Source organism: Gossypium hirsutum, chromosome A03 (assembly GCF_007990345.1).
Source record: "Gossypium hirsutum isolate 1008001.06 chromosome A03, Gossypium_hirsutum_v2.1, whole genome shotgun sequence".
Classification (NCBI taxonomy): Eukaryota; Viridiplantae; Streptophyta; class Magnoliopsida; order Malvales; family Malvaceae; genus Gossypium; species Gossypium hirsutum.
In genome coordinates this window covers 107,349,767-107,410,473 of record NC_053426.1, presented here as the reverse complement: position 1 = coordinate 107,410,473, position 60,707 = coordinate 107,349,767, and the positions used below count along the sequence as shown (strand labels likewise).

General features: G+C 33.7%; 6 protein-coding genes and 1 long non-coding RNA gene across 15 annotated transcripts; 3 read left to right on the top strand and 4 right to left on the bottom strand.

The window, feature by feature from the left end:
- Positions 1-5,332: 5,332 nt before the first annotated feature.
- Positions 5,333-16,700, bottom strand: LOC107886828 (alanine--tRNA ligase). The gene is made up of 23 exons (XM_016810906.2): positions 16,310-16,700; positions 15,801-16,039; positions 15,446-15,586; positions 14,886-15,032; positions 14,453-14,605; positions 13,780-13,909; positions 12,939-13,035; positions 11,958-12,078; positions 11,587-11,646; positions 11,085-11,135; positions 10,913-11,008; positions 10,554-10,655; positions 9,686-9,808; positions 8,854-8,997; positions 8,657-8,728; positions 8,485-8,560; positions 7,736-7,890; positions 7,540-7,648; positions 7,270-7,457; positions 6,526-6,615; positions 6,104-6,286; positions 5,827-6,006; positions 5,333-5,698 (listed from the first exon to the last, which is right to left on the bottom strand). The coding sequence occupies exons 1-23, from the start codon at positions 16,626-16,628 to the stop codon at positions 5,627-5,629; spliced, it is 3,048 nt and encodes a 1,015-aa protein (XP_016666395.2). The 5' UTR covers positions 16,629-16,700; the 3' UTR covers positions 5,333-5,626.
- Positions 16,701-17,400: 700 nt separating this feature from the next.
- LOC107886830 (uncharacterized) lies at positions 17,401-19,480 on the bottom strand. 2 transcript variants are annotated; one of them, XM_016810908.2, is made up of 3 exons: positions 18,531-19,480; positions 17,889-18,422; positions 17,401-17,806 (listed from the first exon to the last, which is right to left on the bottom strand). In XM_016810908.2, the coding sequence occupies exons 1-3, from the start codon at positions 19,311-19,313 to the stop codon at positions 17,699-17,701; spliced, it is 1,425 nt and encodes a 474-aa protein (XP_016666397.1). In that variant the 5' UTR covers positions 19,314-19,480; the 3' UTR covers positions 17,401-17,698. The 2 variants fall into 2 exon arrangements, with proteins under 2 accessions (XP_016666397.1, XP_016666396.1); XM_016810907.2 differs by having other exon boundaries at positions 17,401-17,812; positions 18,531-19,454.
- An 833-nt stretch (positions 19,481-20,313) lies between these two features.
- LOC107886832 (uncharacterized) lies at positions 20,314-23,904 on the bottom strand. 4 transcript variants are annotated; one of them, XR_001680922.2, is made up of 4 exons: positions 22,955-23,904; positions 21,584-22,108; positions 21,229-21,441; positions 20,314-20,696 (listed from the first exon to the last, which is right to left on the bottom strand). XR_001680922.2 is itself a non-coding variant. In XM_016810911.2 (3 exons), the coding sequence occupies exons 1-3, from the start codon at positions 23,765-23,767 to the stop codon at positions 21,331-21,333; spliced, it is 1,449 nt and encodes a 482-aa protein (XP_016666400.1). In that variant the 5' UTR covers positions 23,768-23,872; the 3' UTR covers positions 20,314-21,330. The 4 variants fall into 4 exon arrangements, 1 of the variants encoding a protein (XP_016666400.1); XR_001680924.2 differs by having other exon boundaries at positions 20,314-20,642; positions 22,955-23,872; XR_001680923.2 differs by having other exon boundaries at positions 21,265-21,441; positions 22,955-23,872.
- A 1,505-nt stretch (positions 23,905-25,409) lies between these two features.
- LOC107886833 (zinc finger CCCH domain-containing protein 40) lies at positions 25,410-31,785 on the top strand. Of its 4 annotated transcripts, XM_016810913.2 has the most exons (13): positions 25,854-25,990; positions 26,971-27,010; positions 27,094-27,498; positions 27,716-27,826; positions 28,122-28,155; positions 28,630-28,765; positions 28,868-28,924; positions 29,316-29,413; positions 29,516-29,587; positions 29,736-29,953; positions 30,935-31,125; positions 31,255-31,419; positions 31,562-31,785. In XM_016810913.2, the coding sequence occupies exons 3-13, from the start codon at positions 27,423-27,425 to the stop codon at positions 31,631-31,633; spliced, it is 1,230 nt and encodes a 409-aa protein (XP_016666402.1). In that variant the 5' UTR covers positions 25,854-25,990; positions 26,971-27,010; positions 27,094-27,422; the 3' UTR covers positions 31,634-31,785. The 4 variants fall into 4 exon arrangements, with proteins under 4 accessions (XP_016666401.1, XP_016666402.1, XP_016666403.1 ...); XM_016810912.2 differs by lacking the exons at positions 26,971-27,010; positions 27,094-27,498 and adding an exon at positions 25,410-25,575 and having other exon boundaries at positions 25,718-25,990; XM_016810914.2 differs by lacking the exon at positions 26,971-27,010 and having other exon boundaries at positions 25,855-25,990; positions 27,186-27,498.
- A 704-nt stretch (positions 31,786-32,489) lies between these two features.
- On the top strand, positions 32,490-34,495 carry LOC107886834 (inactive protein RESTRICTED TEV MOVEMENT 2). Its single transcript, XM_016810915.2, has 2 exons — positions 32,490-32,739; positions 33,279-34,495. The coding sequence occupies exons 1-2, from the start codon at positions 32,628-32,630 to the stop codon at positions 34,421-34,423; spliced, it is 1,257 nt and encodes a 418-aa protein (XP_016666404.2). The 5' UTR covers positions 32,490-32,627; the 3' UTR covers positions 34,424-34,495.
- A 4,629-nt stretch (positions 34,496-39,124) lies between these two features.
- On the bottom strand, positions 39,125-42,763 carry LOC107886852 (peroxisome biogenesis protein 22). Of its 2 annotated transcripts, none has more exons than XM_016810935.2 (8): positions 42,331-42,763; positions 41,414-41,650; positions 41,271-41,318; positions 40,565-40,621; positions 40,383-40,484; positions 40,026-40,091; positions 39,695-39,796; positions 39,125-39,506 (listed from the first exon to the last, which is right to left on the bottom strand). In XM_016810935.2, exons 1-8 carry the CDS (start codon positions 42,451-42,453, stop codon positions 39,402-39,404), a joined length of 840 nt encoding a protein of 279 aa, XP_016666424.1. In that variant the 5' UTR covers positions 42,454-42,763; the 3' UTR covers positions 39,125-39,401. The 2 variants fall into 2 exon arrangements, with proteins under 2 accessions (XP_016666424.1, XP_040957195.1); XM_041101261.1 differs by lacking the exon at positions 42,331-42,763 and adding an exon at positions 42,132-42,207.
- Positions 42,764-46,510: 3,747 nt separating this feature from the next.
- Positions 46,511-47,849, top strand: LOC107886836 (uncharacterized). The gene is made up of 2 exons (XR_001680925.2): positions 46,511-47,147; positions 47,562-47,849. It is a non-coding gene; the product is annotated as an uncharacterized lncRNA (long non-coding RNA).
- The last annotated feature ends 12,858 nt before the right edge of the window (positions 47,850-60,707 follow it).

Genomic DNA, 60,707 nt, shown 5'->3' with positions numbered 1-60,707 from the left:
TGATTCAACCAATGACAAGTGGAAATGGTTCAATGTAATTAATTGAAAGTAATATTATTAATTTGATATTTATTTTACTAATATTAGTTAAGTTAATTTAAGCAACCTTTGTGATTATGTGTTATTATAATTCTATTGGGCATTAGATGGAACCCATACCAAAGTACAAGTGCCACTTGAGGAGAAACCTATATATCATACAAGGAAAAATGAGGTAGCCACTATTGTTTTAGAGGTATGTGCCCTTGACATGCAATTTACATACGTATTACCTGGGTGAGAAGGGCCGATAGCTGATGGGAGAGTTCTTCTATATGCTTTGAGTAGGAAGAATGGCTTGAAAATACCTACTGGTATGTTTCTTTAGGTTACAATAATAATTATACTTCCTACTAGGCACTTTAAACTGTTAAATTCAAATTTTTGTTTACAAAGTAACTTTTAGAATATTTATTATAAATTTTACTATGTTGCTATTACCTTATTGATACGAGTTACATATATTTAGAGGGGTTTTTAGCACCATTTAGAGGGCAATGATATCACTTAACTGAGTGGAGATGTGGTTATCAACCCACCACCCCTGAAAAGTTTTTCAACATGAAGCATGTTTCTACAAGAAATATAATTGAAAGGTGTTTTGGTCTTTTAAAGATGAGATGAAGTATACTTAAGAGTCATCTTTATCCTATTCGAATATAAATTCGAATTATCTTTGCATTTTACTTGCTACACAATTATATTCGCAAAGGAAATGTTTTATAACCCTTTGGAATGTGATGATGAAGCTTCAAGTAGTGAAGAAGTCGAGGATGTTTATACTCATAAAGCAGTAGTTTCTGGAATTAAACTTACAAATGAGTGGAGCATGTTTAGACAACAACTTGCTACTGAAATGTTTAGCAAGTGGAGGGCTTCTCGATCAGAGAGGTGAAATAATGGAACAAATTAAATTGAATTAAGTTGTATGAATCTTTAAATAAATGTTGAATTGATTTTAGTTGTTGAAGTGCAAACTATTTGCCATAAACATTTTATTTGTAATTGCATAAAATGTGATGTTCACTAAACTAACTAAGAAATTGATTATGACAAATGCACCTATCAATTAATAGTATAGTTATGGTGAGCACAGATATCGTTTCCTCGAGAACTATAAATACTAGTAATTATCACTTTTCTATTATTTAACCTAATGATACAAAAGATTGATTAAAATTAAATCAAACTAGCTAAATTAACTAATGAATGTATCGTAGAATGAAACGCAAAAAAAAAATCAAGTATTAACCAAGTAACAAATCAATACCTAGGTAAGAATTCACCTAGATTTCATCTATAGATTTCAATCTAATTTATGCAATTTATTTTTTTAGCTCTTTGATCTGTAGAAATCTCTAATTTATGCTAATTTCTCTTTCGAGTATAAGAACAACTAACTCTAAGTCAATTAATTGAAATTTTTTTAATTAAAACCCCAATTATTGCATTAACTCGCTTTATGAATCCCCCTATTAGATTTGGCTCTAATGTAGTAGATTTATGTCGTCCTATTTTTAGGATTGCATGCAACTCCATTCAATTATGCAAGATCTAATCACAAGAAGGGTCTATTCAACCTCAAACTTATGCACATCAAACATGGATCAACACTTTAGAATTATCAACCCAAGAACAATTAAGCACTCATAAAAAAAAAAACTAAGATTTTATTGCATAAAAATAGAAACCAAACAATAAAATCCATCCTAGAGTTCATTTCCTCTAGGTATTAAGAGAATTAGTTCATAATTGCAAGAATATACACTAAAAATACAATATAACCACTAAAATAAAATAAATCCATAATAACTCCCTTGAAAATTAGCTTGGACTCTTGAATCTTGATGGAGAATTGCTTAGAAATCGACTTCAATGGTGTTCTTTAGGTAATTTTTGTGCTATCCCTTTGGTGGTTGCTTTTTTCTCTTTTATTTCCTTATTTATACCTTCTTAAAGGGCCAAAAAATCTAAAAATTGCAGCTTCCATCTGTTAGCGCATATGGTTCCTGAAATCGACACACCCTAGACACACGACTATGTGGATCACATGGCCGTGTGGATTGCCTGTGTGAAACTCTGCTGTACAGCTTCTAAAATGCTCCAATGTTCTAATTTCCAATGTTTTTCACTCCTATTACTCCCAAGTGTTGTATTAACCATCAAAACATGAATATAAAGGATTAGGAGTATATAATTTACAATTAATGTCACATAATCACCCAAAATGCACAAGAATAAGACTGAAATATATTACTTTTGACACTTATCAAAATGTGTTTATTTGTGATATTTATTTAAGCTTACTCGTATTTGACTATTTGTCTGTATTAGTTATATTTGATTTGGTAATAATGATGTTATATTATATCATTCCACTTGGCATATATTAGTAGGATGACAAGTGAGTAGGTGAATTTCAAAGGTGATAGTTCAAGTAGCAAGACCAATAAGAGACATTGGACAGATGAAGAAGATAGAATGTTGATGCAATGCCTTGTTGAGTTATACCCTTAGGCAACCACAATGCTAATTGTGGATTTAGACAAGGATATCTACTTATATTGAAAAAAATGTTACAATCAAAACTCCCCCTCTTTGGTTTCAAAGTTAAACCTCACATTGACAATAAGCTAAGAACACTGAGGAAGGAGTGGTAAATTGTATATGACAAGATATATGGCAAGCATACTAACAGCTTTAGATGGATGCCACAAGGAAATTGGTGACAGTTGGCAGGCGATGTGAGATGAATTCTTTAAGGTAATTATATAAATTATGATTTTACATAAATTTTATATTTATATTTGATCATGTCTACTAATAACTTGGTATGTAGAGTCACAAGAATGTACACTCATTCAAGGCTAAGACTCTATCATATTTCGAAGATCTTAGTATGGCATACGGTAAAGATTTTACGAATGGAAATGATGCCCAAACAGTAGCCGGCATTATTGAAGATTTGGAAAGGGAGGAGAATGACAATAGTGGAACTGAGAGCATTGAAAATGGTATAGGTGTGGAAGAAGATGGCTTTACTAGAACTGAAAATGTTGGCTTGTCAATGAATTTTGAGGATAATAGCCATTCAAGGTCCCTTTCTACTAGTAGAGCCAAGATTAAAAGGGTCAATGGAGCTGGAAAGACTAAGACAAGTATGAATACCAGTGATAAGGTTGAGTTTTATGGAATTGCTGAGATATTAGGATACAAAGTGGTTGAGGCTACAAAAGAATTAACAAAGAGCTTCGGGACAGAGCACTTGATCACTCAGAGGTCTATGCAACTTTGGGATGAATTGATGAAAATTATAGGATTGTCCTAAGCAGAAAAAAATTGTTGTTACAAGGAAAATCCCTAGTAATCCAATTAATATGCTCATTTTCTTCACTATCCCAGATGAACAAAAAGAGATGTGGGTGAGAGGATTATTATTCGAGGGAAGTTAAGTACCTAAAATTTCAAGTAAATGAACTAACATTTGTGTTTTCTTTTGGTAAGTTCTTTTTCTGTAGGTGGTTGATATGTAATGCGGTTTTGCTAAGAAATTTCGCTAGGAAACTAGCATTAGATATGCTACATAAGTTAAATATTAGTATTTTTTGAAGCTAATATTATCTTATTAATTAATACATGTATCACTTTTATGTTACTTTTTTTTTATTTAAAGTAACTTTTAAGTTACTTAAATTCTATTTTTATATTAAGTAGTCTATTTGTTGGATAGTATATCGAAGCATATGAACATATGAATTTATGGAATATCCGTTGATTTTAGATATTTATGTGATGCTATTACCAGTTTTAGGTTAATTATTTGAAAAGTAAATTGGATAATGATTTTATTTTAATTAATGATATGGTTTTTAAAATAAATTTAATTTTCTCGATAAACATTAGTTCATAATATTAAGTAGTATGATCCTTTTTTTATTTTTCTGCAAAAGAAGAATCAGGATTAGAACTATTTTGGATTATATATATTCTTTAATTGTGATTTTATTGTCAAATTATTGTTATATTGTGTAAAAAAAAAATTTAACATTGGTTAAATACAATTTTAGTTATATTATACTAAACTTATTTTTTAAGTATAATAGTGTTGTTAAGAAAAACATAATATTAATATTCATAGTGAAAACAATGAAATAAATATGAAACTAAAAAATTTAAGGGTAAAATGATACATCCATAAATAACGCTTATATTTTAATCTTTAGCAAACGCAAAATAAGAATCACAATTTTCTACAACTAAACACTTTGATATGATACAACTATCATTCACCCATCTTTTTTAACACTTTACTATTTTTTAGTATATCACTCCTCTTTTACATCCACTATACCCGAGCGAAATATTATTTTTTTAATATTTAATTATACATATAAGACACTTGTTAACCCCTTAATATTTTACTATATCTATATAATTTCCCTATGTTATAATTTATACTATTATTTTCATTATACTATTATTTTATGGGTAAACTAAAAAAAAAAGTCACTTTTATTTGTCTCAAGTTATATTTTAGTCATTTATATTTAAAATGTTACGTTTTAGGCACTTATGTTATCGTGTTGCAACATTTCAATCATTGAGCGTTAATTGTCGTTAACAGTGTAACGGTAAACTGATGTGGCACGTTAGATCATCATTTCAAATAAAAATTTTAGGTTAAATTATACAATTAGTCTCTATATTTTTTTTCATTTTGATCTATTTTTTTCTTTTATGTTCTTTGAACTTCTCTTTTTTTTTTCTTTTTTTTCATTATATTCTCCTTCTCCCTCTATTTTTCTCCCTTCTCCATTTCTTTTAACATAGTCCCTATACTTTTATTTTTTGAAACAATTTAAATTGGGAAGATCAATCAAAGAGAAGGAGAAACAAAAGAGAATGGAAAATAAAAGAAAAAAAAGAATTAATTTGCTCAAAAAATATAGGGATCAATTGTATAATTTAACTTAAATTTTTGTTTGAAATAATAGTTTACCATGCCACATAAGTTTACCATTACACCATTAACTGCAGTTAACACTTCAATGACTAAAATATTATAATACATTAATATAAATAACTAAAATGCAATATTTCAAACATAAATGACTAAAATATATCTTGAGATTATCTTATTGTTACTAAATTGCGACACATGATATAATACACCTTTAGTTAGAAATGAGAAAATTGATGTAACTAAGATTATTAAAATATTTTGATTATTTCATAAAAATAATTAATTCAATAGAATATATAATTAATTGATTAAAATAATTAAACACGTAAATAATCAAATAAAAAACTTAGTTCATTCTTATAATCCATTTTCACTGCTAAATAAAGAAGCGTGGAGATGTTCGAATGGTATCAATAGCATAATTTTATATGCCGAGACACGTTCGTAAGTGAAAAATAAAATAGTATATTACAGTGATAGATTTTGAACACGCAGTGGGTCTATGTGGCAATTGCAGCATTTCCACACAAATTAAATGTTTTCTATTTCACTTTAATGTATCGATGAAATTTAGTAGCATCAATGCTTCTTCCATGTCAGAGACGAAAGTTGCAGAAAATTTTTTCATTTTAACTTCATTGAAGCAAATGAAGTTGCCAAGTCCATGGCCTCCTTAACATGTGAACCATCCGTTCCCTGAAATGGAAAAAGTATATTCCGTAAATTAAAAAAAATGGAGCATGCGAACAAACTCAAATTTATGAGAAAAATGCGACCATTTCTCACAGCAACCAACTTCCGAGCATCGAGTTACTAATACTAACCTGTCCTGTAGCAAGACCGCCCTTGCCTTTGCCACACCTCCCCTTTAGAGGCCCTACGGCATTTGTCAACCACTCTGATACTTCCAATAGCTTGCTCTGTTCAGATTTCTCGGGTACACCAGCATAAACGACAGCCTTGTTTGTGGTTTCGTCAATACTGAAAACCATAACCGGCATACCCTGTTCATAATATGGCAACATTCAGCATAGATGTGTGAAGCAAACTTTGATAAAAGATACTATTAATTGATAAGAAAGGTCAGAATTTGCTTGAAACCTTTTGTTGAATAACTTTTGAAACCGCTTCGCGGAGAGCAGCTGCATCTAAACCAACATCAATACGAGTGACACAGAAAGTCTTTCCCTCTTTGGCAGCAACTTCAGCCAATTCGGTTGCTGTCGCGACAGCTCTCTGCATATTTTGTTCAGCAATCTTCTTTTGTGCTTTTTTCAGTTGATTCTGATAAAACAAATCAATTTAGAAGGCATTCTAAGACCATATAATTGACCAAAAAAAAAGCTTTACTGTTGTAGCAACTAAACGAGACTATTTTTGGACTATTGTTGCTGAAACTCAGCGTCATGTCCTCATACCCACATCATAATTTAGCATCTAACGGATCTAAAATGCAAATTAGGGAAAATGTCGAATCAAAGGAAATAGGTGATAATTATTAATTAACTGCAAATAGTTGATACCTGAAGTTGTGCAATTTTGGCCCTAATATCAGCTTTCTGGGCAGCAGGAATTGATGCAGAATCCACAGTAGTTTTTAGAGAAGCCACTTTCTGTAAAGATGCAAAATGAAGTTTGAAAAGGCAAAAGAAATTAAAAATTAAAAAAAAAAAGGCGGCTATTCCTTGTACAATGTTTTTGTTTGACATAGATAATGGGCTCTTAAATAGAGTACAATATCACCCTATGTATGATAGGAAAAAAAAAAAAGAAACCAAGCATTTTACCCTCTATCATGGTTTAAGTAAAAAACATGAACTTACAAATTGCATATTATGCATAAGAACACACAATACGAGATATATATCCACTAAGCTGTTACATGAACAACCTATTTAGTTTCAGTATGAGATAAGGAGGTTTAATATCTGAAAATACCCATGATCCAACCATGACAAACTAAAGGCACATTTCTATGGTCTTTTTACCGGTTCAGAAGGAAGCAAGAGCACTGAGAGAACAGTATTGTAACAAAATTTGGAAACTAAATATCTAAGAAACATGACAAGTCCTAAAACAAGCTCATGAAAATGGCATAAGCTGAACTGGAAACGCAGCATTTAAGATATATGAAACAAAAACCATTGGAGTACCTTCAAGCAGAACAATCAGAGTTAAATAGCAACTTAAAACAAAAATGGTGAAAGGAATTGATAAGAAAAACTTTCAAGAATTGATGTCTTATAGAGCAAGTCAGATAAACACACCTTTTCCAGCAAGCTTACTTCCATATTGGAAGCATCATCTACTTCCTTCAAAAGCAGGCCACCCAATTCCATTGCCTTCAAAGCACTCTCAGTGGTGACAGCAGTTATCCTTCGAACTCCTTTAGCAATTCCCTCCTCAGATAAAAGAGCAAATGCCTTTGCTTCCCGTGTATTTGTTATGTGTGTACCTACAAAAATCCTCAGAAGTCAGCTTCAACACAAAATTCATAGCAAGGCTTCTAGTGAACTCATTTAAATAAAGACATTAACCTCCACATAATTCAGATGAAATTGATGACCATTCTTTGTTTTCTGGATCAGCAAGAAGGTCCTCCACTTTTTTACCAACTGCCACTACTCTAACTGGATCAGGATAAACCTGCATTGGAAATATAACACAAACATAACTTCTCAAAGGAATGAGCAACAATTAGAAAACCATAAGAACAAAAATGCTTAAGCTTACTTCTCCAAAGACAGCTCGCAAACCGTTGATACACTTGGCTTCAGCAAGCGTTACCTCCTTTGAATATACATCTAACTCAGATTTTATTTGCTCATTCACAATAGCTTCAATTTTTCTCAAATGATCAGCATTGATGGCTCCGTCTCTGTTTGGATCTGATAATATTGGATCATATTTTAGTGTACTGTTATAAAGCATACCACAAACTAAATCGCATAACAATTGAGATGCTATTGGATAAATTGAAAAAATTCAACAAAAGAATTACTGTACAACTTTTAGTTCAGAAAATTCAAGGTACAGTATCTGTGATATAAAAATTCGTTGGTATGGTACTGAAAATTAAATGCCGAGTATATTGCTTATTTGAATCTTTTGTAATAGTTTTTAAAAGTTGAACTCCAAAATAAAAATGAAGTACTGATATAAAAATTGGTTGGTATGGTACTGAAAAATTATGTGATTTTACAAGTATTTTGCATTGGTAAAATTTAAAAAGGCAATATTTGAGACAAATGTAATTATAAAAATATATCTTTCCTTAAATTGATTTTAACTTGAAAAATCTTAAAAAGGAAAATATGTGAGACAAATGCAACTAAAAAAACTTATTTTTCCTTAAATTGATTTTTAACTTGAAAATTCTTAATTAAGTGGTTTTTAGAAATGATAGAATCATTGCAGATTTTATTTTTCAATGGTTTAAAAATTTGCAACAGTTTACCAAACACAACCTGTATTGAACTTACCATGGGAAAAATCAAATCTCAATTTTTCAGGAAGAACAATGGACCCCTTCTGGTCAACATGATTACCAAGCACTTCCTACATTAAAATCATACGAATGTGAATCATGGAAAACTACTAAGAAATACAAGAACAAAAACTACTAAAGAATCAAGAATTAAGTTTGAATTGTACCCTAAGAGCGAAGTTCAACATATGCGTGCAAGTATGGTTAGGAGCAATCAACGTCCGCCTATCATAGTCAACCTGTAGTAGTTTAAAGTTTATGGATTTAAAGTTTATGGATAATGAAAAAGTTGCCAGTAAAAAAAAAAACAAATCATTTTACAGATAAGAAGAAATAAGAGGTAATTTGAAGTTTATGTTTTTACCTTACAAGTTACTTTATCACCAACAGAGAATTTGCCAGAAGCTCCAGAAAGAGAACCAATATGAAGTACAAAACCTCCAAAAATTTGAACATTACATACTTGGAAGGAGCCAAAGGAACCATCAAGATATCCAGTATCAAAAATCTATGTCCACAAGCAAATATGTCAGATGAATAAATAAATCACAACAAAGGAAAGCAATCACTTGACTAGCATTCCATTCCTTCTGGCATTATTTCCTTAGATATAGATGTTAATGTACTTCAGTATCAATGAATATATGCACATTTCTAAGCATAGAATCATATAAAAAATATATACATGCATATTACATATATATTACCTAAGGAAATAAATACAATATACGTATATATTACCAAAGGAAATCTAGAAGAGATGCCCAAATAATAATTGCCTTTCTTCTTTTTCTATTTTAAGAAACTTCTCAAACTTATAAAGTTATAACCAGCATGAAGTTAATTCCCTGTAAAACCGACTATAGCCATCTACAAAACCTTGACTCCCAGATCAAAGCATGTAAGCAACCACCAAATTTCAATCCTAAGCCTAATTTACTTGCCCATAACCCTAGGCTAGCAGGCTGGTTTTTTATTTATCTTTTGCCTTTAATCTACAACATTCAACATTTTCCTTCTTGAATCAATCACAAAACATTTCCGAACCAATACAGGCCCAAAATCATAAAACTTATCTTTTACATTGTAACCAATATATTTCAAACCCACAGCAACCTACACACCGGTTCATACAGACCCAAAAAGGTAAATTGATATCATCACTAGGATAAAAAGCCTTCACATAAGTTAAATACCTGACCACCTTGCTCAGCATAGAAACTCGTAGATTCCAAAATTATGCCAACATCATTGCCAGCAGTTGCATTTTCCATAAACTCAGAGCCATTGTATATGGCCTTTATTACACTTTCATGGGGCTGGAAAAAAAACATGGGAAACATCAAGTCATGGATGGAATACTCCATCATCAAAAGGATGCAGCCAAGAAACCAAACAGTAAAAAGCTAGAATAGAAAAGTCTTCAAGCCTCAAAGGCTCATAGCCCACTAAATAGCAACACCTCCGGCAGAGAACTTCCAAATTCAGGTTATGCAGGCAAAAGGTACAAGACTCCTCCTTAACATTAAGAAGATGGTAATCTAATTACTTAAAAAGAGATACATTACTACATATCAACAGAAAGAAAGAACTTTTACAACAAAGAAAACTCCTAAGCATTCCAATAATGCCGTCAAATAAGATGAAAAAGAGATAATCTTACAGACTAAACTTTTTATTTTTCAATTCTAGATTCTAGAGAAAAAGAGTAACTTAAGGAACATAGCCTTTCTGACACCATAAGCAATAGATGATTATTTCACTCTAATATTGTAATTGTTTCAAGGCTGAAATGAAAGTTAAAAAAACCAATAAACAAAGTTTCTTTTTTTAAATAACAAATATAAAATTGTCAACATCCATCCAACACTTCACTAGAATTTTCACTATTATCTAATAGATCTTATCAGATGGAGACAAATCTTTTCCCAACATGATGTAGCTGAAATACAATTTCTCTCAACAGCCAACAACTAATTAAACTTTCAATAATTTCACTAGCCAAAATCATATACCAGATTAAATGACATCTAACTTAAGTGCCATCTAAAGATGTATGCAGACCTGGAACCATATGAATTTGAAGGAATCATCTGTTGTAGACACTCCCTTCTTGTGCAGTGCAGAGGTAGCATCAGCATCCATGACGATAGCACCACCAGCTTGCTGGAAAGAAAGCTCTTATTAGCATAAAATATGGAGAAAAAACTCAATTATGTGAGCACTCCTTTCTAAGATGCATTCCCTTTTGACTGTTTTCAGCTTTTTGACGCATCAAATTTTCTTTTAGGTTACAATACAGCGTCAGCTGTCTAATAATGCCTAGCATCTTTTACTTAATCACTAAAAAGAGCAAAGAGAAAACAACCTAGCTGTTTATAGAAAAAAATGTCCGTGGAATACACAAATCAAATTCCTATTACCTTATTTCTGGCACTCCTTGACTTTTCTCTAGCCTCATCCATAGCATTATTGAAACAATCAACATCTACTATCAAACCTCTTTCCTCTGCCATCAACTGCAGCAAAAGAAAATCAGAATGGAGAGGCAAATAGATTGATATATAGAAAGGAGAACCAAGTTCACCTGTCTACCTGAGTTAAATCTAATGGAAACCCATATGTGTCCCACAAGATAAATGCATCCTGGAAAGAGAAAAGAAAAAAGACCCAACATATTGTAAGACAGCCACTGGTCCATGTAAAGGAAGTGAAGACTTACCAAATCCATTCCTTTCAGGTTTCACTAGACTAGAATAAAAAATAAATTAAAAAAGTTCAAAATTCAGATGGATTATACACATATCCAAATGCATATATCATCTGCTTCTGCAAGCAAGTTGATAAAATTTCTTAAACACTATTCCTCAGAGCAATCAGTATCATTGAAAATCAACAGAAATCTTCTGAGAGATTGTAGAAGTAAAAATAGCTCAACAACTAGCTTGGAAGGGTAGATTAAAGCTTCTCTTATAGATCACTTTAAGTGAAAAATATAAGACAAAATTGCATAATTTAGAAAATTATAGACTGCATAATGCATTGATAGTGCATGTTGCCCTCAATGATAGAAAAAGACAAACTGAAATACACTTACCTTCCCACTTAATATCCTCCCTTGAACATCCTGGGCTGCCTTCTTAAATTTCTCGATTCCCTGAACATAGGTAAATAATTATTCATGATTATCATTGAACATGCTGGCAATACATCAATCATTACAGGAAGATCATATCTAAAAACAATCAAACAACATGGCTAGATAGAAGGAATCAAGAAAAGCACTTGATTGATACCAAGATTTTGAAAATCAAAATTATAACTTATTATCAAAAGCAACCTATCCCAAACCATGTTTTTAATAGTTGGAAGGGCATTTGACATTGTAGAAATATGTAAAAAATGGAAAACAAAAAGATATATTGGGATGAATGAAATTCATGATACGCCCTGAGCTCACACACTCACCTTCACCAAAGTCTTGCCAAAGCTCGCTTCTTCCGCAGCAATTATGTCCCCAATGCGTGCCTCATGCTGCTTTAACTCTGGGAAAACATCACCCATGACTTCCACCACAATCCTTACAAGCCTGGATTCAAACAAAAATCACTAATAACTAATAAAGATCAATTATAGGTTAATGACAAGAGTGTTAAGCTAATGCTACAAAACCTTGACAAATGAATGTTTGATAAAGTTAATAATCTTAATTAATTACTTGAATCTCATTGTCCAGACTTGAGCCAGTTTATTAAGATAATAACCTCACTAAATACAAAAATATTTTTTTTATAATTCTCTAGGGCCTAACAAATATATAAATTATAGTTCCTAAAAAGAGAAAAAAAAAAGTTCATATGATACTATAAGAAAATTTTCACCTAACTTGTACCTTCTCATTTAAGCTCTTTCTCAAAATATGCATCTAGAATTAGTTTTTTCTCTATGTACCTAAACCAAACTGCACCTACTCCTTAATCTTTAAAATGCACATACCACATTACTTGAAATGCCTCGTTTGGAGAGTGCCTTAGTTAAGCTCGATTGTCATCTGGATCTTGATAATCATTAGTAGGAATATTCATGACCCTTTGAATACTTTTTTTTCATCTACAGGTGATCCCATTACTATAATCTATAGCCGGTGTTTTTCATTTATATGTCATTCATTTATCTTAGTAAGAAAATAATAATATACATCTACAAGGGCAGAAAACATAAATTTATTTATAAGTTAATAAATATTAACTTATCAATAAATGAATAATTCATTCAATTATAAAAAATTAAATAACCTCTTTAAAATAATATTTGTGCCTAGTCCCCATAGTATTTTTTTCATAGGGTTTTACTCTGAAAAACTGCTTTAATAGCTCAAGGAGATATAAAGTGCATTATACATTTCAATTATTAACAAAAGAAAAACAGAAAAATATCAGTTGTTCCTACCTGCTGAAAAAACCCTCAGGAGCTTTCAAGACCTCACTGCCATACCGAACAGCACGGCGAAGAATACGTCTTAAGACATATTCACGTCCCTCATTGCCTATCCATCAAACACAAACATCATGAATCAGCTTTAGAATACTATACATAGTCTCTACACAGAGAAATATCAGGTGGCTAATACATGAAACAATTACAAACCATTCCTATGTAAACAAACCTACACTTCACATCCCTAGTTACATTAAAATACATGGACCAGATGTAAATGATAAGGTTTTCAGAATACGGTGCTCAGCATTTAAATAGACTTCTAAAGTAAAACAACTATCAAGCGCTGAAATTCAACAAATTCTGGAGGGAAAATGAACATCATCAAAAGGAAGAAAGAAAAATACGCTATCATACAGTACAAACTTGGAGAGAGAATTTATCATTGTCAGTCGGACCCTAAAAATTAATATGTTTAATTATTACAAACATCATAGCCCAACAGCCACGCCCAGAGCTGCTCTTAACAAGATAAGATAACACAATCTGACAGCGCCTAAAACTGAAAGCAAAAAGGAGCCCACAATCTCCTCCACACTGTAATATACTGTAATAGCAGATGCGAATGGCAATTAAAAAAAAAAAAGTCAATTACGGGTCAAACTTAATTACGGTATAAACACATACATTCACAAACATGCAATCAAAGACAGTCATCCAAAAAGCCTACCCAACAAACATGAGGACAAAAATTTATTTCTAAAATGGACGATCAACATACAAAAGAATATCATTGAAACTAACCAAAAAATTTAAACAAACATTCAACAAGAAACCTCAAGTCAGTATCTACCTGGAGAAGCACCATCAGCAATGGCAAAAGACAAAGTTCTAATATGATCAGCAACAACCCTATATGCCATGTCAACTTTGTCAATATCATCAGGCCCAACTTTTCCAGAATATGAGCGTGCCCCTGTGACCTGTTGGAAAAATCAACAATTATGCATTCAATTCTCCTCATTCTAGCATCAGTTACAAAACCTTTAAACAAACAAGCCAATTTGAGCCAAATCAGATAAACTGGATAAAAATAATTCTCAATAGCTTCAGAGTTTGCAAATTCTGTTTTTAACATAATAACTCGATAAAAAGTTAAGAAATCATCAAGTGTTAAAATATTTTATCAGACTGGTAACTAAGAAATATATTCTCTAGCATAGATGGAAAACAGAGGTATATAAGCCATTAAAGTGCTGGTGAAGATAAAGAAAAGAATCATTACTTTTCCTTTGTATGGAACATTTACAAGAATTACAGTTTCAAGAAAAATATAAAACTTAGGGAAAGAAAAGAATTGTATCAAGGTCAGACCATCTCTAACACACGGCACATGAACTAGCGACAACTGGCACATTTGTATATACACATTCAGAAACTTAAACATATGATTAATCATGATATCAATTAAAAAAGAAACATGTATAAAATATAAACTAAAAAATACATCGGCGTCATCATCTAACCTGTTGGATAACATCAAAAATTGGCAAGAACACATCAGTATCATAATTGCTCATTTTGTTCTGAAGTACTGAAGTCAATCTCTCAAAACCCAACCCAGTGTCAACATGCTTTGCTGGAAGAGGTTTTAGAGAGCCATCGCTTTCCCTATTAAACTGTATAAGAGTAATGCAAAAATCAGCAGAAAACCTTCTAGAGACTACCATGTTGGTAATAAAGGCTGGCATGACATGCTAGCATAAAAGTTACTGCAGTTCAAGAACTCTCCGTATTGCCCCAAACAAACACCATACTAACCGCAGAAGTATCCACATATGAAAGCAGGCTAAATTCTTGGATAACTATGAAAATTTAATAGCAATTGACTGGATGCATATGAGATAGGTTCATTAACAAAAATGGTGAAAGCATAACCATTAATACAAAAAAGTGTACCTGAATAAAAACAAGGTTCCATATCTCAATACATGTTGGATCATCATTATTCACCAATGAAGCAGCATCGCGGTTGCCTACTCGATCATAGTGAATTTCAGTGCAAGGCCCACAAGGACCTGTATCACCCATCTCCCAGAAATTGTCCTACAGAAAAAGGTAAAACCAATTAGATAGACCATAGTACCTATTATTCACATGTTATCCCCAAACTAAGATAAGTTATTTGCTTTCTTCAACTAAGCCATAAACAGATTAAAATCTCAATCATACGATTCAACACAACAAAATGCAAATGCTCGCATGAACACATATAAGGGTATATGAAATCCGAATTAAAATTCAGGATAAGTCTTAAAATATACAAGTAGCACCATGAAAAACTTGGTTTATCAGCAAAGAAGAGTAAAAAGTAATCATGTAAAGGAAGATTTCCTATATACCCTCAAGATAGCAGAAAATTTTATACTTCTCATGCCCAATATGTAGAAAGAAGAGAAATACATCATGTTACATGTACACAAACACAAAGGTTAAAAAAGAACCAAGGAGAAACGTACTTTGCAACCAAATGGCAGTACACGTCCAGAGGGTAGAAACTTCAGCCATATATCTCTAGCTTCATTATCAGGTGGAAGACCAGAGCTTGCATCACCACCAAAGTAAGTGGCATAAATCCGATCTGTAGACAGGCCATAAACCTGCAGTTCAATAAACAAGTTGGAAATTTGTGAAAAGATATTAAAAAGCAGCTCATCATATCAACCATACAAACACTCAGCATCCCAAACCCAAACTGATCAAATCCCTAGCAAATTAGCTACATAAACAGAATATCATCAAGATATGATACACACATATAGAAACTACTTACATTTTGCAATATCGATAACAAAAAACGCATAAAATATATACCTTAGTGAGGAGTTCCCAAGCCCAATCAATTGCTTCCTTCTTGAAATAATCCCCAAAAGACCAATTTCCTAACATCTCAAAGAAGGTATGGTGATAAGTGTCTTTTCCTACATCATCGAGATCGTTATGCTTCCCGCCAGCTCGAATGCATTTTTGAGTGTTGCACGCCCTGGTGAGCTTGCTCATAGCAGTGTTCGGATCCACAGTCCCCAAAAAGATCGGTTTGTACTGGTTCATACCTGTCCAGTCACAACAAAATACATATATAGTCAAATCAAAATATTTTAAACATAAATTTAGTGGACTTCTATAGTATTATAAAAAAGAAAGTAAATTATGAACAAGAAGCTCAGTATCACGGAGTTGGGAATTGGGAAATGATACTTCTTTGCACGCAAATCAACAAAAAAAATTTAACAAAAAAAATTAAAAAAAATTTAACCAGCGGTCGATTCGTCTGTTTAAAGTCGTAACTACAACTAAATTAAAAATAGAAAAAAAAAGCGTACCGGCATTAGCGAACAAGAGACTGGGATCATTGTGAGGAACAACGGGACTAGACTTCCAATAAACGTGATTTTTGCCTTCGAAGAACTTGATGAAGGTGTCTCGCACCTTCTTCGCAGGCCACTCTACCGCCGGCGGGTCAACACCCGGCATCGTCGCGGATTTGGGGAGTGACGAAAATGAACGAGGTGGCGAAGGATTGCCGGTGAAGGCAGATAGATAGCTGAATAGCCTGGATACCCTAAGTCTTGGCGCCGCCACTAGACAAGGATAAGCAAGACCTAGAATATTGTCACAGAGGAGACTGGCCTTGCCCTTCATTCATATTCTAAAGCTAACTAATATTTTATCCACACGCCCTAGCTTCTGCGAATATGGATATGGATATGGATTTTTTTAATTGGATATTGGATTAAATTGTTTTTAATAGTAAAAGGGAAAATAAATCTTTTTACTCGAGTGAATATTGTTTTTAATTGGATATTGGATTACATTTTACTTTTTAGTTTTGTGAATTTATGGTATAATTAAATTTAACACTAGGAAAGATTATAAATTTATATAAAATATTAAATTTAAACTTATGTCCTTATACGATATTAATAGAAAATTTGAATATCACGAGATCTAAGCACCACTATTTTGTGAATTCATTATCTCTTTGAATAGTAAAGTCTCTATATGAACTTGTTCGGGCTCTCAATAGAGTTAATTGGCCATCACCGCCTCGAACTCTCCACAAAGTTAATTTATAAACTTGCTTGAGGTCTTAATAGTAGGGATACAAAACTCAAAGATAAAACTGCACATAGACAATTAATATACAATATTAAACTTGTTCAAGGATCAACGATTTCAAAGGTCAAAATTCCTACAACAAAATTTATATTTATTAAATGTTACCTTTTAAAATAATTGTATTAACGAACTAAATTAAATCCAGAATTTTTAATCCTTGGAGGAACTTGTAGCTGTTGTTTTTTACCAGGTTTCACAAACCATGTATGCCAACAGAAAGGGTCGACGCTGACGAAACTCGTGGCCTGGACCTAATGTTTTGCATGAGCTTCACTACATTACACATTCACGTTTTACGCCAATAATCCCAGTTACCTCGAACAAGATATTACATCATTTACATGTTGATGGTCATGAGGTTTGGCCCCATCTCAACTATGAACTATCTACTAAAATTCTTTTTGTACAAATAATAATTGCAACAATTTCTGCTTTTTAACTGAAAAACGAAACGAAATATTCGTACTCTGCTCGAATTCAATGTTGAATCAAGGCCAAGTTCAAAAATACTACAATATTTTGAACTTACACCGCATGCCAGCAACATATGACATTTAAGAATCTACCCATTAACACAGTCTGAAATTAAACATCTATGCATGCATGTAAATCAGTTCATCTTCACCGCATTCCCGTATCGCAACATCCAAAACTTTGCCGGATTTAGACGGTAACACGTCACAACAATGCCTTCTCGGTGCCTGCATCTAAGTACCAAGAAAACATGACATAAGCCTCACTTGCAATTATAAACAGCATTCAAAAGAGATATTAGCATGGTACCTGCTTGTGGTTAAGGTCTAGTTTCTTAGTGAAAACTCGGATTTCTTCGAGTTTCCGCGTCGGATCCATGAAAAGCGTGCAATCTTCGTGAGATTTATTGTAAACAGTCTCTATTATTCCGTGCTTGGTAGAAGATACACTGTTTAAATAGAAGATTGTGGGTCTCTGGCAAGGGTGTGGGTGGAATTTTTTGGTGTTAAATGTGTACACTCCTGCCAATACATTTCCCCGTTTCCATTGCCTGAATGTTTCTGGCACAGGGAGAACATCTGGTAAAGATACAGGTTTGCTGTATGCTTGAATGGCATAGCCCCATGAAACCGAAAAAGTCCATGAAGACCAACGATCGTAGCAGACCGTTTGTTGCAAAATCCGCTGAGGATCAACGTTTGCTGCATGGAATAAATGTTGCATTGCCTTGGATGTTGTCATACTAGGGAATATTGGGTCTATGTTATCTATGTGATGGAGTGATACCAATGGTGTCAATGGATGAGCAGCCAATAGACCGAATGCATTACCCCGAACATCAAACTGGTTGGAATTCAAACATAAATATAATGATTTAAACAAAGTTTGAACCGAATTCTTACAGCTAATAAGATGAATGTAATACTGCAGGTATCAGAACTTGATTGGTACCTGATGAAAGCCGGGTTCACGTGTCAAGCCTACACCGAGCTCCGTCAAGCAAGAGTAGACCCTGGAATCACTTCCGTAGAGATGAGGATAGCGTTCTATACATGAATCGAAAACTTTAGCCAAAACTTTAGCCAATGGGTAACTTATAGCAAAGCCTGCTCCCCCGAACGCCATTCCGAACCCGAAAATCCTGTTCTGTTCATAAATCTCCGAGCCAGCCCCGATGTAGTACCAAAGCTGATGATCGTATTTAGAAAGTGTCTTTGCCAAGTTCTCCGGAAAGAAAACTGTGTCATCATCCCCAAAAACATACCACCTTACATTAGGATGGTTAAGAGCAACTGTCTCCGAACCCACACGTGCTACACGGATCGCCGATCGAAGACCACCCCTGTAAGTGTAACGAAACCTCGAAGTATCCTCCGAAATGCATATAGGAGGCAAAGTAACATCATCAACATCCATTAAAGTTGCATTAGAAGGCATGCTTTCAAGGAACAAACATCCACGCATTTGACGAGGCTTCCACCATAACTTAACATACTCCTTCCGTTTCGTCCATGATTTCTGATTCGAAGCTATCCCGAAAACAATATGCTCCACTGTCGTCGGTGTATTAACATCTTGGTAAGAAGAATACGCACGCAGAGACGGCGGCTTCGAGCCGTTGAGTAACAAAACCGATACAACAAGATAGGTGACACAAACAGAAGATGAGATCAAAATGAAGTTCATGAGATGAGAAGAAGATTGGGTTTTGGAGATGAACACAAAAAGCTGCATTTTCGCACTAATGATGATGAATGTTGTGTTTAAAGCACAAAGATTTTATTTTATAAAGCTGGTTTTGTAACTTAATCAATGGGGTACAGTTAAAGTTACATGGTGATATGTGGAGGAAGAAGCAAAAAAAGCATGGCGGGTAGGCCGCCAAAGACAAAAAAGTTCAATCCAACCCGAATAGAAGGCCTGGCTTCTTTTGTTTGTTTAACGTTAGTCTTTGTTTGATAATTAGTAGTTCAAGTGTTAGTTGATATTAGCCACCAAATTTTATTAACCAATGTGAAACCACAAATAATTTTATAGTTATTTGAATATATTACTTATGATTGTATTTGTAATTTTTAAAAAATATTTGTAAATGAAATTCACGCTTCTCGTTTATAAATTTTATTAAAAATTAAAAAGTCATTATAATTTTAAACGTTTTACGATCCATTCGTTTCCCCTTGAAAATGCAAACACCCGTTGATTTATATATATTTATATTAACAAATAAATAATCTATTTACAATTTAAAAATCAATAATGAAAAAAAAGATCATTAGCTCATTTCACGTACCACAGTTTTCCTTTTTTTCGATACACTTAATCGAGTATACGTTACTTTGCCAACTCTAACAATTAACATATATTTAAATTTAAAAGGCTGAATATTTCAGCATTTAAATTCAAATTTTTGTTTAAAAAAAGGGCTCAGAAAACAAAACAGAGTACTAATATTAGCTTAAAAGTAGTGAAAACTGATGGTAATCTTTGTTTTTTGCATCTTATCAGCACAAATCTAGGCATTCCAAAAGCATAAAACAAGAGTGCCATGCGAGAAAATAAAAACTATTATCAAAACAAAAAATTTGGTGCAAAAGCCAATTGCAAATATACCAGTCGATTTACAAAAAGGCAATTGGAAATTTTAATGAAAGAATATAGAACGTGAAGGATATGGTTGAACTAAAAATCCTGAAAGAGACTTTAAACAATATGGAATTCTCTCCACAGAAGATAAAAAAAAAAAAATCTGGTCATTAAGCATATAATCAAAATTGTTCACATTTCATGAAAGCTTCATTTGTTTCACGAGCTGATAACATACAGGGATAGTAATCAGTATGGAATTTTTCCATGATGTGTAAAAAAAATCATCGGTTTTTTCATCTTTGTTTACATACCTGATAGCCCCTTTGATCAATTCTGAAGGTATCAATTTAACAAGTAGTAGTCACATTGTTAGTCACTGTTTTACTAAACTCTTCGATGGTAAGATGGTAGCTGTTTCCGTTTCATCAAAGGGACATTCCGCTACTCAATATTCGAGGTCGTGGTCACTCAATGCTAAAACAAAATGTCAAAGGTCAGCTTTTAGTCATGAATTTCCATTTTCCTCTCCTGAGATAATGAATGGAAACCATTAGAAAATGCAACTGTGTTATTCATAAAATACATTTTCTCACAAGGCTTAGACATGTCAATCATTCAGAAACTTTATTTTTGAGGGAGTTCACAAATACAAATCACAAATAATACATGTTCAATCGACTAGAACCAGAATCAACTCACTACAAAGCATAACGGACTAAAAACTGGAATGTATCCAGACCTAGGCCAGAATAAATCCGGACAGTGCCCACATATGGTGGGACTTAAACCTAGAATAATCTAGGAGAGAAGCCACATATCATTTATGCATGGTGAAACTAGAACCCAGGCCTCAACCTTCCCAACAAGCCATCATTCAGAAAACTTGCATGTGATGATTACACTTAAAATGGAAATGGGCAGTTTTCACATCCACTAACAACAACTACACCTTTAGCAACTATATGGGAAACATCGCAAAAAAATTTGAATTTTCAGAGCAAAGAGGTTAGATTAAAGCCATTCATTTCAACAAACGTACATCTAAAACAACAAAAACTACCTCATAGTTAACAGCATGAATTGAGAAAAAGCTCACTAAAGTTCCGCATGCTTTTTCTTGTGCTTCAGTTTTTCCACGACAGCAGTTATCCTGACAGATGGGCTAGACATCCATGGAAATCAATTCATCAACTCCACAATTTTTTATGTTGATAATCATTGATTCGTTATATGAAGACGAAATCTCACAACACTGCCGACGAGGAGCCATCATCTGGAATAGAGGGGTAAATTTGCAGCGACAATAATTTCAGTGACAAGAATATAAAAAACATGAAAGGAACAAGAATGTTGACAATATAATAACATAGCTTAAAGTTAAAAATTTCAAAGGTCAAACATCAGTTCATTCGTACCTGCTCAATATCAAGCTCTGGCGAGACCACTTTGACTTCTTTGAGGTTCTTTATAGCATCTGGTCTTAAGCACTTCCCATCAGAATGCCTGGTATAATTGCTCCAGACAACATTTTTGTTCGATGCAACACTTTTTAGGAAAAATACTAGTGGTCTTTGACATGAATTTCTAGGATATTCTCTTGTATTGAACATAAAGTGATCCTCAACTCTTGCACCTCTCTTCCACGGAGAAAAAGTTTTCTGCACTGAAAGGAGATCAGGGAGGAGTTGGTTGCCCTCATAAATCTGAACTGCATAACCCCATGCAACGGAAACGGTCAAAGAGTTAAAATGATCATAGCAGACAGTTTGCTGCAAAATCCTGGAAGAATCAAGCTTCACAGCTTTAAACAAGTGCTCCAGAGCTCGAGTCCTGTCCATATTTGGGAAGATTGGATCCATAGCATCCAAGTGATGAAGAGACACAAGAGGTGATAATGGGTGTGCTGTAAGCATCCCAAAAATACTACCCCGCACATCAACCTGGAGAAAATAATTCAACAAATAAGCTGATAGTTTCATTTCAACCAAACTAAATCTATAATTGTCACAGCATCTAAGCTGAAATCAATCAAGCAGCGGCCTCTAGTTAAATCCGCATACAGGACCCAAACAGCATAATATCAGTGAAAACTCAAAATCAATATACCATGCAGCTTTAAGCCTCTTTCGAAATTTCCAAATCATATTTTCTTATACGATCTCTTATATGGGGCCAAGTATGTATCCTGTTAGAATTGAAGGGGAATCCAATAGCAGCTCAAGCAATAAAAATGCCTCGGAATAGAACTCGAATCTATAAGGCTAGTGGGGAATTTAGGAACTAAAATCAAAAGAGATCAGGTCGTGGCTTTAAGCCATGGTTCAATCACTATCCGGCACTTGCATTCTGTCTTTAAAAGAATTGGTCTGAAATTCAGTGAAAGCTCATCTATACTATATAGAAAAACCATTAAAACCCCACCATAAAGACTGGCTATTTTCTCGGAGAAATTCAGATAGCAATTTTGCAATGAACAACAGAGTTTATCCTGTCGTAATTGCAAAATAAAATTTTATAACTTCTAAAAAAAAGGTAAGAAAACACACCCTTTTTCAAGCAAACAAAACTATTCTACAATACCCTCAAAAAAAAAAACAAAAACTCTTCTATCTATCCAACAGTCACTCTCTTTGATCGCATACACTAAAACTTTCAATTAATACACCAACTAATGTTACAATCCAATCATAAAACTGCAAATACCAAGCCCTAAATCTAAAGATCAAATACTAAGCCCTAAATCCTAAGAGCAGTATCTTTAAAATCTTTCAAATGTTTAAATTTACCTGATGGAAGCCAGGTTCATGAGTCAAACCTACGCCAAGCTCAACCAAACAAGACCAAATCCTAGAATCGCTTCCGTACAAGTGAGCGTACCTCATCAAGCAAGAGTCCAAGACCCTAGCTAAAACCTTCCCCAGTGAGTAACTGATAGCGAACCCTCCCCCACCAAACGCCATGTCGAAAGAGTACTTCAAATTTTGCTCATAACTCTCCGAATTGCTCCCGACGTAGTACCACTTGTCGTGATCGTACTTCGACAGCACTTTGACCAAATTGTCGACCACGAAAACGGTGTCATCGTCCCCGAACACGAACCACCTGATCCCCTTTTCGTTAAGGTCAACCGCTTCTTTGACCACACGTGCCACGCGTATGGCTGAACGGAGACCGCTCTTGAAGGTGTAAGGAAACGACCTAGTATCGCCAGACACGACAATAGGAGGGAGATTAGGGCCGACTGAAGAAGATAAACGCTGATCGAGGAAAGCAATGGCGCGGGTGTCGCGTGGAGTGTACCAAAGGCGAATGTAAGAGCTCCGGCGGGGGAAAGAGCCGGCTGAGGAAGCAATGGAGAACAGGAGGTGGTGGCGGCGCGTGGGGGAACGGGATGGGGCTGTTACGGCGAGTGGGAGAGGGGTTTGGGGGTGGAGGAATACGAGGAAAAGGGAAATGGAAAGGGAAACTATCAAAAGAAGATCTTTGATCCGAGAGGGACTTAACTTGATAAATTTAAGCATTTTGTTCAAGTAAAAAAGCAAAGGATTGGAAGTGGAAGAAGAGTTGATTAAGGGTTTCTTACTACGCTTGAAGAACATTTAAAGGATTGTAAGATTAGTAGAAATGGGATGAACTCGGCGATCTGATTTCAGCAGAGTACCAGTATATGGATCGTGAGTTTTCCTTCAAATGCTTTCTTTTTCCTAGAATAACCGATTTTTTGAAAGAGAGAAAAAGGTTAAATTTTGTTATTAATCAATGTCCTTTATGAAAGTTGTGATTTAGTCCATGTACCTCAATTTGATCAATTCAATCCCTATACATTTCAAATTGGTTAATCTTAATCCCTTCACTCTTCGAATTTTGAAAAAAAATTTTGATAAAGTAAACAAAGAAATATACATAAAGTCGATCATAGACAATTTATCAAAGGAATTATCATCCTTCAAGACCACTTCAATCTCTAAAGGGGGACTCTCAAATATGTTGAAGGATTCATTACTTGACAGAGCCATTTTTGCCAACTCTCAAATATGTTGAAGGATTCATTACTTGACAGAGCCATTTTTGCCAAAGCATCAGCTACTCAATTAGTCTCTCTAGAAACATAAATCCAGGACCAATTCTCTTTAAAGGCTAGAATTTATTAAATCCTTCTTATCAAAGAATTTTTTGGACCAGTTGACTTACTATCACTAATAGAAATCACATTCTCAATATTGTCTGATTGAATAATGACCTCATCATAATATTGTTTCTGAAGTATAATTAATCCATCCAATTCAGCATTGGCCACCAAGCATTTCCCCAAAAAGCGATTATAGCATAGGATCCACTCTTATTTGCTGTTACGTATCACATCACTTGCAGTAGAGAAACCAGACGCAGAGTTAACAACACCATCAGTATTAATAAATATGCACGTATTTGAGTTTTGGCTGACTGAGAACTGCTTCGGCTGAGAAGTCAATGAGTAATATGTGGAAATAACAAATTGATATGGAATTACACATATATTAATATATTTGTTGCATCAGATTTTAGAAATAGCAGAACTTAACTTAATTAATCTAACAGTTATTGTTTGGTGATAACTAGAATTTAAAAATTGAAAGTAAAAAAAATTAAAAAATGACCAAATTAAAGTATAAGAATTAAATCCATAACTTTTGCAAAGTATAGGGACTAATAGAACAATTTAACCGGAGAAAAAAACCAAAACTGTAGATTTCAGGTTTCTAGGGATAGGTAGAACCACCTTCTCAATTTTCATATTGAGTATATTGGTTCCTTAGAAAAATTAGAAAAATTAGAGCAATAATTCATATCAATTTCAAAAGTGGCCATTTAGAAAAATTAATCACAACATTAATGTTTCACTTTTTTCAATATTACATAATTTTAATTGAAATAATTATAAATTTAGCTTTCTAAAATTATCAAATCATGACTAAATTGATAGAATTTATAAATTTTGATTGTTAAATTTGTTCATTTTTAAAATTAAGCTGGATTAAATCACTCTGATTTTTTTAGGAAAGAAATCAATTTGCTTAATAGAGGGACCTAAAAATATATTTACTGGTGTGGCTCTCAAACTTTTAATAATTTTCCAATTAGCTCGTGAGGCTATTCATTTCATGGGCCGGCAGTTTTGCAGTAGCATATCTAGAACTGGAACCATTCTAATCCTTTTGTAGTTTCGAGAAAATGGGCCTTTAGCCGATAAATGATTGGATTCAGCCTTTGTGGTTTTACCCACGAAAAACTCATCCAACTCCACGGTCTTTCTTCTCTCTCTCCGTGCTAGGGTTCAATCTTCTTCTTCACTCACAGCTTCGCTATCGGCCACACATCGATCGTATTTTTGGCCTCTCAATTACATGTTAAAGCCCTAGAAACGACAGTAAGAATATTTTTTTTCTTCATTTTGTTAGTTGTAGAAATAGTAGTAGTATCGGTGTTTGTTTCTATTGTTACTGAATTAATTCCAGATTTTTTTTGCAACGCCATTTAATTCAACTAACAATTGTTTATTTCATATGCAGGATTAAGGATTCACGACGTTCTTGTTTATTTATCACACCGTTTTGCATTTTCGCCCCCCTTTTTTTGAAAAGATTCACGGTTTTTCAAATATATTGGAACTTCTGTTTATGCTTTTTGTTCATTGGTTATCTGGTGCAAATTCAAAATGGTGGAAAGGAAGCTTTTCAAAACGAAGCTGTGCGTATTGTATCAGAGGGGACACTGTTCGCGCCAGAGTTGCTCCTTCGCACATGGAGATGCTGACCTCCGGGGGTTTTCTGGTTCTTATGGCGGTAATAGTTTTTTTTTCTCACTTTTGAGCCGTAATTTGATCTCTCCATCACTTTTAGTTGTTGATTTTACTATGCTCATTGGGATGATTGTTTAATTTGCTTTTGAATTTGGATTTTGTGTTCTTGCTTCATATGCTTTTCTGAGTTTCTTTTATGCCTTCAAAATTTATGCAAGTTTCTAGACATGATTTTAGACTTTTTAGAGAGCATGTGAATGGAAAGTGATAGTTGATAGCAAAGCTAGATGTTAATAAATATGTTTCAAGTGTTTGCTGGATTTTAGTTTATTTTAGGAAATACCTTTGTAATGTTTTTCCTGCTGACTTAAAAAAGTTTGTTCTCTCTGCGGTAGAGGGACTTTCCATCAGTGAGTGCATGTAGTTACACAGATTGAGATGTTTAAACTTTAAGTTTTGTGCTTGCTTGTGAATGCTAATGCCCTGTGGTTAATACTGTAAATTCTATAGGAACAATTATCTTTAGCTCTATGAAAATCAAATTCCTCATGTGTCTACTGTCTATTTCTGAACTATAAAAAATGTTGTTTGTGTTTCCTTGCTTGTGCACTGAAACTGTTATTGTTGCAACCCTTATTTTTTGTTGATAATAGGTTCGAAGTTATTATATTGGAAAGGCAGAACTACTTAAATTGTGTTCCTTCTGTTTTCTTTTTTTTTATGTTGACACTTGACATATATGTTTGTCATGTTATTTTTAATTGATCTTATGTTTAATGCCCACTGTTTCTCTCTCATCTAAAATTCTCATGGGCTTGGGTGCCTATTCTCTGTAACAAATAGTTGATTTTGTTCAAATCAGATCAACTTGGCGTATAAACATAAGTGTAATCCCAGTTGTTGACAGTTTTTTAACTTATAATTACACATCTTCGGGGGACTTATTTTCCATTATGTCAGCAACCTGGCTATTTCTGCTTAAATAAAGTATCCACTGACAGGGTTAGTATTGTCTTTCTTCAGATAGGATTGTGCTGGTTGGTAAATCTTAGAGCTGGTTTTGGTATTTTTTCCTGCTCAGCTATATCTTGGTTTTTCATTATGCATCCATGAAACAAGCAGGCATTGACGAAGGTTCTGTACTAGGTTTTCTTGGAACATGTGTCCGTACAAAGTATTGAGATGAGAAGCAGATTTGATGTGCAACTCTCAACTTTAATCTGTCATAACTTCCTCAGGTTGCATATTGCTGGAGTATGTGATGTAAAACATAATACTTTGCTTCCGCTTCAATGACATTGTGAACGGATTTCTTGCCTGGGGAAAGAATGCAAATTTCTTGGGACACATTCAGAATAAACCTATTAATATTGCGTATAAGGCAAATTACTTAATGTCTTATATATGGGTTTGGAGAGAAATCTATCCTAGCATTCGATTCAGAATTCATATATTTCTTATTGCTCAACAATCAGATGGGATGGGACGTGACTATCTTTTTTCCAGTCCTATTATTCGACAGTTATCTCAATGATATAGGCTACAATACAGGTTTTCCTTTTCTATTCAAATCTGAGGACACTATTTTTCCCTCCTTTTGAAACTGGCAAGAAGGCAGTATTATTGTTCTATGTAATGTTTCTCATATTGTTCCTTGTGATGGTAAGCTTAAAATTGATTGTGTTTGGTCTGTGCTTGTTTTAACTGAAGCAGTTTAATTATCTTGAGTAGTTTTTGTTCCCAATGCTAATTTATTTGTCATTTCCAGGTAAAAGAAACTTTCGAGATGGTGACCTGAGGGATAAGCTTGACAGAAGGCTATCTCCTAAGCGAAGATATTCTCCTGCAAGATATGTGAGGGACCAACAGATATCTCAAAGTTAGAAATTCTATCCTCAAAACCTATTTTTTGTATATTGCTATGTCGCTCCCCTGCTTTCCCTTTCTTCTCCACAATTACTTATTATTTGTTGGCTTGCAAATTATGAGGTTGAGATGAATGTGATAAATCTTACTATTGGCTTGATTAGTTCTTAAAAATTACTCAAGGGTAGCTATTAGCTCATCATGTTTGGTTTGCTGATTCTCTGTATCACTGTTTCCAATTTTTGCTTTATTCTTCACTTTCCCATCTGGTTGAGTTTTACATTCTCTAATGGAATTTAAAATTGCAGGATATAGCCCTTTGAGGTCCATTGACAAAAAGAGGTAATTTAGAACATACCCTGTATGGTAAAACTACCTTAGTAGTTCTCTTTTTGGAAAATTTTCTTTTGTTATGTTTGGTTGGTTTATAGGATTAGCTTTGCTTACCTTGCTTCTATATCATGGCAAATTTGTCGGAAACTGATCCAGAAGCCAGTTGGGATTTTGAGGGTGGGACTGATATATTTCTGGATCAAGAGTTGGGTCATTACTATCAGCAAACTGTACCTGTAGATACTAGATAGGGCCTATGGCACTTCCTTTTATGCATGTTATCTTAAATTTGGGGATGGGTATAAGCCTATTTATAATTTTTTTCCCCTCCTTGTTTAGAGGAAGGGAAGTTTGATGTTTTTGGATTAAAGAATTTACAAATAAGGTCCCTGAAGCTAAGCACTATGTGGTCATTTGGAATCATATATAACTCTATTTCTTTTTTAATGGATTCAGTTAAAATGCTGTAGTTTCCTTTTACAGAAATCGAAAGAAGAAAGAATGTTTGGATGGACAAAGTGATTTTCCTGAAACTTTGAAAATTCCAAATGTGATGGAAGATCTAGTTATAGAGGGGAGAAGAACATCTTCTACTTCCAAAAGCATTCTTGAGGATCAGGTTTAAAGATTTTGGTTTCTTCCTATCATAGCATCTAATCTTTTTACCCCCCTCGCCTTTTTCCCCTTTATGTAATATATAAACATATGTTTGACTTTTCAGTTGAAAGAAGTACGCGTGGATATTGACATGCTTATTAACCGCAAACATGAATTAGAGGTCAGTTAATATCTACCTAATTGCTTTTGCTTGTTGGTTGCAGTTATGGCTGCTGATGTTTGTATAGCAAGTCTATTTAATAAAGCTCAACATATCAACATGAGAACATAGATATTTGCTCTTGGTATCGAAGTTTATTTTCAATGTGTTCCATAAACATGTGAATCATGAGCAAGAAAAGCCAACTACAATGTATTTTATCTTCTTGATTGTTAATTATTTCAGCCGAACAGCTTAGCCTTGTAACGAAGTCATAGGATGATCAGTCATGTTTTCTTTTATTGATATGATATTAATGACTTTATTCCATCCCTCTAATTGATCATCTTTTATCTTTGCCTTTTTTGAAATGGATTTTTTAGTTGTATACATTGATGATTGCTTTTTCTAGACATTTGTGGAAGAGAAAGTTCAGGAAGCGGAGACTCTTACCTCTCAAATTGAGGAGCTTGATTCTCAATTAGAACGAGAGAAAGAACAATGTAAAAAGTAAGCAAAACTGTACTGATACAGACATGATAGGCCTAACGGTTCCTTGTGGATGGATGGTCCATCTCTTAGACATTTTCTCAGGACTTCTAAAATGTTCAGGATCACTTCAAGAATCAAGAAGTTTGTCAAAGCACACAACCGGTGCTCACAGATAGAAGATGAACTGAGGAGGTAAACTTTTATGATATACTATTTTCTTATTTGTTAGCTCAATTGGATTTGATACATCTTATCTCATTTCCGATTCTGAAATCTAATTTAGTGCTTGTTAGGTTTTGGTAGGTTTTATTGATTAGTTAATATTTACGTAAATTTGTAGATCTCAAGCTCGATTGCAGAAGGCAGGAGAACAGCTTGTCTTGCATATTTCTGGGACCAGTGGTGATGAAGAGAACTCCAATGTCAACATTGTAAGTGATGGTGAGACTAATCACTTGCATACATCCTATCCACACAAAGTGTCAAGGGGTAATTCTTCTCCAAGCAAGAAAAGGCTGTGGACCAATAAGGACACCACTGAAGGGCTCATTTGTGATGGTATTTTGTTTAATATTTCTGCATATAATGTTGTGTGGATGTTGTGTGGAACACATAGTATCTACAAAATTATTTGAGTGCTTCTTAATCCTTGCATATAATGTTGTTTGATATTAACCTTTTCCATCGTTCCATTTATGTCCAAGTTATGTAACTTCTATTGTAGGCTGTAGCCCTTATTCCTACTTGAAATAAGTAGGATTGTTATCTGAAAATTACTCTGAACTGACTACTGACACCAAGATTTTTTTCATGGAAGATATGAGATTTGAGGGCATGCATGTAAAACTTTAAATGACATGATGAGGTGACCTATAAATCGTAGGAAAAGTCCACGGGTACTACTATTTTTCTCTAAAGCTGAAATTACTCGACTTGTTTTGAGCAATAAATTTGAAGTGTTTGCTCAATAAAGTTACAGAATACTGCTTGCCTGTCTTCCCCTCTGATTATACAGTACTGTATATAGTACACTGTATAACATTGTTTAGAGGTACTATATACAGTAATAGTAATATAGCATGAATGTACAATTCTATTGATTTGTTTACTGCTGCAAAGAAAAGCATTGATTAACTCTTAATAGTTTTAAGTCTATCTATCATTCTGTGGTATCATTGGATCATGGAATTGGTTAATCCAAATTTATCAGCTGGTCCAGCCTTTTACCTGCTGACCCTTTTCCACATTTTTAATCTAGTTTATAGGGGGTTTTATTTTATTTGGACCGACTGAAGGAGCCTTAGTTATGCCTTTGCTTCACTTTTCTTAGTGAAATTTGATTCCTATTTTTCTGGATCAAACTACTGGGATATTTTAGAAACTAATGTAGAACTTGATGGTTTTGCTCTATCTTTTGCTATAGAGTACTTGCTTTTTCAAAGTCAATTTGCTTTCCAATTAATTTCGTGGCATATTATGTTTGTATTATTGTTTATGGTGCTGATTGATTTATTGTATGTTTTGCTGTTTTAATCTAAGGTAAAGTACGTCTGGCAGAAACTGTCCGATTGGGAAAGCGGTCTCGTTGGAGTGAATGCCCTAGTCAATCAAATATAGACAAGGAAAATGGTTCACTGAAAAATGGAAACAGCGGTACTGTGCCCTTGGCAAGTAATGAGAAGCCGAGGAAAGGAAAGAAAGTTTCAGTTAGCACATCTACTACAGACAAGGTACTCTTTTATTATCCATTTCCCGACAATTAGTGAGTGAAGGTTTTTTTATAAAGGGTGCACTTGCTCTTGACTCTAATCCTCCTATGTTTGTATTCAATTTCAATTGTTTGCCATGCAATTTTGCAGTTAAATGGTGCACGTTCTTCTCTTTCATTGCCATTCACAAGCATGGCAGCTCATGCAGTTGATGATGACGATATACTGGAAGTTGAAGAGGAGAAGGTTGAGGCCTCAGCCTTGGCATTTTTTCTTCCTCCGCCACCTCCAATCCGCCAAAATGGTTACTCACAGGTTAGTTGTACTTTCGTTGAGCGTTTGCCTACATTGTCCCTGTAGATTATTGGACTTGCTGAGTTATACTCATTATCAATTTCATCAAGAACATTGATCTATTTATTTATTTTCCGGGACATGGCATGGCATTGACGTGCAGTACGAGGGTACTGATCGGAATGTAGATGTTGACAGTGTGGATGAAGAGATGGTACATGTGGACGTGATTTGAATATATGAATTGATAAGTGTATACTATTTTGGTAGGTAGGGTTTGTGGAACATGGTTTTCAGTCCATTGTTGGTGGAACCAGTTATTTTGGAGTTTCATGTATGTAAATTATAAATATTATATCCATTGTCATATATTTTGGTGATGTTAAAGCTGCTGGTTGCTTTTATTTTTATCATTTTCTGTAAGTCCTGAGTACGTCCTACAATCGCATTAAAAATAATTAAATATCATTAATTTATTTAAAGTTTGATGCACATATTACAAATTGTTAGAAGAAAATATATATTAACTTTTCTTTATATGGGTTGAAGTGGGTCATTCTGTCATTTACAATTTAGTTAGTAAGTTATTAAAATATCATAAGATAAATCTATGTAAGAGAATTTTTATTTTTCTTATATAAAATCAATAAAAATTGAATTATAATGAAATTTAAATTAATGGTAATAAATTTTAAAAATTTAATTTTATCATTTCAATCAATAATTATATTAATTTTTAATAGATATATTTATTGGGTGTATCATTGTTGAAAGTCCAAATTAAGAAGCTAGGAATTTGAGGTTTTTCAGGTTCAAACAGTTTTCTTTGGAAATGAAATCTATTTTATTATGTATATTTAAATCCACAGCATTATTTTAATTTTAATTTTTACAATAATGTTAAATATTTCAAAGAAATAGTATAAGATAATAGAACATAACTTTGAGAGTAAACCAAACCTGCAGGAAAAGCTGAGCATGATTCGTAGCATTTAATTTAAGGGCAAACAAAGAACATTCTGCTTTATTTGTGAAACACGGAATGGAAGCAGATTGAAGTCCCCCATCTCTAAACCAGGTCGGTTTCTAAAGAATAGTGTCGCTACTAAGAAATATCAAAGATGGCGGAATCCTATGAATTCCTTCCCATATAAATATATCTCAACATCATATGCCCAAACCCATCCATTCCATTCAAAACATCCCAATTACTAAAGAGTAAGCAAGCAATGGCAGGAAGATCAAGAACCAACGTACCTGCTACTATCTACAAGGATTTCCAACCTCTAATCCAGCGAAAGGATGAGCAAGGATCTTATGTCCTCGTTATTAATCTTCCAGGTTTGTTTTTTTTTCTTTAAAAGAACAACAACAACAATGCTGTTGAACTACATTATTTCTCTTAAATAAATCTTTATATATTTATCTAATATTGACTTAAAAAGTGAAATTATATATAAAAAAAGAAAAGTGGATGAAAAAAAAAATACCTATTCTATTATTTAAGAGCTTGATTAAGTTGTTATATTATAAAAAATCTATTTTAAGAATTTAAATTGTGACTTATTAATGGGTATTTCTTCGGAGCACGTAAAAATTATATTTAAACTAGAAAAAAAAGCACTTTATTAATTTGTTAACTATCCATGCTTGGATAACTTCTTTTTCAAATTATTGTTAGTATAATATATTTTCCAATATTTTCACGTTCAATGTAATAAAAGTACATTGCTTATTTAGATTCTGGAAAAAGATGACAAGGTTCTCAAGGTTTTCTTTTTTTTTTTTTTAAATTATTTTGCATGTTATTTTGTTAAAAAAATATTACAGAGAAACAAGTTTAGTGATGGATTCTTTACCTTAAATTTTTGTTTGAACAGGTTTTCCAAAGGAGCAAATTAACGTAACCTATGTGGATTCCACACGCACCATTAAAGTTGAAGCAGAACGAGCAGTGGAGAAGAACACACGCAGTCGATTCAGTGAAACTTTCCCTGTCCCTGAAAATTGTATCACTCAAAAAATTCAGGGTTCTTTCAGAAATGGTGTTCTCACCATCACCATGCCCAAACGAACCATTACTCAGCCGCAGCCGCAGCCGCAGCCGCAGCCCCTCCCTTCTCCACCAATGCCAACGGCTCAGGCTCAAACTGCTGCTGCTTCAGCCTCCGGCATTGAAAAACAAAGAGGCCAAAAAGTACCGTCACCTCCACCAAAGACTGTATCTGAGCCTAAACCACCAATGGCGACGACGGCTCCTCAGGCTCAAACTGCTGTAACTTCAACCTCCGGTGTTGAAAAACTAAGAGACCAGAAAGTACCGTCTCCTCCACCAAAGGCTGTAGCTGAGCCTAAACCACAAATGGCGACGGCGGTTCTTCAGGCTCAAACAGCTGTAGCTTCAGACTCCAGTATTGAAAAACAAAGAGACCAGAAAGTACCGTCACCTCCAAAGGCTGTAACTGAGCCTAAACCACCAATGGCGACGGCGGCTCCTCAATCTCAAACTGCTGCAGCTTCTCCGCAAAAACAGGCTAAAGGGAAGAAGAAAGTTGAGGCATTGCCGCCGTTAAAGAAACAAGAAGAAACTCAAAAGAAAGTTTATCCCATTGGAGATAATACCACAAAGCAAGCCGAAGAAAAAAGTACTGGTGGTAGTGGTCCTACGACGTCGACTACGCCTGGAATTGTTGATAAAAAGGGTGAAACCGAAACTAAAGATGGGTTAAAGGATTTAGTGAAAGAACAAAAGACTAAAGATTCCATGTCGGAAGCCAGTGTTCCGAAGGCTTCGGAGAAGGCTGGCGTCGAAAAGAAGCCGCAAGAGGGCGGCGGTGGGTTGCTGGAGAAAGCCAAGGAGATGAGGGGTATGGACAGAATAATGAAGAGTGTGAAAAGACTGACCAGTGACGAGGATGAGGATCGGCAGTTGCTGATAAATATAGGGGTGTCGGTTTTGGTGATAGTGGCACTTGGAGCTTACATTACATACAGTTATCGATCATCTGGGAAAGCTAAACACTAGTGGTGTTTAACAAACCTTAAATAATGGCTGAAAGGTGTTATGATTATGAATAGTATGATTTATATTTTACTATCCATGTGTTTGAGATATGTTTTCTATATAATCTTTTAAATACCAATTCAAAGTTTATTTAGATTAGATTATGGAATCCAAAGCTCCTTCAATGGCACTTGCTCGCTCTAGCATGGAATTGCCAATGTTGGTGGCTATTATTACTAGTTTGGCAATACTTTTGAAAAATGTCGTGAAAAAGTATTTTTGAGAAGTGTTTTCGAAAAGTTTGATTTAAAATTTGAGTGTTTAGCATTATTGTTAAAAAGTGCTTTTGAGAAATAAAATATCCATTTTAGACATGTTATTATAAAGTAACAAATATGAATTTAAATAATATTTAAATTAGTTAATATTATTATATTTTAGTAAGAATATAAAAAATTATTATAACTTTTTGTTAATATTTTAATATATAAAATATAAATTTTAAATATTTTTAAGCAATAAATATTAATTATTTATAAAATTTAATTAGAATATATAAACTATATTTTAAATATTTAAATATAACTATTAAATATTTGTATTAGTATTTTAAAAAATATTTTTTTATTTTTAATTAATGATTTGAACACATTTGTAATTAAGTACCAAGAAAAAAAAGTGCTATGTTATTGGAGGGGTAAAAAAGTAATTAAACATTAAAAGTGCTTTTGGGAGAGAAAAAGCTAAAAATTTTAGCTTCTCTTTTTCAGAAGTGCTTTTCAAAAGCACTTCTGAAAAGTTAAAAATTTCAGTCAAAAGCAGCTTGTTCTGCACAGCTTTTCTTTCAGAAGTGCTGTAACAGCCCGATTTTGACTCTAATTGGACATAGTGGTTTCGGGACCACAAATCCGAGTCTGAAAAATATTTTAATATTATTTTGTGTGTTTATGATGTGTGAATTTAAATGTGTGAAAGTTTCGTGAATTAATTTTGTTGTTTATGTGTTTAATTGACAAAAGTATCAAATTGCATAAAATGTGAAGTTTGATTATTACGGTGTAAAGTGCTTATTTGATGGTGGCTTTTAAATATGAGGTTCTTAAAGGGCAATTAGCCCATTTTAAAAGATAGTGGACGGCAATGATAGTTAATATATATACTTTTTATATATTAAAGATAAAAGTTATAATAGTAATAGTATAATATTATATTATTATATCATTAAAACATAAAAGAAATAAGTTTTTTTTCTTTCTTCATTGTTTGTATCACCGAAACAAAAAGAAAGAAACTTTGTTCTTCAAGCTTTAGCATTCAGCCATCTTAGGGATTTCAATTCAAGGTTAGTTTGATTTTAGTTTTTGATAATTTTTACGTTTTTGAGATCGTTGCTTTGAATACTTCAAAACCCATGTCTTAATTTTGTGAATTGATGAATATTTTGAATTATGCCATTGATGAATATTTGTGTTTTGGGATGTTTGATGATGAATAATGGAAGATATGTCTTAGATTAACATGTTTTGTCTTGGGATTTTTGATGAATTTGAGTATTTAGGGCTAAATTGTGAAAATAAATTTTTGAGGGACTAAAATGTGAAATAAATGCAATGTGTGGACTTGTATGAGAACCATGAATATTCGGCCCTTGTGTGTTATGGGCAAATTTTGTGTATTTGGTGTTTTGTGCAAAAAGGACTAAATTGCAAAAAGTGCAAAATGTTAGGGGCAAAATGGTAATTTTCCCATTTATGTATTGTTGGACTCAAATGAATGTTTTGATGAATAAAAAGGTTAAATTTGACTATGTTTAGATCAAGGAACGAAGAAAACGAATTTGGATCGGGGGAAGTCGAAGGTAATCGAATAGTCGATCGTGTTTGCTGATATCCGAGGTAAGTCTATTAGCAACTAAAAGTTATTAAGTTAATATTTATACATGCATACTAATTTTATCTTATGATTGAGCTATAATTTAAAGTATAATAGTTGAATAAACTTTGGACTATAGATATTGTATATAACATGTTCGAATATACAAGTATGATCTTGTATAAATTATTGGATTAAACAAAGGTATGTATAAGATATACGTATATATATATATAAAGTCGAATAAGCATGCAAATATACATGTATGCGTTGTGTATTGAATTTAGTTATGTCATTATATAAGTATGCGAGGATTGATTGTGCATTTATATATGTACAAGTTTTTGTTTTGAAATTGAGTATGAAATTATACATTCATATGGTAGATTCGAATATGTATAAATGCACATGTATAAATTCTTGAATCGAAATTTGGTATGGAATTATATATGTATGTGAAAGTTTCGATTTTGTATGTATATTCACGTAAAAGTTTTTGAATGGTAGTGAATATATGAAATTGTTAGTTTGAATTATTATAAAGTGATTGAATATAATACAGACGTTACGTCTAGCAGGCTTAATGCCGGTGAAGTAATTCAGACTTTAAGTCTAGCAGGCTAAATGCCGGTGATACATTTCAGACTATATGTCTAGCAGGCTTAATGCCGGTGATACATTTCAGACTATATGTCTAGCAGGCTAAGTGTCGGTGTACTGAATCAGGCTTTAAGCCTAGCAGGCAAAATGCCGGTGAATCTGTTTAAATTGTGTTAGAATATGCAATGGATATATCTATGATTTGTGATTATATGAAATCGATGAATACATATGTACATTAGATATATGTGATTGCTGAATTTATAAATGCATATGGTGATATGTGGTAGTTAAACATATATATATATTGAGCCTATGTGTTTGATAATTAATCATGTATGCATTTGAGATATATATATATATGTGTGTATTTCGAATGTATGTGTTACCTAGGTATTCAGGTATAAATTCATAGTGGGTATATTTATATACAAACAAATATAAGATGTGATTGATGTATATATATTTGTGTTAGATTTGAATTGATTTAGAACATACCATGAGTGTACATATACAATCGGTTTGATATGTATATAATATGTATATATATGCTCGGTGGTATACATTCAATTGTAATGTTGTTTTGTATAATATATATATTAAACTGAATTCATCCGACAGGTATACATATCTGACTATAAATGAAATGGTCTGAGTAGAATAATGTATGAATGTTAGTTGGTTGTGTTAGTTGAAATTTCAGTAGAATAGATTAAAAAGGTTATAATAATTATGTGTTTATAATTATACATTTAGTTATGCTGGAGACTTACTAAGCTATAAAAGCTTACTTCGTTTGCTTTCGTTCATTCGTTTTTATAGATTTGGAGACGCGTTACGAGCTCGGGGATCATCAGCACAGTCCATCACACTATCGACTTCTTTTGGTATTTTGTTAAATATTTGAACTCGATCTTATGGCATGTATAGGCTTGATAATGTTTTGGTTAGTTTTGAATCCTATATTGTAAATAGCAATGGGAAAAGAGTTTAGTTTCCATGCTGGAATTTGATTATATATGTTCATGAATTGGACTTGCATTTGGAATTAGATATTAAAGTTATGTTTATGTGAGCTTGGTTTCGTAATGCCTCGTAACCCTGATTAGGCGACGGAGATGGGTTAGGGGTGTTACAAGTGCTTTTGAAAAGCAACACAGAACTGGCCCTAATCTGTTATGTATTTGTTAAGCTGTTAAAGTCTCTCTATATATACAGCAACTGATAGCTTTTTTATCGTTATTGAGGGTTTGTTTAATAGTACTTAAAATAAAAAATAAAATTTACGATTCTAAACTTTAATAATAGTAAATAAAAATATTTTCTTCTGATTTATTAAAACTTATCAACTTTTTATTTAAATTAAGTTCTTTTAAAACATGTATTATTCTCTCTATTGTTAAATGGATCAATTTGGTCTTTATATTATTAAAAAAAATTAAATAAATCTAAATTGTAACAAAATTAACATTTTCTGTTTAAAAAATACCTAGAATTTCTTTTTTCAATTGAAGTGTAATTCTAAACAAAATATTTTATTTACACGACCATAAAAAAATAAAAAATATAACTCGATTAAACAATAAATGATAACTCTATTCTAATTTGATATTTTTTTATTTTTTTAATGGCACATGAGCTTAATTAATTCATTTAATGGTAAAAGAATTAATTTCATCAAATCCAATATACTTTTCAACAACAGACAGCAAGACTAACCTAATAAAAAAAGGAAAAAAAGAGAGTAGATTATTGGAGCAAAGATGTTATTCTACTCCACCCAACCGACTGTTAGAATAGAGATCTCGTTTCGCTCCACCATGCAACAAAAGGAGGAGATAGAAACAGAAGTGATTCCAGAGCATAACTCATCACAAACGATTTTGCTGCAACGAAAAGATAGGTCTGGCTGAATATGCTATGAGAAGTATCTAACTCAAGATTCTTGTGGACCTGTCTATTGTAGCTTGCAACTGAGTTAGTGTCCTTGAATTTGCAAGGCGTTGACCACCTTGGTTCTATGTTGTCCGTAACATCAAGTACTTGTATCTTCCTAGCTTCTACTTTCGTATTTAAATCCACTGGCACCTGCCATCCTTATCGTTATCACTAACATGAAACCATCTGGCTCGCTACTACATGCATTAACTGGTTTAATTTAGTATTTACATGATTTTATAAGTATCAAGACCAACCGAGAGCTTCTGAAGTATAAAGCAAGCAAGCAACAACAAACTTAGTACTAAAAAGTGAAGCATCAAAATAATTCTTTATGATTGCATTGCATATCCTTCCACTATCAAGATTACAAACATTAATTGCTGCATGGAGTTTCTCCGGTTCAAAAAAAGTTCAAATGTGAACCCTACACAGATTTCAAACAAATAACTTCTCCATTATCCTAAAAAACTGACATATCAGCACAAGGGTGCCTAAAGAAAGAAAACGTAAAGGGTCGCACATAATGACCAAAGGGTAGTAAAGAACAACTTTTAAACATATTTGCATCTTTTTACTGGTTCACGCGTCAAACGCATCCAAAGAAGTGTTCCAAGGATGGACAACTGAAGACATTAGGCGCAGTCCTTTCAGGCCTGGTAGGAGAAACGTGAAGTTGATATTTGATGAACCTCTGCACACATACACACACACACCCCAATAAAAATCATCATTAGCATTGTGACGTGAAAATGGCTCCAGAATCTAATATCAGAACATAAGCACTCGGCTAAGAATATGATTCAGAATCAAATATCAGAAAATTCTAGGTGTTGCTTGAATAATTATCTCAAGGGTTGTAGCAAGTAATGAAAATTATACAGCTAACTGAGAAACTATTTCAGGATTTGTGTCAATATGCCAATCTGGTTCTAGTTGCCGAACAAAAGAGGTACGCCCATTTTCTGTGCTGCAAAAGAGAACCTGCAAATTCATTTCCAGGCAAAGTGAAATTATTAAATATCTGAACAACCAAGAGGATAGAACACTAAATTTCTGAAATAAGCAAAGCGAGGATAATCAACCAGATTACATTCTAATATTTTATAGAAGGGACCAGATTTCACAGTCCAGAAATAATGTCCCTGACTGGAGGATCATATGAATTTGAGATATCTATATATATGCAAAATTACTATTCACAATTACATACCTTGTCCTTTACCAAACCACCGGAGGTGAAAATCCCAGCATTTTCCAAGGCCAGAAGAACAATTTTCTGCACACAAACACTTCACAGTGTTAGTCACAAGGTAAAACATATGATATAGAATCTGCTAGTAGACTAATACAAACACAACAGTGATAAAATACTTAGCAACATATACAAATACTACACATTCAATGCCAAAAGAAAAAGAGGAAAAGAAGAGAATTTCACTTGTAATCAGAAGAATATGCCCATGAGAATCTTGAAACACGTAATATGTTATGAAATACATTTAAGGAAGTTTATGCATTGACAAATAAGCGTAACTTAATACTAATGAAAAAGGTTTGAAGTACTCACTTCGCTTTCATCATCAATAACTCTCTCCATGAGATAAAGATCGCAATATTTGGTAATCTCCAATAGCACATCCAACACTGAGGACTTCACTGTTGCTTGTTTCTGTCCAGAATTAAACAAACCAAATTAATTATTTGCGGATAAAAATTAAAAATATAAAGCTTACAGAAAAACATCACCACCTGCAGCTCCTCTGGATTGCTTTCCTCAAGGATCACTCCAAGCAAACGGCATGTTACCTACTCCAATAAATCATCAAAGCATTACGTAGGAAGAACTTAAGAAAGGCTTCAGCCGGTGGCTAGATAAAACAGCATAAGAATTAATACCAACATATCCCCAACTTAGGCATGAAGACCTGGGGATTAAACTAGAAAGTTATGCTGCTCCCAGAAAAGTTCAGTTGAAGTTACCAATACTTATATGAGAAGTTAATTAGCAGTGTTTAATGGCTCATGTATCCTATGTAAAGACTAAAGTAATTGTGCACAACCAATTAAACAGATTCTCCCTCAGTAGTAATATAGCAGCTTGTTATGGCTATAAAATGTAATGCCTGTCAGTTAACCAAGGCATGTCATATAAGTCTTGAGTGCACATTCAGGGTGTAGGAAGACTTCTAGAAGTTGAATTTTCACCCTTTTTTCTTTCCCCCCCCCCCCAAGCATCAGTTATTAATCATTACAAAGGAGCATGGTTACCAGAGCAAAATATCCTAAAAAAGCAAAACAATAAGTTTGAACGAGCAAAAGAACGAATCCTCATTTCTTTCTTTGTCCTTTCAAATCTAATAACATATAAAAGAATCCTTCTTCTAGAAAACAATGGACACAAATAAAATAAACACCAAACGTTTGCTTATTGTATTAAGGAGTATATGTAGATTACCTTTCTACCTTCACTCAGTTTCTGCCTAACTATTTGCCCCAATGTTGGCTGCAAAAAGGAAAAAGAGATGCAATTTACAAACAAACGAGCTAATAGAGAATAAAAAACACATCAAAACGTAAGAGAAAGAGATCAAGTCATACCTTTACTGGCTGGAAGAACTCATCAACAACATTTTGTGCTCTTAAATCCTCTGAAGGTGAACAGGCTCCAGAAGGCATCAATGTTGCATTTGACTGGGTACTGATAGAAGAGCTACTAGTTGTTGGAGCTTGACGTTTTGGTTGCCTTCTTGGGGGTACTGCAGGTGATCTCATCAACCTATAGGTAAAGATAATTGCAACAGCAAGCCCTGCAATAGCCCCAACAGATCGCGGATCCTAATGGCAATAAGCACAGGTAAGAACACACACACCACCACCGAACACATTGCCCAAAAGAACATAACATCTTCATACTCGTTGAAAAGGAACCGAAAGATAAAACTATGAGCACTTATTCTACATGACAAGTTGCCTCTACCCGAAGAAGAAAAAACTTTCATTTCTTGATTCAATAACGGACAACGGGGCATTACTTCTTACAACCATCACTTTCAAGGAACTTATATCGCAAATGAAATTAGCCCTGTCAATTCTATGGATTTCATATGATTTTCACCTCAGTATAGGTAAAAAATCAATCACGTCAAAAAGAAGGTCGCATTAATGACGAATCAAACCATTTCTTGTCCGTAACAAATCATCTAATAGTAAACCAGCACAAGAATCTAATAATTTATCTTAAATACGAAAAATTTAAAGCTGCAATAAGATTAATTTCTCTAATAACACTATTTTCTCCACTATATAAAATTCCTACCTAAAACAATCACCAGATCAAAATTCCACCACAATCAGCAAAATTCCACCACAATCAGCAACAAATACCTAAATCATAAAACTAAATAACAAAAAAAGAAGAAGAATAAATTCCCCTTTTTTTAAAAAAAAATCGCATCGGATCTGCAAAAATAAAGACGAGAGAAGAAAATCAAGAGAGAAAGGGATAAAAAAAGAACCAGTTTTTGGAGAGAGATCGAGAAAAGATTTGACATCTTGAGGGCGAGATAAGTTCCAAGACGCTTGATGAGCTGAAACAGCTCGTCCTTGGAAGACGATAAAGACGAAGATGGCTCCGCCATAACCACTCAATTAAAATAAACGACACGGCCGTTCGATCCAAGTGGAAAAAGGCGTCCTGTTGTTGCGTATGAGAGGAAGCTTTTGCAGATTCTCGGCTCCTCAACCGTTTAATTAAATCACTCAAAATGAAAAAGGGAAATACATACTTTCGCGCTGTTAATAAAGCCTTCTTCTCTCTTTTTCTTCTTTTCTTTTGGCGTCAACTATGATATCTGGTAAGGTAAAAGGTATGGTTAGTACCGGAGAGATTCGATTTTTTCCCCTTTTCCTTTTGTTCGTTTTGCCCTTTTTCTATTGAAGTGAAAATTATATAGGATTATTTCAGGACGAAACGCTGCGTTTTCTTTTTAAAGTTCAAAATCTTCAAGCTCCTGTATTTTGAAAAAAAAAATCAAACTAACAATTAATATTTTTAATTATTTAATTTTTTTTTAAACATGGTTGATGGTGTATAATAAAAAAAAATAATGATAGAAGCTTTTTCAATGAAAAGGATAAAAAATAATAAGTATGACCGAATTTATCATACAATACTTTAATCTCTTTTACTCTTTGAATTTAGAAATATAAGTTTAATTGTAAATACTGTAAAAATTATTTTATTAAAATTAAATCTATTATAATAATATTATTTTTATATGACTATTAAGTAAATATTTTTTTTATTTTTAAAATATCACAGTAATCAATTTGGTAAAAAAATATAAATATTTTTAAGAATTGAATCTGAAATTTTAAAATAAAAAAAATGTATTGATTAAATTTTAAATAAATAAAGAACTCAGGGGCTTGAAACTTATTTTATCATTTTCAGGAAAATAGTTTTCGTTTAGAAAACAAAAGAAAGTATTTACCAGAAGATTAGGTGGGCAGTATATGTTGACTAATTATAACCACTAATGGATGGGGTTGCATTGGAAACATTTGCATCAACCTTTTAGTCTTTCAAATGTAGATTACTGGCTCAATCTACCGTAGATTACTTTTTTCTTCTTTCAACGATTTTAACGTGTTAAAAATTTGAATTATTGAATTCATGAATAAGTTAGTAGAAAAAAATAATAAGTACTCAAACATAAATGTTGAAGGATAAATTTTTCAACGCAATAAAAGTTTAGTTTTAGAATCAAATGAACATTATGGAATATTGACAATTGACTTTATTACAATTTAAGCACAATATATTTGGAATGATTGCAAGCATTTAATATCATAAGGAAATCAACCCGGATGGTCCCAAAAAACGAGAAAAAATCAACAAAAAAGTTGAGCATCCACCAATTTGGAGAGAATGACAACAAAACTATTCCTAAAATCATTTGCAAATTCATTGTCATTTGTTCATCATAATATGTGAAGGTGATAAAGATGCCCACAAAATAGATCTACAAACTAAAAAGAAAGAGGCACATAAAGGCGAGCGGTAGCCAACCCGGAGGTTGGTACTGCTACTCGCAAAACAAAAGAGAAGTAACAAATATTCAAATAAGTTTTTTTTTATATAACCATAAGTGTGATTTATAGTCTAAGCCTTGTTTGATTTAAGGTTAATCTCTATACTTTAATTTTTAACATAATTTGTAACACCCCATACTCGACTAAATCGTCGAGTCCGAGCTACAAGATGTCACAATTGTTGCCGAAGCAACTACGATCAATTAAATACATAATGTAAATGTAACAACCCGTTTTCAGTGAAATTGAAACAGTGGTTTCGGAGCCAAAAATCCAAGCCCGTAATAAAGAATTTTTGGTTTGAATTATGAAAGAAATATCGTATGAAAATTTCTTTCAGAAAATTTTACCGATTACATATTTAATTGATAAAAGGACCAAATTTCATGAAATGCAAAAGTTAAGTTCTAGTAGCTATAAGTATCAAATAGCTATGGAATTTAAAATTTGAGGTCCTTATATGAAAATAGACCGTTTAAAAGAGTTAGTAGATAAGGATGATTAGTCATCAATGGAAAATTAAGAAAATAAAATGATAAAATTGGAAAGATGATAAATAAAGATGATAAATAATAAAATAAAACAAAATATCATCATTTATCATCTTTCCTAAAATTAAGACATGAAAACCCTAGTTTGAAGCTTGAAGATAGACAGACAAGCTTACTTTGTGCTCAATTAGGTGAGTATTCAAGTCCTGTTTTTAATGATTTTTATATTTCCAATATCGTAATAGCTTAATCTAGCTATCTCGGGGATTAATTTGTAAAGTTATCAAAGTACTAAGGTTTTTCCATGGATGAATATAATTGAATTATAAAGTTTTATAGTAGAAAATGAAAGGTTGTTGATAGATAAACAATTTTTGTAAAGGGAATTTTGATGAAATTATGGTTTAGGGACTAAATTGTAAAGATGTAAAATTCATAAAAAGATTCTAAATTCTATGAAATAAATGGGCTATTAATGTTACATGTAAAATGTAGAAACCATTTTTATTTGAAAGAAAAGAACGGAATCGACTTTTTTTAAAACAAAAATGTGGAGTCGCCACCAATCTCTTTGTTTGGGTGTGATTGGGCCACCTACTAAAACGTTTTGTTCCCTTAAAGATAATTTTGGTTCATGTAAAATCAAAAATGGGTTCGGGATTCGGTTACGCATGAGGAAGGGTGAGCACCCTCATTACGCCCAAAAATTGGTACCAAATTGATTCGATGCTATCCTTATATCAAATGTTTTAAAAAGTTTTTTCGAAGCGTGATTCTTTTTTAAAAAGGTTTGATTAGTTCAAATTAGCGGTCAAAATTCTCTCGTTTCAAAGATATGCAGCATCATATCCAGCACGATTAGACACGATCCTTTATACCTTCAAAAATACGATTGATTTTTGGCCCACGAAAACTCGTACGTTAAAATTATAAAAGGATATCCAAACATTTAGTTCACCGAAAAATCATACCCAGCACGGTAGGGCACGATTTCTCGAATTCCCAAATATTAAATATTGCCTTATTTTAAAATTTTTGACTAATAAGGAAAATTGGAAACTAGCTCAAAACACGTTTATTTATTTTAAAATGGATAAAATACTCAATGCATCACAAAGACATATTTGTATAGAAAAAGATTAACCATTTTAAAACCAAATACAACTAAATACAATTATTCTAGGCAAATGTAACCAAATCCTTAATCATGGATGGAGAGCAATTGATACAATAGATAAAATAATGACTAAGTGATGTATATCAACAATAAATATGGCACAATATAAAACAATTCACAAAAGCATTTACAAAATAAAATGGAAATTCGAAGTGGTATAAGACATTTTCAAAGTAATGATGAATTAATAAACGCAATATATATATAACATATAAGTTAACAAATTTGCATAAAAACTAAGGGTATATATTTATTGAAATAGATATTAAAGAATAAAAGTTTGAATCAAATTATATGTAAAATATTTTAAACACAAATTCATTCAAAAATTGACAACATACATAATAACTTAAATAATATATTACATATGAAGGAATGAAAATACATGATGAGGTATAGTACACATAATAGATTTTTAAAAACATGTATATATAAATAGATATAGGAATAATTATTTATAAAAAAAATAGTATGAAATTAATAATACATATAAAATTAGATTATCTTATAAATTATATACATACCATTATACTTAAAAACATTTAAAAGAGATAATAAAATACTAAGATAATATAATACAGAGCAAAAGAATAGTTTTATAAACACAAAAATGAAGTTCCAAAATAGTGTAATATATACATAAAAATATTAAGTGAATCATAAATCGAGAAGTATTTTAAATAGAAAACTCTATTAAAATAATTTATGTATCAATATATATATATTTAAACTAAACTTTATAATAGGGTATTAAAATAATGTAATGTAAAAAGGAATTCTAAAACGAGAATTTTGTCAAAAAATAAATAAGGATATTGTTAACTTAAAAATAATGGTTATTATAAATTAAAATTTTAATAAGAATGATGTGTACACCAGTATGTATAAAATATTTAAAGAGATAAGATGCATAATGTGAAATTAAAAAAAAAATCTCAAAACAATTATACAAATGTAAACAAACAAAATTATTAACATGGATTAATACATATAAAAATATTAAATGTATTTCAAATTGGCTGATTGTACAAATGAAAGACCAAATTAAGATTGAAATAAAATAAAAAGGATAATTCGTAAATAAAAAAAATCATAAAATGAACCAATGCGCAACGTGGGTAAATGTGTGGGGACTGGCATTGCAAATCTCCCCGAGCCCAAGACGCAGCAATGTATCGTGGATTAAAATGAAAACGCGCACAAATTAAAGTGCCAAATTGAAAAAATTAAGGCAAAATGAATATTACGCAATTGAATACTCGCGCGAAGAAAGGACCCAGCGCGCAATTTCCCCATTCAAACAAAAAGGCGCAGATCCAACTTATTTATCGGGTCAGCGCGCGGATCTTTATCCCTTGGAACGGCGCCGTTTTTTATCAAGCCTTTAAACAGGCACTTCCACCTATTCTCCTTTAAGCATAATCCCTTCTTTTAATTTAAAACGAAAACACCATTCTGCTAGGGTTTCTTTTACCAGCAGCAGAACCACCATTATATTTGGTGACCAACAGCACGCAAACAGTACCCGGTCCTGCCGTTAAAGGTGCTCGACCACGCCTAAAAGGATTTAGTAAGTATATTTCACTCCTTTTCTTCTTTATTTGAAAAGACTCTAAATCTCACGCTGTTTTAAAAAAAAACGAAAAAAAGTTCATAAATCAAAGAAGATTTCAACAATATTCGACCCCTCGCCCTTACCTCCGTATTTCTGAGGTATTTGGGCTCTCATTGGTGTCGATTCTCATACTAAAAAAAATATCCAAGCCAACAGAAAGAAAATAAATAAAAGAGAGGAAATAAAACTTGAAATCACATTTGCTAAAAAATGTTTTTTCTCTATTCTTTATGCGTGCGTATGCGTATGTTGTGCCTAAAATGCACAATACAAGTGATGGCTTTTTATAGCCGGAAAAATAAAAATTAAAAAATTACAGAAATCTATTTTGTATTCTGTTATTGGTACTTCTCGTGCATTCGATTGCAGGTATGGCCGTACAGAGGAGATAATTCTGGTGACGTGGAAGCCGAGCGTGGGGATATCTCGTGTGAGACCGATCTTCTGGTGCTATTCTGGCTTATTCCAGAAGCTTCTAGCATTCTCAGGCTGCTGAGATTTTTTTGGATGTATTGGGCCTCGGGTTTTAGGGTTTATTCAATTGGGTCATGGGTTATTTTAGTTTAATGGACTTTTATTGTATGTTTTTATTTTTCATTTTAGTTTTGGGTTTTGTAAATGGACTTTGGCCCTATAAACAATTTGGTCTATTATTTATTTTTGTTTGGGTTTATTTTTATTTTTGGTTTTATTTTATTTTTTATGGGCCCGGGTGAAATGGGCCTATTACATAAAAAATGGCTAGGCTTGAAATAAGGATTAAATTGCATAAATTTAATTTTCCGAGCCTAGGGATGAAGTCATAATTAAATAAAAGTATAGGGGCAAAATAGTAATTTTACCTAAGATGTGAATTGGATTGAATTGAATATGAATTGTATTAAATTAAGCTAAATTTACTAGTATAGATCCGGATAGACCAAATATGGAATTGGATCGAGGAAAAGAAAAAGAATCGGATTAGTATATAACAATTCACGAACACTTGTCAAGGTAAGTTCATGAAACTAAATTGTATATTTAAATGTTTTAAATTGAATATTGTTATGTGTGAAATGTATAATTGCTATGTATAAGTATTGAACACATATCTAAATATATTCGACAAGTATTAAGTCCCGTTTAAATAAATGAAATTCGATGGATACAAGGTTCCCAAATTGGTTGTGGTCTTGCATATGTTGCGGACACACCACAGCTCGAAAGAGCATCCCGTTATTAGCTCTCATAGGCTTCCTATTATGTGGTTTTTATGAGCTTCCTGTTAACAGCTCTTCGGAGCATCTTGATTTGGTTGTGATCCTACATGTGTTGTGGACACACCGTAGCTCTTATGAGCATCCCAATAAATGGCTCTTCGTGAGCTTCTCGATTAAAGGCTCTTTTTGTGCTTTCCGTTAATAGCTCTCCGGAGCTTCCCGATATTGGCTCGTTTGAACCTTCCCGATACTGGCTCGTATGAGCTTCTCGATTACGGCTCGCATGAGCTTCTCGTTACATGGCTCGCATGAGCTTCTCGGTACATGGCTCACATGAGCTTCTCGTTATATGGCTCGAAAGAGCTTCCCATTTATGTGCTCGTATGAGCTTTCCCGAATATGAATTGACGAATTACAGTTTTGTACACTTCAAGTGTACTATCTGTGTATCCATCGATATTTCAAATAAATTTAACGGGCAAAGTTCCGACATGAAATAATTTGAACTTGAGATGAATTATTATGGAAATGTATATGTTATATGAATATATGATGTGGAAAACATATGTATATAAAAATTAATACATGATGAGCTTATCCTTGTTTCTTGATGTTGAAACCATTTTTTTTAAATTTTAAATTTAATGAAAAACGGGGAATCGACTTTCTGAAAAAGGGAAATAGAGTCGCCACCGATCCCTTTTTTGTTTAGGTGTGATCGGATCACCTAGAAATTTGATTATTTTAATAAAGTACTTCTTTTTACTAAAACAACGATTTTGGTCTTACGAAAATATGAGAAAACGGGTTCGGGAGTCAGTTACGCATGAGGAAGGATTAGCACCCTCACTATGCCCAAAATTGGTACCAAATCGATTAAATATTGTCCTTATGTCTAAGATTTAAAAATGTTTTTGAAATGTGGTTCCTTTTAATAACATTTGAATAACCCGAGTTGGTCATCAAAATTCTCTTGCTTAAAAGGAATATAGCACCACATCCAGCACGATAGGACATGATCCTTTATACCCTCGAAAACATGATAAATTTCGACTTCCAAAAGTTTATATGTTGAAAACTGAAAAAGGATGTCCAATTATTTAGTCCAACGAGAAAATCGGAACCCAGCACAATAGGGCACGACTCCTCGAATTTCTAGACATCGGACATTGCCTTATCTTAGAATGGGTGAAATTCTAAAGGAATATTCGATTATTTGGAACAAACAAAATATCGTAACCCAGCATGATAGGGCACGATTCCCTGAATTGCCAAACGTCGAACATTATCTTTATTTTGAAGAATTTTTAAAGACATGAGCGAAATTCCAAAGGAATATTCGATTGTTTTGAACAAACGGGAAATCGCAACCCAGCACGATAGGGCACGATTCCCGAATTGCCAAACATCGAGTATCGCCTTCATTTTAAAGAATTTTTAAATGAATAGGTATAAAATTAGCTTAAAACGTGTTAATTTTATTTGAAATAAAACGAAACTAATTTTAAAGATTTGGACCTTATAAAACCACATTTCGTAAACCAAGTGGAAAACTATGATATGGGACAATACACATAATACAATCAATTAACAATATAATAATTAAGTATAACTAACCTAGGAAATATAATTAAACTCACAAACATGGATGAACAATGATTGGTTTAACGACATCAAAAAAATGAATGAGTATGGCACAACCAATATGCATAGTATACAAAACAATATGAAGAAACTACAACCACAATAATTATTAAAGCAAAGATTATGAAGAAGGAAAATTTGAACCAAATAATATATATAAACATGTTAAAGATGATGCGTTCATTTAAAGTTGACAAACGTACATGCATATAAAAATAGTATTTAAATGTGAAATTTTAAATCAAAACAATGTGTAGTAAAATGTGTTCTTAAAAAGTTGACTTATGTATGTAAAAATATATATGTATATAGAAAAATTTAAGAGAATTCATAAAATAATTTTAGCATGGGACTAAATATGTACATAGAACTAAATTATTAACCATTCATGAACAAATATACATGAAACATTTGAACAAGTGTTATATAAATATTTTAAATAATATAGTATAAAAATGAACTACAAAATGGTGGTTAAAAATATATAAAAAGGTTATTGAAATGGCTCAACAAATATATAAAAATATTAAGCACTTCAAAGTAATAAATATTACGAATTACAAACTTTAATTAAAAAATGTACATGTACAAATATATATATAGAATATTTAAAGAAATATCATATAAATATCGAAATAACATGATAAAAAAAACCTCAAACTCGTTATACAAAGAAGACTATAGGTATAAAATCATGGATCTAACAATGTGTATAGATTAAATATATGTACCGATATATATATAAGTACAAAAATAATTTAAACGATATGTAAAACGTGTGTACCAAACATATTAAAATAACAAAAACATATGGGTTTAGTTATGTATAGATTAATATATATATATACCAATGTTTATGTATGATATTTAAGTAATATATAAAACATGTAGTTTCATTTTAAACAACAAATATATATATAAATATGTGAATAATTCAAAAACAGGCAAATGTATGAACTAATGTGATATTAATAATACACATAAAATAAAATTAATTTTGTTATCAAATATGTATATATATATCTATATAATGGTGTAATATAAAAACATTTGTAAAAAAAATATGCAAAAATGTGAAAATATGAGTACCAAAATTACGATAAATAAGTAAATAAATGATACAAATGATGCAACTTATACAAACAAATAAACATTAATAAAAAAACATTAAATGAATCTAAAAAGAAACCAAATTGAAATCAAATTAAAATAAGAAGGATAGTTTAAATAAAATAAACTGTTAAAAATAAAAAGGAAGGACTAGCGCGCAAATGTGTGAATGCGCAGGGACCAAATTTGGAAATAATCCAGACCCCAAAATGCAGTGTACAAGTGCGGACTAAAATGAAATAACGCATAAACTTTTGGGGAAAATTAAAAAAAGGAATAGGATGCCAAGAGGAGTTAATTGAGATGCGGCGCAAAAGGGAGGGATTAACCGCGCAATTTTCCTATTTGAAGCACAGAGGCGCGGATCCGGGTCCTGGAATGGGTCGACGCGCCGACCCTCCTCCCCTAAACGACGCCGTTTTTGGAGCCACTGAATCAGGCTCAAAACGACGCCGTTTTTGGAGCCACTAAATCAGGCTTAAAACGATGCCGTATTCAGCCCTTTAAAAAGCCTAAAATCTGATGCTTTGGCTATCCAAACCCTAGTCCCCATTTTCATCAGCCGCACTTCACATTTTCTCCCTCAAAAACACCAGCCCACCGCAAGGTACGGTGACCGGCGCTCCAGGTTTCGAAGTATGGCCTATTTTAGCCACAGATTTCCCTCTTAACTCCGATTTCGACGAAGGGAAAGGGAACCGACGGCCTAGTAGCGAGGTAAGTTCTCTGTTTTATTTCGTTATGCTAAAAAAATGAAAACAAAGAAGGATGGAACCGATTCAAAGAAAAGAAATACAAGACGCATGAAATCACATTTTTTGGTTGCTTTTTCTCTGTATTCAATATGCGAATAGTGTCTGTATTGCGTAAAAAAAATTACAATGAACGAATCCTTAGGCTTTATAGCCGAAGAGATAAAATGATAGAAATAAATAAATAAAAATACAATATTCTTTCTTTGCTTTCGTATTGGCTATATGCTGCTGTTGCTTGTTTGTTTTTTTGCAGGTACGGGTGTATGGCGCGTGTACGATGCTGTACTGGCGTACGGAGGCGTGGGCATGGTGCTACTGAGGCGTACGGAGGCAGCTGGAGGTCGTACGGCGCGAAGGCTGGGGCTTGGCTGTCTGTTTGCGGTGCAAAAGTGGGAAAGAAACCCTAGGGTTTCTGTTCTCAAAACAATGTGCCTATCGGGCTTGTAATTTGGGTCTAGGTTTAGTTATTGGGCTTGTTTGGGTCTTGAGTTATGTAGTTGGGTTTGGGGTTTAATTTGCCCGGGCAAATTGGCCCGTTTACAGCTACCCCTCTTTGCTCATTGTCGTGTAACGAGAATAGAGAAAAAACTTCAAAGAGGGCCAATTTTGCCAGGACGTGCTAAGTCTCAACTTCTTTTGGCGCTTCTTTTCCTCAAGTAGCTTCAATATGCTCTACTACAACTTCTGGGAGACATGGTTCGTGTGTTTTTATCCCGCTCTACTGCAACTTCAGAGAGATGAAGATTGTGACTTCGATCTGCTCCACTGCAACTTCAGGGAGACAAGATTTGCAAACTTCGGCTTACTCCACTACAACTTTAGGGAGATAAGATGGTGGCTTAAATCTGTTTCACCGCAACTTCAGGAAGACAGGATTCGCCATCTTCGATCTGGTCCACTGCAACTTCAGGGAAACAAGATCTACAATCTTTAGCCTACTCCACTACAACTTTAGGGAGATTCACTGCAACTTCAGAAAGACAAGATTTGTCGTCTTCGATCTGCTCCACTGCAATTTCAGGTAAATAAGATCTACAATCTTCAGCCTATTCCATTACAGCTTTAGGGAGATAGGATGGTAGTTTAAATCTACTTCACTGTAACTTCAAGAGGACAAGATTCGCTGTCTTCGATCTGCTCCACTACAACTTCAGGGAGACAAGATCTGTAGAATCGGTTTCATAGGCCTATGCTTATGTTAAATAATTAGGATGCTATGATAGAAATGAATCAAATGTTCCTAACTAGATGTGGTGCTTATGTCAAATGATTAGAATGCTATAATCGAAATGAATCAAGTACTTCTGATTAAATGAATGATTATGAATGTAGAAACGTCATGAGAGTAATTCCTTTTTAAATGCTTAAGGTATCATTGCTCATAGTTCATTCGGGTTCTATCATTGATGTGCTATTGCGTCTTCTTGCTTAGCCATTATCTTTGACAGAAAATTTGAAGAAATAGTCACAATTTGGACTATTCTTTTTCTAATATTTCCCACTTTTGAGTCTGGTTAGTTCTGATTAGTGGCACTGTTTCAGGCCCTTGTACTATTTAGAAACCTTTCAGAGTAATATGCATAACTTCTGTTGTGTGAATATTATAAGTCCAAAAATCGTGATTTCAAAAAAAATACTCAAAAGAGATTATCATAATGGGCAAGATGAAATTTTATTAAGCAAAACTCAAAGTGAATAGATTAAACAGGATAGCAAATCTGCTAAAGTACAATATAAGATAGGAAAAAGGTGCCCCAAATATCTCAGCACGAGCTTCACTATTCCAACTTTTCAAAGACCATTTTGAGTTAAATATGTGTTCAGGAAATCCCGCGTATTTTGTTGATGCTCCAAGGTGTACTGTTCTTCTCTCTTGTTAATTTGGGAGGACAAGATTACCACATGCCCCATATTCAAGGTTTGATCTCCCGTTTTCAGGTTTTCAACTCAAACACCTATTTGGTCTCAAAGTGCCCATTGCGGGTTTTCACCTTGGCCTCTCCATCTTTTTTTTTGTCTCAAAATGCCCTTTACGGGTTTTCGCATTGGCCTCTCTCTCTTTAGGTAAAATAATTTTTGACGGAATCCGAATTCACGGGATTGGGTAAGTGTTTCCCATCCATTTCGGCTAGAATTAATGCTCTTCAAGAGAAAGCTTTCTTCACCACGTAAGGCCCCTCCCAATTTGGCATCCATTTTCCTCTGAAATCTTTTTGTATGGGAAGGATCTTTTTCAAGATTAGGTCCCCCTCATGGAATTCCCTTGGGCGGACCTTTTTTTCATAAGCCCGCATCATTCATTTTTGGTACATCTAACCCTGACGGATAGCTCTTAGCCTATTTTCCTCAATCAAGTTCAATTGATCATATCGAGACTGGATCCACTCTGCTTCATCCAACTTTAGTTCCGACAACACATGAAGGGACGGGATCTCGACTTCGATTGGCAAAACTGCTTCCATTCGTAGACCAAAGAGAAAGGCGTTGCCCAGTTGAGGTTCTGACTGATGTTCGATAAGCAAAGAGGGCAAATGGTAACTTCTCATGCCAATCTTTGTAGGTCTCAGTCATATTTCCCACAATCTTCTTAATGTTTTTATTGGCCGCTTCCACTGTCCCATTCATTTTCGGGCGGTATGGTGACGAGTTGTGGTGTTTGATCTTGAATTGACTGCAGACTTCTGCTATCGTACTATTGTTTAAGTTTAATGCATTGTCAGATATGATCCTCTTCGGCATTCCATATCGACATATGATCTCCTTTTTCAAAAATTTGCTCACTGCCGACTTTGTAACATTGGCATATAAAGTGACTTCTACTCATTTGGTGAAGTAGTCGATAACCACAAATGCCCATTGAAAGCTTTCGATGATATTGGTCCAATCACATCCATACCCCACATAGTGAAAGGCTATGGGGAAGTCATGACATGCAGCGATGAAGGAAGCACATGAATTTTGTCTCCGTAGATTTGACATTTATGACATCTCTTGGCGTAATTGACACAGTCTCCTTCCATAGTGGACCAATAGTACCCGAATCTCATAATTTGTCTAGTTATTGTAAAGCCATTAGCGTGTGTCCTACAGACGCGCTCATGGACTTCTTCCAGGATTTTCTTAGCCTCTACAACGTCTACGCATCTTAATAGCACTTGATCCTTTCTTCTTTTGTATAGGATCTCCCCATCTAGGACATAGTCAATGGCCAATCTTCTTAACGTCTTTTTATCATTCTCGCTTGCCTGGTCCGAGCACTCACGATTCTTCACGTATTGCAATATATCGTGATACCAAAGGTGATCATCTTTCTCTTCATCTTCCTCAATATTGTAACAGTGAGCCGGAGTTTCATAAATGCTCATTCGGATGGGTTTGACATCTTCTTGTTTGTTTACCTTGATCATGGAAGCTAAGGTAGCCAAAGCATCGGCCATCTGATTTTCGTCTTGTGGAAGGTAGCATAAGGTAATGTCATCGAACTCTTTAACCAATTCAAGGATCAGTTTCCGATAATCGATCAATTTGGGATCTCTGGTCTCCCATTCTCCCTTGAGTTGATAAATTACTAGTGCAGAATCTCCATACACCTCTAGCACTTTAATCTTACGTTCTATGGCTGCACGGATACCCATGATGCACGCTTCGTATTCTACCATGTTATTCGTATAATCAAAATCCAATTTACTAGTAAATGGTTAATGATCTCCGTTTGGGGATACCAAGACTGCCCCGATTCCATTACCCATAGCATTTGATGCCCCATCGAAGTTCAGTTCTTCCAGAGTACTTTCTTTAGTGGCTGCAACACACATCAGGTCTTCATTTGGGAAATCGAAGTTCAAGGGCTCGTAATCTTCCAAAGCTCTACTGGCTAGAAAATCTACTATTGCACTCCCTTTTATTGCTTTATGGTTCACATAGACTATGTCGAATTCAGAGAGCAGAATTTGCCATCAGGCCATTCTTCCGTTCAAAGCTGTGGATTCCATCATGTACTTTAAAGGGTATAGTTTTGAGATGAGCCAAGTAGTGTGATACAATATATACTGCCTCAACCTTCAGGTTGTCCAAACTAGGGCGCAACACAAATTTTCTATCGGTGGGTACCTTGTCTCACATTCCATGAACTTTTTACTAAGATAGTAAATAGCTTTTTCTTTCCTTCCTAACTCATCGTGCTGACCCAGTACGCATCCCAGGGAATTCTCAAATACTGCCAAATACAGTATCAACGGCCTATCGGGGTTAGGTGGCATCAGCACCGAAACATTAGATAAGTACTGTTTGACCTTGTCGAAAACCCTTTGGCATTCTTCATCCCATTCACCTGGGTCGTGTTTCTTGAGGAGGCGGAAGACAGGGTCACATTTATCGGTTAACTGTGAAATGAACGGAGAAATGTAATTTAATTTTCCTAGAAAGCCTCGAACCTCTTTTTGGGTACGCGACGGAGATAGCTCTTGTATGGCTTTGGCTTTGTCTAGATCGATCTCAATCCCTTTCTCACTGACCACGAATCCGAGAAGCTTTCCAGACTTGGCTCCAAAGGTACATTTGGCTGGATTGAGTTTTAGTTGAAACTTCCTCAACCTTAAGAACAACTTCCTCAAGACTTGTATGTGCTCCTTCTCTGTTCGGGATTTTGCGATCATATCATCGACATAAACTTCGATTTCTTTGTGCATCATGTCGTGAAACAGGGTTACTATGGCCTTTGATATGTTGCCCCCGCATTCTTCAGTCCAAACGGCATCACCTTGTAGCAGAACATGCCCCAAATGGTTACAAATATAGTCTTCTCCATGTCTTCAGGATGCATCTTGATCTGGTTATATCTGGAGAAACCGTCCATGAATGAAAATAGTGAGTGTCCTGCCGTGTTGTCCACTAGGGTGTCAATGTGAGGCAGTGGGAAATTATCCTTTGGGCTGGCTTTGTTCAAATCTCTATAGTCCACACACATTCGTACTTTTCTATCTTTCTTAGGGACGGGGACGATATTGGCTACCCAATCCGAGTATTTTACCACCTTTAAAAATCCAGCGTCGAACTACTTGCGAACCTCTTCTTTTATTTCTAGCAAGACGTCGGGCCTCATTCTTCAGAGTTTTTGCTGAACTGGCTTACATTCTTCCTTTATGGGGAGTCGGTGCACCACAATATCAGTGTTCAACCCAGGCATATCTTGGTATGACCATGCGAAGACATTTTTAAATTCTTAGAGTAATTCAATAAGGTCTCGCTTCATCTCCACAGTGATACAAGTTCCGATCTTCACCTCTTGTCCCTCTCCTAAGCTCACAATTTCTACTGATTCTTTGTGAGGTAGAATTTGTTTCTCATCTTGTTCTACTATTCTCAACAAATCAGGAGATAGGTTACAACCTTGGTCATCTTCGAAATCCTGAGAATCCTCCATACACGTATCTCGCTCAAAAGGAGATTCTGAGCCACTAGCAGTGTCGCTCGTATTATTGATATCTGGAGACCTGTTATGATGATGAAGGAAGATACAAAGAATCAAAAGAATTCAAGAACACTTATCTGTATGGTATGATTATGAATTAAGAATGAATGAATATTTAGAAGAATGTTCGAAGAAAAAAAAGAATCTGAAAGTAATCGTTTATATAATATGATTATGAATGAAATTGAAAGAATGAAAGAACATCTGCTCAAAATTATAATAACTGTGCATTTCATTGAAATAACGTTTTTAAACATAAGCCTATTTCATGAAAAATTCTTATTACTCCTATGCCTAGAGAAATAAGTGTGTTTTGGACATTACTCTGAATCAGTTTTAAAAACTACAAGAATCTCTTCCGCAGTCCAGTTATCCAGAACACTTCCAGGTATGCAGGGGCAAATGCCCGACAAATTTTCTCCTCCAGTCTCTTCTTCGTATGTGGCGTTGATGTCCAAGCTTTCCAACCTTTCTTCTATGGCTCCCTTCATTGGCGTGCCTCTCTCGGGATGAATGATTCCTCCGGATACAAAATTTTTCGATATATGGGGGAATATCATTGGCTCCCATTTGATTTCCTCCCCTGTTAACCGTGCTCTTCTTCTTTCTTGCTTCTTTTGCAGCTCCCTTCTCTTTTGTCTTGCATCTGGCTTAAATCCTAAGCCAAAGCGGTCTCTCTTATTCTTCAATACCGGCGTTTCAACCCTTCCTTAGAGATGTCTCCCAAGTTCTCTTCCGGGTAGGGCCCTTTTTTCAACCATCAACCGTAGGCTCATCCTCGTAGTTTTGGACAATTTTGACATCAGAATCTTGCTTCCTTCGGTGATGAACATCGTATTAACAAATTCCAAAGACCGAAATGAGCATTCGATTGCTTCATCATCTGTCTCCAAATAGGGCGCGTTGCTGCTTACAGCTGCAATGATATCCTCTTCAGCATTTATCGTTATCAATCGCCCCTCGAATACTAACTTCAACTTTTGATGCAACGATGAAGGCATTGCCCCAGCTGAATGTATCCAGGATCTCCCCAATAAGCAGTTGTATGAGGGCTTAATATCCATTACCAGGAAATCCACCTCATATGTGTTTGGCCTGATCTGAAGAGGTACCTCAATTCTCCCCATCACTCTTCTCTCCGTGCCATCGAATGCTTTCACTATGTTCTGGCACTCTTTCATGTGAGAGTTGTTTATGGGTAATCTGCTTAGTGTAGTCAATGGCAGGACGTTCAAGGCTGACTCGTTGTCAATCAGTACGCCTGGTAGCCTATACCCCTTACAGCGCGTGGTGATGTGTAACACCTCTATCCCGTAACAGTCGCCGGAATAGGATGAGACGTTACCAGAAATTAAGAATTGAATCAGAACAGTAAACTTTTAAACCCTTTCTTAAATAAAAGATCATTTATTTATATAACTAATAGACACAAACAAAGATCAAATTTAAAACTTATAAAAGTAAAGTTCCATAAGATGCCATATTCGCATGAATTATATACAATAGTAAAAATATCATTCTACTTATAGTCTATCCTGTACATGCCATAAGCTAAGTCCAAATTACATGATTACTACAATAGTAGATAGTGTGACGAAGTGCTGACGATCCCCGAGCTAATAGTAAGAGTCAACGATCTACAAAAATAAACATAGAAACATAACATTCAAAGTAAGCTTTCATAAGCTTAGTAAGTCTTAAGCAATTTAAACAGTTGAACTTAAAAACAAACCAAATATTCGAAATCACATAACACTTTTTGAGTACAATACTATTTGGCCGATTATGCACAAACACATATCATTTTACTCCGTTTATACTCAAACTCATATAAACATAGTATTTACAAGCTTCTGGATTAACTTTAATTCTTTCAAATTTCACTAGTGTATCATTTCTTACCCACACTTACTTTCAACATTCATAGTTAAATGGCATATCGAAAACTATCTTGTAACTTTTCATAATAACTGAATGCACACATATACAAATCTACATATGAATTTACAACATCTTTTCATATGCTTCTCATTACACATTCTTAATTCCCGTCATAATCAATCTCACATATAATATATATATCACATACCAGAATCACTTAATGTGTAATACGAGTTCAATTTATCATCTTAGCATAGGATCTCGTAGTCATATACTTTACCAAATTCACTAACACTTGGCCTGCAAGGTATAAAACCCAAACATAACACCAGCACGAAGCCTACGGGACTTTAAACTCAGATATAATACCAGCACTAGGCCTGCGGAATTTAACCCGGATATAATACCAGCACGAAGCCTGCGAGATTTAATCCGGATATAATTCCAGCATATAGCCTGCTGGTCTTTAAGCCCGAATACACATCAAATATCATGCATATTTAATCATATATTAACACATCTCATTCAACATATCACATTAGTGGTCATTTGCTACATTCGGATATAAGCTTCATATGAACACTATCATTTATATTTCGATTCACACCAATCATCAAATTCATTTAATTCACATGTACTTAATTAGGTTGTTTGTACCTGAATAATTTACTTTACGGAACGAATCCACATATCGTATTATCCCATAGTCTTATAGCACCACACTCTTAACAGTTTACCTCATCGAAGTTCACATTTAATCACTTTAGTGCCAAGCCATATTCAGCTACCACAAAGGACTAATAATAATAATTTTATACACATCATGGTTTCCTTTAGATATTTAATAATCACAAATCGTGATATCTCTACCAGCACATATACGACATAGTTTATTCATTGTAACACTCATTTAGTACATTAAATTTCCAAATCCAATTCAACTTAAGCATAATAGTCATAGTCGGCTTATAGCCTTAAATCATTACATATTCGGCACATTAACCAAATAAAATTTACATTCTCTTTGCCATATTAATTTAACTCTTAGGCATATAAAAGGGAATCAAGCTTAAACACTTAAGAACTTACCTTGAAGGTTGCCGAACGATTACAACGGCTATTCGATTACTTTCTCTTTTCCCTTATCCGAATTTGCCCCTTTATGCTCTTGAGCTTCAATTCAAAGATTTTAAAATAGTCATTATTCAACTATTCAAACATCACTTTCAAAATATAATATATATACATTCGAATTTCACACCTACTGATCGTAGTAAGCTTATAAGAAATCAATAAGCAACTCATTAACAAATTTTTTTTGTCAATATTTACCACATAATCATAATTCCACTGCAAGCTGTCTTCCTGAGCAATAGTCACTAAATCATTTATAACTGGAGCTACCAAACTCCAAATCAAGTGCCGTTAATTTTATCTGAAAATAGACTTGTTGACA

What these genes read in the sequence shown, in the direction of transcription:
- LOC107886832 (XM_016810911.2), bottom strand. Translation starts at nt 23,767, where the DNA reads ATGTTCTTCAAGCGTAGTAAGAAACCCTTAATCAACTCTTCTTCCACT. An exon ending in ATGAACCTGGCTTCCATCAG is followed by an intron (nt 22,109 to 22,954) that starts GTAAATTTAAAC and finishes TATTTTCTCCAG; the next exon opens with GTTGATGTGCGGGGTAGTAT. An exon ending in CAGAGCTTGATATTGAGCAG is followed by an intron (nt 21,442 to 21,583) that starts GTACGAATGAAC and finishes CCTCTATTCCAG; the next exon opens with ATGATGGCTCCTCGTCGGCA.
- LOC107886834 (XM_016810915.2), top strand. Translation starts at nt 32,628, where the DNA reads ATGGCAGGAAGATCAAGAACCAACGTACCTGCTACTATCTACAAGGAT. An exon ending in CCTCGTTATTAATCTTCCAG is followed by an intron (nt 32,740 to 33,278) that starts GTTTGTTTTTTT and finishes TTGTTTGAACAG; the next exon opens with GTTTTCCAAAGGAGCAAATT.
- LOC107886828 (XM_016810906.2), bottom strand. Translation starts at nt 16,628, where the DNA reads ATGAAGGGCAAGGCCAGTCTCCTCTGTGACAATATTCTAGGTCTTGCT. An exon ending in TTGGCAAGACTTTGGTGAAG is followed by an intron (nt 11,647 to 11,957) that starts GTGAGTGTGTGA and finishes ACCTATGTTCAG; the next exon opens with GGAATCGAGAAATTTAAGAA. An exon ending in GAGATTTGATTTTTCCCATG is followed by an intron (nt 7,891 to 8,484) that starts GTAAGTTCAATA and finishes CAATATTATCAG; the next exon opens with ATCCAAACAGAGACGGAGCC.
- LOC107886852 (XM_016810935.2), bottom strand. Translation starts at nt 42,453, where the DNA reads ATGGCGGAGCCATCTTCGTCTTTATCGTCTTCCAAGGACGAGCTGTTT. An exon ending in CGATCTCTCTCCAAAAACTG is followed by an intron (nt 41,651 to 42,330) that starts GTTCTTTTTTTA and finishes TATTGCCATTAG; the next exon opens with GATCCGCGATCTGTTGGGGC. An exon ending in AACTGAGTGAAGGTAGAAAG is followed by an intron (nt 40,622 to 41,270) that starts GTAATCTACATA and finishes TTATTGGAGTAG; the next exon opens with GTAACATGCCGTTTGCTTGG.
- LOC107886833 (XM_016810912.2), top strand. Translation starts at nt 25,864, where the DNA reads ATGGTGGAAAGGAAGCTTTTCAAAACGAAGCTGTGCGTATTGTATCAG. An exon ending in AAAGCATTCTTGAGGATCAG is followed by an intron (nt 28,766 to 28,867) that starts GTTTAAAGATTT and finishes TTGACTTTTCAG; the next exon opens with TTGAAAGAAGTACGCGTGGA. An exon ending in GAGAAAGAACAATGTAAAAA is followed by an intron (nt 29,414 to 29,515) that starts GTAAGCAAAACT and finishes TAAAATGTTCAG; the next exon opens with GATCACTTCAAGAATCAAGA.
- LOC107886830 (XM_016810907.2), bottom strand. Translation starts at nt 19,313, where the DNA reads ATGCAGCTTTTTGTGTTCATCTCCAAAACCCAATCTTCTTCTCATCTC. An exon ending in GTGAACCCGGCTTTCATCAG is followed by an intron (nt 18,423 to 18,530) that starts GTACCAATCAAG and finishes AATTCCAACCAG; the next exon opens with TTTGATGTTCGGGGTAATGC. An exon ending in TAGACCTTAACCACAAGCAG is followed by an intron (nt 17,813 to 17,888) that starts GTACCATGCTAA and finishes CTTGGTACTTAG; the next exon opens with ATGCAGGCACCGAGAAGGCA.